The sequence below is a fragment of the Enoplosus armatus genome, chromosome 6 (assembly GCF_043641665.1).
Source record: "Enoplosus armatus isolate fEnoArm2 chromosome 6, fEnoArm2.hap1, whole genome shotgun sequence".
Classification (NCBI taxonomy): domain Eukaryota; kingdom Metazoa; phylum Chordata; class Actinopteri; order Centrarchiformes; family Enoplosidae; genus Enoplosus; species Enoplosus armatus.
In genome coordinates this window covers 11,752,556-11,823,967 of record NC_092185.1, presented here as the reverse complement: position 1 = coordinate 11,823,967, position 71,412 = coordinate 11,752,556, and the positions used below count along the sequence as shown (strand labels likewise).

At 40.4% G+C, this 71,412-nt stretch overlaps 4 protein-coding genes across 9 annotated transcripts; 1 reads left to right on the top strand and 3 right to left on the bottom strand.

The window, feature by feature from the left end:
- Positions 1-22,420: 22,420 nt before the first annotated feature.
- On the bottom strand, positions 22,421-24,003 carry c6h15orf61 (chromosome 6 C15orf61 homolog). Of its 2 annotated transcripts, XM_070907952.1 has the most exons (3): positions 23,915-24,003; positions 23,217-23,491; positions 22,421-23,106 (listed from the first exon to the last, which is right to left on the bottom strand). In XM_070907952.1, the coding sequence occupies exons 1-3, from the start codon at positions 24,001-24,003 to the stop codon at positions 22,979-22,981; spliced, it is 492 nt and encodes a 163-aa protein (XP_070764053.1). In that variant the 3' UTR covers positions 22,421-22,978. The 2 variants fall into 2 exon arrangements, with proteins under 2 accessions (XP_070764053.1, XP_070764054.1); XM_070907953.1 differs by lacking the exon at positions 23,915-24,003 and having other exon boundaries at positions 23,217-23,604.
- A 1,515-nt stretch (positions 24,004-25,518) lies between these two features.
- Positions 25,519-45,973, bottom strand: iqch (IQ motif containing H). Its single transcript, XM_070907775.1, has 21 exons — positions 45,923-45,973; positions 45,539-45,661; positions 45,329-45,426; positions 45,124-45,199; positions 44,716-44,835; positions 42,484-42,586; positions 42,084-42,173; positions 41,732-41,925; positions 41,067-41,612; positions 39,435-39,501; positions 38,446-38,529; positions 38,161-38,342; positions 36,939-37,211; positions 36,620-36,808; positions 31,927-32,047; positions 31,388-31,674; positions 28,296-28,454; positions 26,886-27,008; positions 26,333-26,394; positions 25,743-25,851; positions 25,519-25,602 (listed from the first exon to the last, which is right to left on the bottom strand). The coding sequence occupies exons 1-21, from the start codon at positions 45,971-45,973 to the stop codon at positions 25,519-25,521; spliced, it is 3,141 nt and encodes a 1,046-aa protein (XP_070763876.1).
- A 616-nt stretch (positions 45,974-46,589) lies between these two features.
- On the top strand, positions 46,590-52,673 carry aagab (alpha and gamma adaptin binding protein). Of its 3 annotated transcripts, none has more exons than XR_011597392.1 (11): positions 46,590-46,736; positions 47,044-47,234; positions 47,330-47,426; positions 47,530-47,619; positions 47,716-47,799; positions 47,904-47,983; positions 48,165-48,261; positions 48,456-48,560; positions 48,697-48,746; positions 48,882-49,081; positions 52,384-52,673. XR_011597392.1 is itself a non-coding variant. In XM_070907871.1 (11 exons), exons 1-11 carry the CDS (start codon positions 46,643-46,645, stop codon positions 52,386-52,388), a joined length of 957 nt encoding a protein of 318 aa, XP_070763972.1. In that variant the 5' UTR covers positions 46,590-46,642; the 3' UTR covers positions 52,389-52,673. The 3 variants fall into 3 exon arrangements, 2 of the variants coding, with proteins under 2 accessions (XP_070763972.1, XP_070763971.1); XM_070907871.1 differs by having other exon boundaries at positions 48,882-48,945; XM_070907870.1 differs by lacking the exon at positions 52,384-52,673 and having other exon boundaries at positions 48,882-49,378.
- On the bottom strand, positions 51,410-59,845 carry smad3b (SMAD family member 3b). 3 transcript variants are annotated; one of them, XM_070907867.1, is made up of 9 exons: positions 59,643-59,845; positions 55,653-55,846; positions 55,405-55,539; positions 55,080-55,154; positions 54,937-54,987; positions 53,308-53,520; positions 53,037-53,196; positions 52,819-52,995; positions 51,410-51,533 (listed from the first exon to the last, which is right to left on the bottom strand). In XM_070907867.1, exons 1-9 carry the CDS (start codon positions 59,843-59,845, stop codon positions 51,410-51,412), a joined length of 1,332 nt encoding a protein of 443 aa, XP_070763968.1. The 3 variants fall into 3 exon arrangements, with proteins under 3 accessions (XP_070763968.1, XP_070763969.1, XP_070763970.1); XM_070907868.1 differs by having other exon boundaries at positions 52,819-52,963; positions 53,059-53,196; XM_070907869.1 differs by lacking the exon at positions 53,037-53,196 and having other exon boundaries at positions 52,819-52,963.
- Positions 59,846-71,412: the final 11,567 nt, after the last annotated feature.

Genomic DNA, 71,412 nt, shown 5'->3' with positions numbered 1-71,412 from the left:
AGGATGTCTGCTGGCTGCCGCGCGGCCTGCTACAGCCTGCAGGTGAAGTGTCTGTGGCGCCATATGGAGCCGGGAAAATTAACAACGAGAGGAAATTCTCCAGAACAGCGGGAGGCCTTGCTAGTCTCTCCTCCAAACAAAATTTAAAGACGTAGAGAAACAAGAGAGGGGGAGTGATAAAATTAATGGGGTTCAACATTTTAACACAACACCGACGGCAATGTTTGCACAGAAAAACAAGAATTCCCTTTACAGTTTAGTCACATTGCACTCCTGCATTATAAATCAGTGCCTGGCTTAAGTAGTTTGACCTGTTCTATAAATGTACATTAACCCTGCTGGTGCTCCCTCCCAGGTTCTAGCCTGCTCCACAAGCCCAGCACAGTAGCTGTTAGTGCAGGTGAGCTGCCTCCGTCCCTGGTGGCTCCTTATGCTTGCTGCCATCATAGCGGAGGCGCCCCCCGTGGAGCCTCTCTTGGTTTGGGTCATTGATTACAAAGAGCCTCCTGGTTTTGTCTGACAGATGTGAATCCATGCTATTTAATTTGGAGAGTTACCCTCAAAGGGACCACCATTAGCTATCCAATCTGACCACAAATAGTGTTCCATTAAGCAAAGAGTTTGAGAAGCTCTGGTGGTGCGTCTCCTGACAGCATGGAGGAAGCCTTGGCATATCACTCTGAATGTTAAATGCTTGGTTGTTTAAACAAAAGGGAGATCTTACTTTAAAGAACGTCTTTGTTGTAGAGATACATAAAGAGTCCCCTCAGCGGGATTCTTCAGGCATATTAGAGCTGAAACTGTCCTTGTTTAGTGTCTAAAGAGGGTGGGGTTGGTAGTTAAAATGTTAATAAGTGCAATTCAGTTTTAATTTAACAGCCCTCTGCATTCCTAATTACTCCACTAGCTGTGAATAAATGAGGAAGAGAGCTCATCTCTTGCCCTCTGCTTTCAACACAAAACACATTCTCACCATTTCCGATATGGAGCTAAAGAGGGCTGTGAGGAAAGTGATCTCGACTCATCGTCTCTTCATGAACAAAGCAGCATGGCTCAGTTGGCGATTTTAGCTATTATTTTCTCAGTAGGCGGAAGCCCTCAAATCTTTGTGTGAGCTTTCAGAGATTTTGTTGATAAAGTAAGAAGACAAGTGTGGAAAAAGTGCGAGAAAGCAAAACAGACTAAATTCAAAGAAGAGACCATAAAAGGAATCTGATGGTTGTGAAATGTTCTTTTTTTTTTTAAACATTCAACAATAGAAGCACGCATCCCTGTGCAGCCATGGAATAGAACTGTGCATAAATTACTTTATGTAATCATACAATGTAGATTAGCATGATAATGGTGGGTGTTAATAGATGCCAGGAAGCAGGGAGTGACAGCACTTTGAAATGAGACATGCTTGGGGCAGTGGGCTCACACACACTCATGCATACACACAGCATTGGGGAATAGCCAGTGAGGCTCTCGTGCCATTACGACAAATGTGAGTGACGGGGAAGAAAGTCACATCTAGCCAGCTGCCTGAAGGCTGCTACAGTATTTCCACAAGTCTATAGGCTCCTGGTCTCTTGGGGAGCTCTATTAATTGTGAGCAAAATGGTCCACCATTAGATCTAATGCTTTTAGAGACCAGAGGACATCTTACCCAGCCACAAGGGCCAGATTCAAAAAGCTTGCTGAAATAATGCCATCCTGGATTAGCCAAAATTTTACCTACAATTTTTTTATCTTTTTTTTTCCAAGAACTGGATTAAATCTAGTCTTAGACCAAATACCTTATCAGGTGATATTTCCTTTGAATTTAGTTTTAGCCTAGAGTTAGGTTTTAGGAATAAAAGTGAAGAGGATATGATCAAAACACATCTTGTATAGCCATCAGTGAGATGTAAGTGAACAGATCAGTTGGACTACAGGTCTAATCTCCTCCTAGAAAGCCAAGACGAACAGCAAACCCCATGATGGCAAGGCTTTGAAGACAGCTCAGCAACCCTCAAAAACCCTCATTTCTAACAACATTGTAGCCATTAGTTAATCAGACTACATTTAGCCCCCTACAGAGACAAAAGAGGGGTAACAAGACGACTGGGATAAACCTAAGAATAGGTCAAGGGCACTTATTCAAAAAGCCTCCTTGAACACAGTTGGCAGGTTCAACAAAAATAAAAAGACCCACTTCCTTTCATCCTCCAAAGCCCCGGCAGATCACAAAGCCTGGTCGGGGTGCAAGGTGGAAGCATAAGGACCTATAGATTTACAAACCAAGCGGGTGTGACCCCTCCTGTGGATTAATCCAAATCAGAATGGCTAAAAGACAACAGCAATTTGATCAACTCTGATCCGGCTTATCCACAGGCCGCCCAGATTTGTAGTCATGCATAGCGAGCGAGAGCGGCACTAAACTCCTCACTGTGGAGTCTTAATGCAACTTGAGGATGTGACGATACATTATGTCCTTCTAAAGCTCGATAGGTTGATTGCTTTGACGGTTGTGTCAGTAATTGATACAGCCACAATCCAGACAATTACAATGGCGACTGCCAAAATGAGGGTCACATACTACTGAACACTACACAAAGCCTTGACATTCAGAATCAATACTGTTCATCGTGTTTAGCATGCTCTTATACCAAGTCCAACTGAACTGCCATTTCCCTTACTGACCTCTATCACATATATATTCTCAAACACATGCACTCCCCTGGTTAGGACAATGGCCACAGCCTCCTGAGTCCAGCAGCACAGAAAAAAAGGGGCTCCTGCTCAGGGAGCTTGCACTGCTGACCTTCTGACAGCCAGGGCTGAGGAGAAAGCTACATTCATGAGCAGATCTGGGGGTCAAATCACCACACAAGCACTCCGAGGAGAGCCGACTGAAAATTAATTAAAAACGCTACTGTGCGGTGAATGACAGGCCGCTTTTGTTGGTCGACTGCATTGATGGAGGAGGCAGGACGGTCCCGTGTCCCTGGTGTTGGCGAGCCCCTGGTGGCCTAAGCCATTGTCTCGCTGCCAAGCTCTTGCCTTATCAGCGGCAGCATATCAATGAAGCTGCTGTCTTGTTTGTGCAAATGGTAATTACAACATCCACATTTTTGTACATTAAAACAATCCCATCTTCGTCAGGAGTAAGGAGAGTTAGAGGAGAATGGTGGACATTTAAACAGACCTTTGGGAGATGTGCCAAGTTAAACAAAGAAATCTCATCTTTGCTTCCACCCATGCATTCAATAAAATAAATAGACACTCAAGTTGGCGATGATTGTCAACCCACATATCAACCAGATATACAGTTCAAATGACAATCCAACAATCTCATGGATAAATCTGCTACAGTCTGGGGTCTTCCCACGGTGATATTGCGGAAAAGATTTAGAGTGCAAAATCATTTAAGCAGGATGAAGCTCAGAGTTTAATGTGGTCCATCAATCCCATTCACACAGGGTTGCAGCCTCTACATCTGTCCTGTGAGACCATCAGAGTAGTTTAGTGGCATGTTGCGCTTTAAAGGTGCAACAGAAGAGTCAGGTAACAAGGGACAAAATAGTCTCGCCAACTCTCAGTTTTAACTACCCAGGTTCCCTTTGGCCCACACTCATTAAATGCAGAATGCATTTGTCCTTGTAGCTTTTCACACACACTCGCACTCACACATACACGGTTGTTCACAACTCACCACATTCAAATGCAGCAGCCATTAGGTGTAAATGGATGGTGTTCTACCCAAGTCTCAGCTGAGCACATGTTTCAGGAGCAAAGCAAACGCAAAGGCCAACAGATCCATTAAACTCCAATAACACAGGGCCCTGTCTCGACCACAAAGGACACTACTTTGGCAAAATAACACCGGTATGAGGCTCAGTCAACAGTCAAAATATCTCAACAGATGAAGGTAAAAGCTGTTTGGTACACCGCTGAATACACTGTTCTGGAAATGATGAACTTCTATTTTACTTTACACTCACAGTGTATTGTCTACAATCACAGCAGAACATTATTATTTCACTGTAGAGCTGAAACAATGAGTCAAAGAGAAAATTAATTGCCAACTATTTTGACAAAAAATTAATAATTTAAGTAATTTTTCAAACAAAAATGCCAGTGATCGTCTGGTTCCAGCTTCCTCCAGTGCGAGTATAAAGATATCTTTGGGTTTTAGACTGTTGGTTGGACAAAACATCAAGATGTCCAAAGCCAGCAACACTTGCAGTATAAAAAGAACAATTTTACTGTGAGACCAACGTGTTTCTGCTTGTAGCCTTCATCGGGGTCATCCTCATCGCCGTTGGTCTCACAATAGAGTTGTTCTTAATACTACAAGTGCTGCTGGATTTTTGACCTCTTCAGACTTTTTCCCTTTTCCATGCACCTTGGAAGCAGGTGAAGCTGTGCCAGAAATCTTGACTGGTTGGATAAAACATGACACTTGAAGTCACCTTGGCTTCTAGGAAATTAAGATAAGCATTTACACTATTTTCTGTCATTTCATAGACCAAATGATTAATTGCTTATTAGAGGAAAATGGCAATTTATATTTCGATTGACAAGTCAGATAAGGTAAGAGGGGAGCAAGGGAACTGGATCGATTAATTATTTAGCAGGAGACTAAATAGGGCGATCAGGCACCGGTGCCAAGGAGAACATTATTACAAACAGAGCAGATTTCAGACATAATGCAGCACATGTGCATGATTTCCATACGTGTATAATCCAGCAGATACATAATATACAGCACTATATTCTGATAATATTAATGGTTTGTTTGCAACAATATCAAGGAAAACAAACTTGCCTTTGTATTGTAGACTGCTTTTAACCTCCTAAGACCTGGCATCCACATGCGTGGACATCACATTTTGGGTTATACCATAATACTTAATTCTGCTTATATGGAAATTCAAAATTGTCCACGTATGCGGAACCACATCATGTCAACAGATGATGCTTAGTTTTTATACTTTTTAGTACTTTATACTACTACTTTCAGGTCCCAATAAGCCCAAATAGCAAAGAGAAATTAAGATAGAGCTTGGGTCTTAGGAGGTTAAAGAGTTATTCTCATGAAAATCTGTCTAGCACTTGTATATCTATAAACCTAGTTCAGATCTGTGTATAAAGAGCAAATAAGCATGACATTAATATATAATTTGGATGGCACAATACAAACAGAGGCAGGAGAGTGCTCTGTTGTCGACTTCAGGGCAGGCTACAGGGTCAAAAGAGCCGTGGTGAGCTCTATAGCCACAGTCAAGTGACTCAATTACCACATTTGCTCTCTGTGTTGACCCCTCAATTAGTGTGGAACTGTAACAATCTACCCACCAAATACAGTCATTCATCACCAACTGCCCAAACCACTGGCCTGCTTCTCCAAACCACCTCACTAGAGAAGAGGGCAGGCAGAGGTCAAATTAAATTCTGGCCTTTGTAACTACCCCCCTTAATATCCTCTGTTCAACAGGATAAGCTCTGGTAGGTCCACAGTCATTACACATGCAGTGCAACAAGCCACTAGGCATTAGGGTAACATAGAGGAGACGTGACTGTGTGACTCCAGGAACAGCACTGTATTGTGGAGGTTTGGGATTTAAGATCATTTGCTACCTGACGGCGATATAAAGGCTTATGTAGGTTTAAGAATGTGAAGTTAATCTGCAGGTTAATAACTATATTTGCACCCTCCCTCTCAAAGGTAATGAACAATGTTTAAAAGCAGTGCGGTAAGTAAGGGTAATGTAGGAGTAACTAAGAGAGTGATAGCACAGATATCCAGATAAGGTCTGAGTGGGTGTTAGGTGGGTGGCTGTTGCCCCACCAGCTCCTGCCATGCTAGACCATTCAGAGAGGCTCTCAGCTCTTGGTTACACTGTCATCACTGGCCAGCCGAGCCACGCTCCTCTTACTCCTCTCCCGCTGTGGTTAGGGTTGCAGGCACAGTAAAAGCGAAGCGCTGATGATTTAATTATGATACTGGTTCATTCAGTCACCGAGGTTAGGTTTCCAGTCAAGGGTGAACTGATATGAGCTAAGTTTGGTTTACGTTTACAGGAGCACATGTTGGATCCCGAGCAGATAACATTTAATCTCCCTGGAAGGCCAGCCAGAGGGTGTGGGGTCTCCGTGGGGAAACGTCCCATCCTGGCGTCCCCACTCAACTCTGTGTAGCTAAGCTCTGTCGCTCTGTTCTCCGCCTAGTTTATTCATGATATATAACTATCCACTGTCTTGCTACCCGCACCGGTTCATCTCCTGCCCAGCAAAGTGAGTGACGCACCTCACTCAGGGGGATTCAGTTACTCTGAAAAATGCTTCACGGGTTCCTGACTGACTGCTTTGATTAATGGCAGACGTCTGCACCTGAGTGGTAACTATCATAATTGATATTCAACTCAACCCTGATGGCTACAGTGCTTACTTAACCTCCAACTTCATCTTATGTAAGGTACAGCGATGTAACCAACCAGCTAGTGGTTGCCTGTCTTTTGTCTCTCAGAGCAAATCCCTCCCCACACAACTGTTCAGTCTGTTGAGGCTGAAGGGTCCTCTCTTCACTTTTTTGTTTGATGGCTTGCTTTTCCTTTAAACTACAATCAATACCTTTTAAGCAAAAATTGCATTTCTTAATTAAAGCAAGAGGGCTAGATCAATCTGGAACCATTATGCACCAGGCCTTATGGTGTCTGACATTTAGTTGTGATTACACCAGTGCCTGTATACTGTCATGGAAGTCATTAGACTGCTGTCATCGCAACATGTTTTCCTGGCCTCATTAACACTGCTTTCATATTACATTAACGTGACTGCTACCTATAAGCTAAAACTTGGAGTGGTTACTTTTGCTATTAGCATTTTTACTGAGGAGTTATTTTTGATGAAGGGTTTGTAGCCCTGCTAGCAGTGTGGCTCTGGGGACAGCAATGTCGGCAACTATTGGATGGACTGCTTTCAAATTTTTGTAGACATTCATGGTCCCCAGAGGATGACTCCTCCAATAATATCCAATAATACTTTGAGCTAATGAATACCTGCAAAATATCACGTCATGTTAGCACTCATTGTGAGCATGTTTAGCATGCTAACATTAGCATGTAGCTCAAAGCACTGGCCCGCCTGAGTGCAGCCGCTCAGAGCCGCAAGCATGGTTGTAGACTCTTAGCCAGTGTTGCCAGATCCAAGATCTGCATGATGTGCACGTGATTCACACTTACAGAATCTGTGCACTGCCTTTGAATCATCCCACACTTGAATTTGAAGGTTGAATCCAGTCTTTTAATCCACTCTCTTTCTCCCACCCTGTGAATCACTTTTTCCCGTATTTCGCCCACTTAGTTCCTGGCAATGTTAGCAGCTACAGAACCCCCCCCCCCCCACACACACACACCAATCGCACAATTTTGGTTTGAAATGTCTCACTCACTGACAGAAATTAAAATAAAATATCGAAAAACATCTGCAAAGGATTTTTTTTTAAAGATTATTTTTTAAGGCATTTCCACTTTATTAGACAGGTATGGTGGAGAGAGACAGGAGACATAGGCCAATAGGGAGCAAGCACAAACAAGCAACTGCACTTTAGAAACAAGCCCCCCCCCCAAAAAAACACAACCTGTGACTACCAATATTTATAAGCGACTTTACAAAAAAACAAGGCCAAATTAGCTTATAATATGTGGACTTGGCCAATGTGCTCTTAGCGGGCGTTCAGACCAAAATCAGCCCTGCCTAAAAACAACACAAAGCGGCTGCGTGGTGGGGGCCTGTTGCTTCAGACACCGGTGAGACCTGAAATTCGATCCAGGAAGTCCAGTTTGAGTAACAGATCCATGAGTTTGAAGGCTTCTCAGATGCTAAAACACTGCACATTGGTTTATAATACTATTACGAGAGCAATTACTTTCTCTCTCTTCACACCGATTTGCGCTTGCATGGATGTGATTGGCCTTGCTGGACGGTGTCGTATTGCAGAAAAAGTTGAGCCTGGTTCAACTCTTTTGCCTGACGACCCTGCGTTGTTTTAGCTGGAGCCCTCCGCGTTGGCACCCCCACTGTGTTGATGGACTGGCTTCGTTTTTTTCCATACAGGACTACAGTTGGTCTGATCGCAGCCATCTTGTTTCTTTGGGGCCTTCAGGAAATGTGCAAATAGCAAAGCCTCGTGAAATGGAGCTGTAGAGAGCCTGACCCTTGAAACGGTGTCCCAGTCACCTGCATCTTATTTACATTCAAGCCTGGGCTGCAGCGAATGCTCTGACATCAACTATTCATGGTGCTTTCCAAAGCACCCATCAGATGACTGTTTTGACCCCAGTGAGAACAAGGGGCTGTGTAACAAACACTGACGTCCCAGCTCAACGGCACCAAGAACAGAATCTTATTTTAATTCCAACTTTCTTGCTTTACCTGGCTGCTGTTTTCATCTTTTTCTTTTGTGGAGCCCTTTGAGGCATGCTTTGCAATAATGGGCTATACATAAATAAAACCTGACTTCTCTTTAGTTGAAAGGAACACCATCTGCTGAGCATTTAAAGACCGAACACACTATTCTGTTCAACACCACCTCCCTAAAAGCTGTTGTCTCACACTAACCTGTGAAAGCAGAAGACATACATCAAGAGCCTGACACAAGTGCCAGACTGGGAAATTATTTTTAAGTAGCAGTGTGATACCTGAATGACTGAATTTACGTTAACATTGATAAAATGTTCACTTGAAACCAGCGTGTAAAATAAAGCAACATATTTCTTTCATCATCTAAGGTGCAGCAGTACATATTCTTTTCCAAGCACAAGTACTCCCTTAGCTGTTTTTTGTTGTTGTTTTAATTAAAAAGACAGATGGGTGAGTTAAAAAAAACAGGGCGTATATGTGTGTATTCAAACAGCTCTCTTTCACTGCGTAACTGCATGCGATCCTGCCTGACAGATACACAGAGAAAAGCCCAATAGACCACATGGCAGAATTATTTTCTGGGAAAGCAATCTAATGTAATATCCCCCATGACCTGCTCCGCACAAATAACCCAGGCGTAGCGGTCAGCCTGGTTGGGTTTTTACAGGAGTCGCTGCATGTACATAAGGTGGAGCACAAAACAAATTATAAAGCAGGTAAATGGCCACAAGGCTCGGCCTCGCATGCTATACTGAACACAGTGTTGCACGCTGGCCGCACGCAGAGGACACATCCCACACAGCATCTATTCTGTGGAGGCTGCTGGAAGCTAAATGATATTGCTGGTGTTAATAATCAATTCTGTGGGATTAGTTAAAAGTGGAAGACAAAACACTAACAAATCAGGTGGCTTCTTCTAAAACAGCACCATAAAGACACGGAGCGGCAGAGCATATAGATTTTCCACAGGGCTCAATTGTGTGAGAAGTTGTTGGGCGGCTTGCATTATTGACTTTCTCAGTATGGTGGAACCGTGGTAGTTAGGTGCCTTTCCTCAACTCTAATTATGGTGTCATAAACAGGAGAGACCATTAATGAAACCCACTCATGGCTTTAAAACCGCAGATAGGATTTGGAGAGGGGAGAGGAGGGGGGCTAAGAGAGGTCTTAGAGTAGTCATGGTATCAATCACAGCAAACTACTCCTCTGTTGAGTAACGAGCATGAGAGCTGGTCAATAAGTCAGCCAAAGAGCCAAGAGACTGTAATAGAGACACAGCAGAGGATGGGAGACAGAGGTATTTGACCTGAGACTGCCTGTCATGTTCACGAGGCCGCGGTCGTGCATCATCGAGGAGAAAAAGTCAGTGTGCCATGTGCCTGTCTGCAAAAATCAATATCATACAATAACACTGCATGTCATGCGTTTCCTACACTGTGGTCAGAGAAGAAATCTCTGAATTTTCTGCTATTTAGTTTTCTTTTGCCTTGTAAAGTACTTACCCTACAACCATTTGCTGTACATCAACTTTTACAGAAATGAGATGCCACTAACAGAGGAAATTTGCAAAGGTCAAGCTGTATGATTGAAATCTCCCCACCTCTAAACATCTGAGCAGCAAAGCAGGTCACCTCAAGTTCAGCTGCTACGAGAGGTGGAAGATCAATATAACATTTGCTGTACAATAAAAACATAATACCAGGGAGAAGAAACTGATGGACAATCTAATGACAGATTTGTTTGGTTAGAACCGTTTCATCTGATTTTGATAAAAGCTGCCTGGACAGAAACAAGGCCCCTATACTGGCATTATCTGACAAGAAGAATGCTTTGAAATAGCTCCAAGACAGAGTCCCTTTTTCTATATATCTATATCACCAAAAAAAAGTCTATTTCTATGGTGAGTTTTTTTTTGTCTCTGGCTGTTATATATATATATGAAAATAGTAATCACTCTCTTGACTGTTGACAGGAAGCAGTAAAAAGAAATGCCACATATGAATGTACTCCACATGTGACGGAAGATAAGCGCCAATAAATCACAAGAAAATAATTTGTCAATAGTAATTTGACTGAGCAAGTGTAACAATAAGTGACAAAGTGCATTTGCTCAAGTTCTGCACTTCAAGTACCGTACTTTGCTCATTTTCATCCTAAATTCTGAAATGTGGAAATCTGATGGAAAAATGTATCCATACTGCAATCTTTCTCCACATCTTGCCCAGACAGTTGATGAAAAATTATTTATCAGAAAGATGATCTGATAACAATAACTAAAGCCAAATGTTTTACACATTATTCCAAGGAGTATTGAGTCAAACCCTGTGATTGTTTATGACCTGCAATGCAAATTGTCTTTAGCTGTGGCTACATGTTAATTAAATCACAAGCATAATATTAGCTGCTAACTGTAGCCAGAGCGTTTATAGATGCTCATGTTTCGGCTGCCCTTTTCCAACTGCACAAACATAGTATCTAATCAGTTGTTTTGTAGCGGTACAGGCAATATTACTACGTATGTTTGCATATTTTACATAGTTCACACATTTCCAATACAAACACTATAAAACAGCAGCCATAAAAAGCTACAGATGTGCTAACTGTAGCTAGTTGTGTGTACAGTTGCACCCAACTGTAGCTGGGTATCATGAGGGAAAGGCGAGGGGTGGATTTCATGCATTCGCAGTACATATTAGCTATTGATGTAATGGTCTGAAAACATTTTGGGGTGCATTTGAAACATTTTTGTTTCTCTTTCAAGCTGTAATTTGTAACTGTTGTAGATTCTTGAGGCTACATGCTTCATTATATCCTGTGGAAACAAACTGCAACTCTGGTAAATGAGCTTTAGAGCATTTAGCTTTAAGTAAAAGCTGAAATGCAGCACTACTACATGTATTTACTGTTGTAACATTTCATTAAAGTATCTGTGGTTTGAGCATCTCCTCCACTGATGGTGTGACACGTGGCACGTCTACATGCATTTACAATATGATGGCCACAGTGAAGCTATTTTGATTTTCTAGAGTGAGAGGCAATAAAATGTAATTACAACATGTTTTACTATTGACTTCAAGACGGAGTCGCAACCGCCAAAGCAATTTCATGCCGCCTGTAAAAACAGCATCCAACAAGAGAAAGAACGGCAGAGTCATGGTTCAGTGGCAGAGGAGAGAGAGCTAGGCATTGATAGCCCTCCATGGGCTGACCAGAGACCAGACCAGACACACGCACTGTACACCTAAACTAGACAAATCTATTTCAGACACATATTAGATAAATATTTATATACCATAAACTGTATCAATAAATCCCTCGGGAAGGGGAAGCTATTCCACAGCATGTCAATAACTGATTTCACCAGCAGATAATCATTTTTCTCTCAATGGTCCAGCTTGATATGATGTCGATACTTGCTGTCAGAGTTCATTTGGGCTGTAGCAGTTAGAAGGAGCGTCACTGAGAGGATATGGCACCCTGCTATTCAGGTCCATTGATTGGGAGGCAGTGTGTTAGCGGGGGGAGAGGAGCTGGCTGTCATGTCTTATGTTGTGTGCTGTATAAAGCTGGAGGGAAGACTATGGGTCGTGTGGAAGGTCTGCAGCTCCATCTGACCGCAGTGTTACGGGGGGGGGGGGAGTCAGCCCTTTTAATTGTCTCATCGAGACTTGGCTGCATACAAGTAGCCATGATACATAGGAGGTGGGAGAGCAGAGGAGGGTTCATGGGTCTGAAATGGCAATTGCACAACAGTACTCTGATACGATGAACATATACAATCAGTCAGGATAAAGATCTCACCCTTGGCGGCATGAAAGGGGGAAGTGAGCAGCTCTCAGGAAAAATCAATACGGGACCGCTCATTTTGGAGGGACATGTGTGTCACAGTCAATAGGAGTTAATAGGCTGGGTTGTTCAGTGAAGACAGGCGGCTTGGGAGAGCAGCCCACTCTGACAGCTTAATACATACTGAATGGCAAGCTGGTTGCATGTAACAGTCACTATGGACACATCAAGTGTGGAATGGAACCTGATGGGCTCAGGCAAAAGTTAATTATAAAATAGAGCTGAAGGTCTTACACACAGAAGTACAGAATTACCCATCCAGTAATCAGAGCAGACACATGCAGCTGACCCACAGTATAGACATACACACCGCACACTGCTTATTCTCTATTATTAACAATGACTGTAATATACACAGTGGAGGGAAGTTTGTTTAAAGCTGCCGCTCTGACTGATGATCTGAAAGCATGACCTGCATCATACCGTGTGGATGACTGAGATGTCTTTACATGAACAATTCACTGTGTAGGTCCTTGTGTTTCGGTGCACACACGCGGGGGAACAAAGGCAACAGATAACGGCTAAATAGTAACTCGAGGGCTTCTCCACAGAAACATGTGTAGATCCCTTTTCTGCTCTAATTAATCAGCGCTGTACCAACAGGCTCATCACAGGTTAATTGGCTCAGAGGAGGGGTGAAGGACCTTGTGGCAAAACAAACAGGAGCACATTTGTCAGGAGTTTTGTAACATATTTTGCCTTCAATTGAACAAGATCCAGATCAGTCAAACACAGGGAAATGTCTAATAATAACTTCATTAATTGGGGTCTACAGGTCATGCTGTTTGCTTCCATAAAGAAGGATTCTCCTCTTAATTAGCACCCATTAAGACCTAATTTGGATTATCATCATCTCTTAATTTTATCCAGCTAATTAATAATTAATTACAATTTCAGTATACAGTAGAGTTCAAATCATCCGACACATTTTTATTATACAAATGACAGCAAAACTGCAAGTCATGGATTAATTCAAAGAAACATTAAGAAGCTAGTCCATATTGTTGACTTCCTGTTAAATAATCTCTGTGAGAACAATTATCACAAGAATAAATACAGTTTTGGATTGAATGTTGTTAAATATTAAATATCCAACTCAGTATTATTATTTTAGCAATGGTTAGGACTCAGACAGGGAAGGAAAGGCGAGGCAGTCATACTGAGTACTGAGAAAGAGTGAGAAGAGAAGTAAAAGGGTCTTGGCTCCAATTGACATTTCAATAAGTGGAACAGAGCGTTAGCAATCCATTCCCAACTTTCTGAAACAATTATTGAGATGGTACCTCCAGGCGATGTATGTTCCTGGTCCCTGGAGTCCTGCTGGCTGAAACAGTAATTGACTAAATTGTAGAACACATCGGGGCCATTTACAAATTTGCCAAAAATGAATCGTTTAAAATGAAATGAGGGTGACTCTCAAATTAGCAAGGAGTATGATTGAGATGTGGCTCTGGGAATTAAGAAACATGATTTAGAGCTCTGCAGAAAGGAGCATCTGTGAGTAGTCCAGTGTTACTCACCACCCTGCTCTGACTCGTATTTAAATATCACTGTGGTTTAACAGATGTTCAGTAAAACACGACAATTCATATTTAAATGTTTGACAATTCATATTTAAATGATAGATAGATAGAGTTTTTATGTATATATGAATATATATATATCTATAAACTGACAAACACTTCTCATTTCTTGTGCATGTGTGTTGTATAATTTATTGTTTCTTGAGATACCAAAAATGTAATGTAGTCTTATACTCATGACATCAAATGCGTGACTGACTGACATTAAAGTGAAAAACTAAGCAAAACAAATAACAGAAACTGCTGAGCTGTAACACGGAGCCAAAGAAAGTGTAAAGAAATGTTAACATTCAGCCACACAGTTCGTTGTATTGTAAGAGGAAGTGACTTCAGGCTTGAAAGGAGTAATTTGCGCTCATGAAACAGTTCCTTAGCTAAAAAATAATAATTTTTCTAAGAGCAGTGCGATAAATCATACGACACAAATCTCATTGGTTTAAAAATATTGTGCTGCAAGGTGTTTGGGGAAGTGATCTTAGCTACATTTTACAAGGTGTACTCATTTCTGAAAAACACCAGCAAATTACTGTGACTGTTAAGGGCCTGACAGTTTTGATTGATTGTTGTGCAGACACTGTGTTGATTGTTGCCTGTTGTGCCATTCCTGTGGCTCCCAGCAGCCACTGCTTTCATCTCACCCAGGCTAAACTCTTCCAACCAGTGATGAGTAATTACTAAGTTCATTAGCCACGCCAGTGGCCTAGAGATTTATTAAAACAAGATTTGTTATCAACTCTCTCCACTGCTTTTGAATATCCTGACTACATTTGGCATTCAAGCAGGCAATTATTACCTTCTCTCTAGGACATATAATGTTTACAGGTGAAACAGCCTGATAAGATAACTGATTTGGGAAAATGGGAAGAGAGTAAAGATTAAAACTGAATATGCTCTGATACAGAGGTCTTTGATGATGCCCAATGTTGACAGGTTTTGGGGGAAAATGTGTGACTATTACTATTCTGCATTATTTAGTCTCGTCACACAAAGGGTAGTGCAAAAAATATCAGGTCACCAAATAAACTGCCCATTAAAAGTCTTCTGTTAACAACAACTTTCAAATTTGTAGGTAGTCCCTAAGAACTGTGAGCTGCCATTCAAATGTACTGTGTTGGTCTGCTCAAGATCTAATTTTAACATATGCAGGACACATTATCGTAGTGTTTTAGGTCATTTCTCTAATGTTGTAATGTGGATGAATTGATAATTAGTAGGGCTGTAAAAGACTATTATTTTTAGAATCGATTCACCAGTTGTCTACTTTTTTGATTGATCATTTAGTCTATGAGAAGTAAAAGAATTAATGTGAAAAATGCTCATTACAAGTTCTATGAGCCAGAGTCTTAAAATGTCTTCGGAAAGCCACACGTCCTTACATTTAAGAAGTTTATTATGGCATTTTATGGATGATATTTGTTTGTTGCTGAATCATCTTTCTGTCAATCCACTCATCAATTAATCAGTTGTTTCAGCTCTAATAATTACAACAATGCTATTCATAATGAGAGGATTAGCTCCATTTGCTCACATTTTTCAGAGAGGCTGTGATGCACCTGCATGGTGACGATTAGATATACAAATTACAAATGTTAACACAAAAACATATATAAAAACCCTTCATTTTAATAAATACCATGTGATCCAAGTTCAAGTTTCTTTCTCCCATTAGGATCAGGGGTGGGGGGGTCCAGAATCCCACCATCAGCCCCACCTCTTTTCAAACAATGCATTAAAAAAATAACATTATTTCTGAATACTAGAATGAAAGAAAAAACCTCAGTGAAGACAAAATCACACAAACCGTCCTTCAACAAGAGACCTTCCCTGCATAGCTGGTGTGAAGTGAAAGAGCCACAAGCTATCTTAGTGCAATGTCCAAGTAATTTTTCTTTAATAGGAAAATTGTTACTTATTGATCTGTACTTTGTAAAGCCTTCCAGCAATGCTCCAATCACCGCAGCTGTCAAAAGCATGGAAATACACTCTGTTCCTTTGCGATTTGATGGCACACCGATTCCCATTACTGGCACATTTCCAATGTTAATTACCTTCAACATAACATCATCTCCCTCAAAAGAGTCTCGTACAGGCCACTAGTGTCCCACCAGAGGACGGCGGGGGGTAAGAGTGATAGGGCGAGTGTGGAGATATCGTGCTTTGCCTGTCTAGAGCTTGTGTTGAATCTGTGCACCACTGAGTCTGGCCATTAGGCAGTATGATGGGCTTTTCTTTTCCACACCATTTCCCATGGTCAAAATAGCATAAAACACCATTTTGGTTCAATAGCAAAGACTTCAACTGAATAATCACAAGGGTGAAACTGTAACTATTACAGAGGCACCTCTGGGATAACCATACATAACAGGGGTGTCAAAAACACTGTAGGTTTTCTGGAGGGCAAAGTGTTTAAAGTGTATGCTGTTGGCTCTTGCTCCAACATCTGCTTTTAATTACTCAATTAGCGCAATCATTTAGTCTCCTTGACATTCATCCAAATGGCAAATCATAGCCGGAAGTTGTTCTGTTTAAACAGAGCGTTAAGAGGAGTCATGAAAAATGCATACACGATAATGTATATGGATACTTAACTAATTGAACCAATTAAAGGGGGGAAACTGGTTTGACTGAGAACAGCGCCGGCATCGCCCTCCGGGAAGAAGCTTTGACACCTCTGATCTACAGCCTCCCCTCTCCCTATTCACAGACCCGGGCCTGAGGTCATATTTCAGCAGACAAAAGGTTTTTGACTTCAGTCATACAGCAACAATGAACCAAACATTTAAAAGCCATGCAGATTGAAGGCTGTGTAGAGCGTCAGACAAGCCATTATAGTAGAAAGTCACAGCATATCCAGACACATGTACACAATGTACATGGTATTTAGAACATTGAAAATGGAGGAAAAACATTTGCAGGATTTATTAATGCATATTCAAATTCACTCTCTGTCTCTATGGACTTCAATGCCATTGCTACGACTTAAGTGAGATTGCAAAACTGTGACATGCACTTTAAAGTTTAATCCTTTCTTTGTTTGTGCTTCAAGTTTCAAGACTCCCCTCTCACATGTGAATAGATGTATATTTCATACAAACCGACATACCAGCAGATCAACCTGAGGGTTAAATGAACATCTCCTCGGTTTTAAGGCGAGCTAGCTTACCTCCTCCCCAAAGTTAAACCAACGCAATCCCCCCTACCAGAAAAAAAAAAAAAAAAGAATGATTGTACCCCTGCGGTGGTGATTTCCTGCATGCTATGGATGCATAAATAAACATAGGCATAAATACACAGAGGACACTGACTGGGACTAGCTGGCCAAGTGGGGCAGCTGTTATTAAAAGGGCTATTTATCACTGTCACCCCTCTCAGGTTCCATCCCTCTCTGCCCTCCAGCGATGTCACTAGGCCGCACAGGAACAATGTGGCTCATCCAACCAAACCTACCCCCTCTATCACATATACACAAACACACACACTTATGGTCACAGCTACACATGCACAAAGTAAATATGTATAGCTTTACCTGCTTGCATATGTATATTGTGTGCATAAACTGGAATCGACTTCTCGTTTGATGACTCGGCTGAAACAAACACAAAAAACAAGAACCTCACTCCTTTCGATTTCCGTCAGATATCTACAAACACAGCTACACTGTGCACACCGTTCATTTTCCGCTCTGTTACTTTATTGATTGCGGCCACAATTATCCACTTTTCTGAAGCACTGCATTAAGTGAATTCCCCCTTTGTTGGACAATAAGTACAGAAGGTTGGCTAAGTCATGCTATTCCTCAGCCTAAGGGGACAGTCTACTTCTCCAGCACCCTCATCATCATTAGCAAGCCCAGATAAAAACACACCTCAATTAGTCCACCTCTGCTGGAGGAGCCACATCAAGTAAGGCAGACGCTTCCAACTGACCCGTGCCATAACTTCACTTATAGCAGCTCACGCCATGTCCACACTGAAGGCCAAAGATTACATTATTGAACAATCACCCATTGCTTAAAGGTGTCAGCATTCAAAGGGAGCCTTTAATCAAATTATATCCTCACATTTTTTTAGTTTGTGTCTTCCAATAAAAGTTGGAAAATAGAAGTATACAAAAGACCCCCAGGGACAGAACTGTAGCCTTGGCCAGTACGTACAATGCACAATCAGCATGTATCTATGCAGTCAGCGAGACTCTAAAGGACTCTAAAGAACCTCTTGGTCCTAGAGTTTTACTTTCTCATTGGCTTACATACATATTATGCATATCAAAGTTACGTAAGAAAAAACGTAACTTTAAATACACTTAATGAACACTTGCCCTAACATGTACTAACAGTTATTTTCATTATTGATTAGCAAGAAGATTGTTTTTGTGATTAATTTTTTGATTAACCAATCACAATTTCCCAGAGGCCTTGGTGACGTCTTCAAATGTCTTGTTTTGTCCGCCAACCCAAACCCAAAGGTATTCAGCTCACTATGATATATGACAAAGAGAAGCAGCTCCAAATGCTCCAGAGGAGGAATTTATTAATCGACTAATCCCTCCAGCTCTACATTATATAGTTTATTTGGGATTTCTTGTGTACATCTACTGAGCACCAACCAGCTTTTTAATTCAGAACTCCCTCCTTTTCTTTCACCTAAGCACTAGTGCTCTACACCACCTATAAACCTCTCACACACAGCAATCCACTCACGATTAATGAAGTGCTTACTTAACCAATTTAAACCCTTAATTCCTATTAATTCAACATAATAGCCACCCTCTCGGCCAGAATTAACAACACTCCAGCAGAAACGCACAAGTCTCTGCAGGCCACAAAGAGTCGACCCAGCAAATTCCATATTCTTTGATAAATATGTAACAGTATGTATATCACTGTTAAAATGCATAACCCTCGTGTAAGACCCCTATCAGGTCTGCTTTACACCTGTATTACATTTCTCCCTCAATCAGCAGCTTTTCTGAGACACCGGCCTCCCACGAGGAGCAGAAACCATTACAAGGGACTGCAGCTCATTTGCAGAAAGATTGGAGATCACGCTGCATCAAAAAGTATGTGAAGCATTTCTGAGAACAAAATTGATTTATTCCATTTCTATGTTTGTATGCAGCATCAGTATCAGTGTATTTAATGTAAATCCCCAGCCTGGCATTGAGTTGCTGCTTATAGTGCAAGTAAGAAGCAAGGCAATCAAATGACACAAGGGGCCTGTTCTGGTGCAAAATTAAGGCACATGCAGTATTTTCCATATGAACTGAATGATAAAACATATATGCAATGTAACAAATGATATCAATCAAACAAAACCATGCATTCTGCCCTTTTTCTGATCCACTGATGCCGCTTGTTTAACAAAGACATTAGGCTGTTCTTTGGTGAAATAAAAAGGCATAAGCAAATAAATAAATATTTCTGAATATTTCAATTTTGACTTGGGAAAAACAGATCAAGCAGAGCCCGTGGCTAGAGGAGCCTGACTGCATGCTGGTGGGGGGTAAAAGACAGCCTGGGGGGTGTGGAGGGCGTCTGTTTTTTAATGAGCTGAAACTTTAAATACTGCATAATATATAATAAAAATGGATAGTTCATTTAACTCTCCCGATAAGTCGTGGAAAAACTATTAAAATCCATTACTCTCTTAATGTCAACAGAGTAAGCATTAAGTATGGATGAAGGGAACATGATACCACATCATCGACAAGAAAGAAAAACAAAACAATAATCAACTTCAACTGGATGGGGAAAAAAAAAGAGTTGGGCATAAAGTTAAGTGCACAAGCTTAAGGGCATCAACTAAACACAGTAAAAAACAATGCTGTATTGAATTATATAAATTTGGATCCACTCCAAGAATACAAAATTAGCATGTTTATCATAAAGTACAATATGAGGAATCTTGATAAAAATTGTTCAGAATTTTTCATTTACGGCAACTTAATGCCAACTGGGAGTGGCCTTAAACTAGAAAAGCCAGAATAGATGACTGACAGACATTTTAGCCACCCACTGACAGTAGCAACACTGATTGGCACAGCAGGCACAGTGTTTCAATACTCCCCTTCCCCCTTACACACACATATACAACACGTCATAAAGATAAAGAAGCACGGGGGGTGTCAAGAAAAGAATTATGGTGCCCCTTGTCATCCCTTGGGTGAAGAAATACACCATAATAGATTTTTAATGGCTTCAGTACGCTATCCCCCCACCAAAAAGAAAAAGAAAAGGTAGTGATTCAAGTGTCAGTGACAAGAGGTCAGCAAGTATTAACTACTGAAAAAATCTTCTAACAATAAAGAAATAAATAAAATCTGTGCTACGTCTCACTCTGCTTAAGTCTTAAGTGTTGCTCTTTCAAAGCTGATCAAAGTGTGCATATGTCTGCAGCTGGAGATGTTTCTAGTTGAAAAGTAATGAGCTTCAATGTTTCAGCTGTCACATTATAATTCAAAAAGTGCCATTTCACAGTGAACATTGTGACAACGTTGGCTGACACCTCTGCATTAAGATGTTATTCCAGCGTGATCCTTAAAGTGATCTGAGTGATGGCTCTGGCACCCCTGCTGCTCGTGGAGCAACGCGCGGAGACGGTGCTGGTGGCCGATCCAGAGGCTTAATAATGATAACCTCGGCAGCATTAGCTGCAGGGGTTGTTCACACAATAATTGTTTCTGCCAAGCCATATATCTATATGACAGAGAAAAAACTGGTGTGACTTTCCTGCTAAATAATTAATTTAAGAATCGGCTGCATCAACTATTCCAAGGAGATGAACATGCTTTGTGCAATTTTTTTTATTTATTTTTTTTGCTCTGAAGAACCTGAGAACTTATTAGCTAATTAGAAGATAATTACAAGTCTCTGCAAGTTGATTAGCAATTTCACTGTTGAACATTAACAATTTACAGCAACACTACACTCAATTTCAGCACTTGTTTTGCTTTACTTACCTAAATTCTAAACAGCACAAGTATTTAAAGATTTCACCTTGACAAAACTTATTACCAGCTTCAGCATGCAATTAAACTTGCCAAACAGGCATTAATTCTTTGTTCATTACCACATTAGATGCGTGTTGGGTAATTTAAACACTTCAATACAGGACAAGACTACCCCGGCTATTAAAAGGCATAAATCTTGCACCAAATGCTGATATATTTTGTTAATTTACAGCAGCTCATTTGCAGTCCAGATACCCTAGACCTGCACTGGTGGTGACTGAGGTTCCACGTGTAATGCTAAGCCTCTGCCCAAGCTGAAGGGGTGCCCTCCCCTGCAGTTTAGAATGACTCAAAGGTGAAGCCCTGAAAACAAATACAATGTACTCACATGCTCCACAGTTTAGATTTCACTGACTCGCATCATCCTGTAATAGCCGCACACAAAGCTGCAGTCAGTTGCAACCCCACGCAATTGTGTCTGGCTGTACAGCGGTATCAATGCAGCTCGTGGGTCAAAGGGTCAATGAGTAATTAAGACATGGTTGCCTGAGCATTCCCCATGCACACTTTCAGTCCTGATGAAAGGTTTGAAATGAAAGGAGGGGGATTTAAGTGCAGCCTGATACTATGGATCAGATTCCCATAAGTGTGTCTAACTGTTCCTTGTTCAAGGCAATTAGTATGATTAAGAGATAGTGTGGTGTCATCATGCTGTTTAAGAGGATTCTGCACATGAATTCTGCATCAGGTTTAGACATTTTGTTCGCGACAAAGGTTACATTGCTTAAAATAAAAACATATTGAAGACAGAATACGTTGAAATGTGGTTGAGGAGTTGTACAAATTACTGTGCATCCAGGGACCGTAAATATCTGGTTCAGTAATTAGTGTTCTAGTGCTTCAGAAAGGCAGTTTTTCTCTTTTTTGGGGGGAAAAAGAGGTGACGGTGGTGCTAGTGTTGGCTAGGCCTACAAATGAAAGCAGACTCCCATCTTATGAGGGGAAGGAACATTTAACAACTTTTGATATCCTTTTATATTAACTTAAATTATCCAGTTAAATGTTCTTGCATAGGACCAGCAAATTTTACATATCAAGACACTCATGAAGAGGCTGTACATCATGAACAGCATGTTGACCGATAGCATAGCCTTCAAGTGCAAAGAAGGTCAAAAGGTGCATTGATTTACATGTACAACAAGAAATTATTCGTTCGGTTTCATTGTTGCTAAAAAAGAAGAGGCCAGGGCCAGAAAATTGAGGTCGCTGATAAATGCTATTAGTAGGAGATGCTGAGGGGTGAAGAAATCAATATGGCAGTTTGTCAACCTGCCTCTCAGAGGGAGCAGGACTCTGCAGCAGAGGTAAGTGTGCCCCGTCAGCAAAGCACATTACCAGAAATCAAAGGCCTGAGAAGGCCTGAAGGAAGGGATGTAGATGTTTCTGTACAAAGGCCACACTTTGGTAATTAAAACCTATTTTATCAGACCTGTCTTGTCACTGTTTTTTCTTTAACACTATTGACTATCTGCTGCATGGCAAGTGACCACTAATTTACCTTTAAACAAATGAGCCAAGGTTATTTAAATTCCTGTATTTGACACACAAAATGAAGCCAAAGACACAGTAGTATCAAATAAATGATGCAGCTTGGTATCACTGATGAATTATTAATCCTTAAGACTTAGGCACTGAAGGAAATGTACCATCAAATTTTCATGTTCATCTTGAGGAGCTGGCTGACCCTTAGGACCAACACATGTGGCATAAAAAAATGACAGCCAAATCATCTGTTGTGCTGTCAAACACTTTAATATTTGCTGCAAAAACATACTTTAACAATGTATTGACTTGGAAGACACATGCACTGTAAGTAGATACAACGTCCACAGACACTACTGTGAACACAACCAGGAAAAGGCTATCCTTTCCATTAAATCTTAATGGAAAGTTAGCTTTGCAAATAAACACTGTCAGTATTGTATGTCAGTGTAATAATATGCATAACTGACTCCTCCATTGCAACTTTTAAATCTTAAATAATTAAACACAAATGAACCTGTGCAGTCAGACAATAGGGGCACTAATGACACAAGATGGTTGTTTTGTCAACAGGTCCACCAGACCATCGCCTTGGGAACTGTTGTAAATACAGCAGCTTGGCAAACAAGAGTTTCTTGAAAACACATTCAAAATAGTGTTTTCTTAATGGTTTAGTACTGTGCGCCTTCGTCTTCTTTGTAGGCAAAATAGACGGTGACGGGTCCAGTACTTGTCGGCACTGTTTCTGCAGCTCCCACCACCATCCAGCAACCAATGCCATAGGCCAAACAAGGGATGCCTGCAATTAAAGGGCACAGTGGTTATGCGGCTTCTGCAGTGTTTAAATATATTGAATATAATAATTATCTGTAACTGATAAAAGGTATGGCATTAAATGTATTTACTGACCCAGATTAATAACTTTCAACATGGTGAAAAACTTGTCCTCAAAGTCCAGGTTCTGTGGAGGCGCTTTGGTACAGTGATATTTTATAAAGGGGAAGCAGCCTGTTCTCAGTATTTGGTAGTTGGATCCCTGGACTCTCCAGTTAAAGTTGGACAGTCCAAACTGGTCATTGTGGACGGAGCTGTAGCGGACACAGTATGAAGTCCACGGCGGGAGTTGACGCTGCAGCAGGTGGCAGGTCAACACCTCTGAGGCAGCTGGTCGCGGGCCTGTCCTGCCAAATGTGCTCGGAAACAGGGCGATCTTGAGAAAGATGCTGTGTACCTTCCTCAAAAACTCCTTCATGACTTATGCAAAAGAGCTCTGAATAGCTACAGATGAAATGTATCGCCATTTTAAATCAGCTTATGTAAAAACATAACATGTTGCAGCTACACGTCCTTCAAAGCACTGGAGACAAGAGGACGGTGCGGCACACAGGACATGAGCAACTACCGTCAGCTAATGTTAGCCAACAAGACCGTCCCTGTTTGTGAGCTAAACTAAAGTTATCCTGCGGAAGATACTCCGCTACACAGAGCTACATGTCCGTGTACACATGCTGAACACACACACACAATTTATCTAAACCAGTTAAGCTGTGAAAAGTGCAGCTCCCTGTACTGTGAGCTTACGTGCTGTGGTGCTTGCTCCTTATCTGGTACTCCTGCTAAAGTCATCCGGTTGGAAACGCACCGCTGAGCAGTTGTTCCTCTTCAACAGCATTACAGTAGCGACCAGTACCTGCATTTTATTTATACGCACTCACCTGTTCACCGGACGTTAGTCATGTGTCCTGTGTCAGCTCCAGACTCATGCCAGGCCACCCTATTAAACAACAAAGGTTAAAATCCAAACGAGCTTCTGTCGTTTATGATTTTAGAAAACATTCACAAGTCACTTCAATATCTGTGAATATAATTGAATAACATGTTGCTGTTATATTCCTCTTTTCCACGCTGTTCTTAGAGATTTCCTTCTGCTTTTTATTATTTGCCACATTCATCAAGATAAGCATGATTAACTTGGTTATCAGCTACCATAACCATAATAAAACCATAAATAACCCTTTTGCAACTTTCACCATCATTAACCCCAGTGGTAATAAGGGTGTTTGTTGGGCTCCTGACCACATGAGCACCACCAGCACATCCTCCTTTAAGTGCAAACTAGATCCACTCAAAATACGCTGCAACATGTTGATTCAAGCTTGTATGTATGCATACACACATATTATGAATTCAGATTAAAAGATATACACATTGTATATACTGTACGTATATATTGTATATAGAGACATCTGGGTGGTTTGTGTGGCTTATTAGTAATGAACTTTTCAAACCAATTGATGGAGATCTACACATTTAGTGAATGAGAGGAGAAGAAGTGAAATCCAGGCAAAGGTTCTGCTTTTAGCTTCCAAGCCAACTGAACTATGTCACCTCATCAGTTTCTGGATTAAATAAAAAACACATACGGTACATCTTGGCTGCAAATCTGTATATTCTTTATAAATTATTTATATTTATTAAAGCATGGAAGTCCGAAAACAATCACAATAATGAATAATTATGAACAGCCTAAAAAAACTGGCAAGTTACATATCCTTTTGTTAATTTTCAACAACAAAGTACTGTAATTCTGAAAACATGACATTATATTTCACTATATAGTGTATGATAAAAAAATACATATTGTCAACTTACAGAAGGAGTCAGTACCAATCACTTTGTCATCAACAGACCAAAGTAATGTGTGGCCACAGGTTTACAGAGGCCATGTATTATGGAAGATCTCACTAAACACTGAACAATGTACTCAATATACTCATAATCATCATGTTGTATTCACCTGGGCACAAAGTCAAGATACTGCAGTGCATACACACTACATATTCTTTTTATGTCACACTAAACACACAAAATAAAACTGCTTTATATAATGTGAATGCATGAATACTTAATACATGAAGTGGAATTACCTTAGTTTTGCATAGTTTACTGTATGTCTTTGTCTTATGTAAAGCTGTCATTGTCCAATATTTAATTATAGTCAAGCAGTTACAACAGATCACAAAACCATTTATTATAAAGGTTCATGACGGATTTTGACAATGTTTTTCAGGGATTTATTTGGCTGTTTGTGATCAACATTGATTCCTCTCCAGGGTTCACGTATTCACAGAGTAATATGACATTAAAGCTGGCAAAGACATGATGACTTAACTTGGCGAGAGTCAGGCAAGTTTATCAGTGAAGCAGCTGCCTAAGCGGCAGGTTTATCCTCCACCGTTTGCATCTTGTTCTGAACAGTCATCTGCAGTACATCTTCTATGTCCTTGATCAGCTCCTCCAAAACACAAAAGATACAAGAAGTGCAATTAAATTACTACCCATTCAGCAAGAGCATTGCAGCTGACCAGAGCTTCACTGAATACGCAAGTTTCATGATATAGATGAGGAGAGATCGTTAAGTCATTAACATGGTACCTTAAAATTGGTTTCTCCTTGCATTTTAGAGGACGATATTTCCTGATGAATGACTGACAGATTCCGAGCAAAGGTCACTAGAGCTCCCTGGAGATCTTCTGAGACTGTTCTATTAACGACACCCCAAACAAACGAGTTTACTAATATTCCCCATGTTGCCAGCTAAGAAACAATCACCTCCTGTTCATCTGATGGTGGTGGTTAAATGAAACTTTCAGCAGACAACATCTTCAGTCTTTAGGGGGATGAGCACAGCTTGATTTAACTGTTACAGCCCTGTGTACGCTAAAGGATTTGAGTGATAAATATGTTAAATAACCCTCTGCTTAACAACTTCTAGAGTTTGTAACAACATTTACAAAGCCGGAGGTGGCATCTTAATCCTCTAAAAGAATTGACTTTACACTCTGGAGTCTGGAGGACTCTTTCATCCACCTAATCCTCTGCTGTTTTTTCATGTGCTTGTCTATTCGAACAGAGAGAAGTAAAGCAAATAGGTAAATAAGCTCAGAATTATTTCTCCTGATAATGAACCCTTCATTTCATTAATACAGTATGTATATGCATTTGATGCAATAAGATATACTTACATCATTCCCATACTGCATCGCTTGCTGCTGTCGTAAAGAGCGAAAACACTGCCTTGCTTCCTCTGAAATTTAAGAGTCACAAACACACAGTCAAAGGAAGAGCTACATCATCACATAGTGTAGATGAAAAGAGTACTCCGCCAATTTAGCATTGCACTCCTATAACATTGTCAGACTCTTGAACACACAAGAAAGATGCAGTATAACCAGAGATATCATCAAAACATGGCGCCGACATTACCCACAATGCAACTCGACCGCCAACAGTTCAGTCGGAGATTTGAGTGTCTTATGCTAGTAGCGGCTAATGTAGCCTCAAGCAGCTAGCCTCAAGCAGAGACGAGGTCTGTAAGCACCACATCCCCACACTACCTCCACATTTTTTGACCTGACTCAAGTGACATCACTTGAGGCAATTCATCAGACTTCACGCAGCTCCCTCAAGAGACACAAAAGGCTTTATACATCTTATTTTCCTACATGCAATGGTACTCCCCAAGCCCTGTAAACAAGACGTAAGGATGATATAAACAAGTGAATTTTGAGTTTTTACCTTCATGTTAAATCCTATGCCATGAGCCTTGCACATCTTCAAGAACACATTATGGTATAACATGGAGAGGTTAGAGTGAAACATGTGGCTTCCAATAACTGCATAGCGATTAACCACAGGAGTCTGCAAAAAAACAAGAAAGAGACATAGAATGTAAGTGTATGATTGTTACCATTAGTCTTTCTATAAATCTAAAACAAGATAAAATCATTTTATGTTCTATTATATTTGGGGCTAAAGCATAATAGGTGGTGGTGTGTGTAAAATGGGTAGAGTAGAGATGGCTGAACCCCATACACATGTCCTTAGGGTCACTGTTGAGTTTGGGGAGTGTGTGTGATTAGTAAACATGATGAGTGTGGGGCACATGTGGTAAACTGTTGGGCCTTTCTTAATTAACTGCGGGGAGGAACAATTAATGTTTAGAAGACATGCCAAACACAAGATGAGCTTAATTGTACGATGCCAATCAAAGAAACTAGTTTTGGGACTGAAAATGTTTGCATTCAATTTGAGACAAAAGCACTGCCGAATGCACAAAAGGACTACTCAACGCACAATAAATACCACCATAATAGAGGGGTTCTGAGCATGTGAGTGTCGTAAGTAACACTAGAGAGGTTGATTACTTAAAAGTGGCAGGGCTCAAGAGGATAAATATGTTCCTGGCTCTCAGGCACCTTTGGGAGACAAAAAGAGCAGGCCTAAGCCCCTGCGAGCTCAGGAGATAGCCCATAACTTGCTGTGATGGCTGTGCATTTGCAGTTGTCAAACACAGGACCCTCACACAACAATAAAAGTGTCCAACAGGGATTTAATTGTGTTTGTAATATGCAGGCCCCTAATTATGGCCACCACTAAAGCCATTAACCACTGTGGTGGCTCAACTGCTGTACTGAAGCACCAGGCCACCAACTAAATGAATGTTTGATAAAATAATACAAGTCGCAGATTAACAAGCGTAAACTCAGGCATACTGCTAATAAAAGAACTCTATTGTTTAAGGCTTGGCACCAGGTTGATGAGGTGTTCAAGCATGCATACACATGCATAATGAAAACGGTATGAATTATTAATGTGTTGATTATTTAGGCTCATCTATCAAAATGATAATGAATTCAGCACCTAAACACCAATTGAGCTCAGTGCGTAATTACAGTATTTAGTTGTATTTAACAAAAATGAAGAGCAAAACATTGATCTATCTTCGTGATTACTGTAGTGGTATAATAATATCCTCTAAAGTCTCAGCTTGCTTTAGAGCTGGTGGTCTCTGGAGGACAAAAATGAACAATAACATTTTGGGAAAAAACGTATACAAATTCAAATATAGCACTCAAAATGTACCTTCTCATGTAAGAAAAAATAACATTATCAAAACTGTCATTATAAGCAAATATAAAAAGGTACTTTGGCTGCAATCTGGTGTCCACAGCATTTCTCTCTGATGGGCATTGGCACTTCTAAACAGCCTGCGCGGCATTTCAGCGTTCCTCCAGTCATCATCAGAAGCATCTGGGTCATGGCCAGCTGGTCACTGTATGTGAGGTCCAGATCAATAGCCCACACCTGCAAATACCACATCACGAACTCTGTGTCACAGCAGAGAAAAACAGACACTATGAACTTAATAACTCTAAAATAAATCACAAAATGGAACATCAAAGTATTTCACCCACCAATCCTTGTAAAGAGAAGGGTCAGTACCTTTTAATCCTTACAATGTTATCCATGTTGAGAGGCAGGGGACAGGAAAAACACGGTTAATGGTGTGTGCTCAACAGATTTAGGTAATTCAGTTTTGGAATGACACATGCACAAAGTAGATCCTTCCCTGCGTATCTGGATTCAGTCTGCCCTTGGCTAGTTTGTTTGGCTCAGGTCTGATGAGAAGCTAAGTTCAGATATGTATGGTAAATGGCATCATTATAAGTATATTAAGGGGTCATGTATGGTCATAGCCTTCTGCTTAAACAGGGTTAATTTTCCCAATAATAACCTAATAGCTATGCCCTCTCTTCAAAAGTGGCAAATAAATCACCAGTGAAGGAGTTGTTAATAACTAAGTGGCAGTCGGCTGCCTCCTTCTGCTGTTCCTATTTGTCAAAGTAAACGCTCCTGCCAGTGAATGCAAATCGCTGCCTGTCTGAACCCCGCAGTCTCCGTAACCTGAGCACTTCATCTCCACTAACACATGGACATCTGACCATATACAGGAATTCTCTTTTAGGCTACATTTTATTTTTTTTTATATTAAATTCAAATACATTGTGAAACATAAGTCATAGTCTAGGGCGGAAACTAACAATTTTTTTTGGGGGGGGGGGGGTAATAATAAATGATCGATCAATTATTATAATTGCTGCTGAATCGTTTTTTGTCAATTGAATAACAGCTCAAGTTCAGATCATCAAGTTCAAGGGCTATTATACAAAACATAATTCACAACACTTCCAATGAACCACAAGACGCAATACACAAAATAATGTATTAAAATATTATTGTGATAAATGTTTTTCTTTATGTTAGAATCATTTTAGGCAGCATGTGATTTGATTTATAAGCCAGTTATGCATTGAACTACAATGTCGTAGTTGGTTATTTGGAACAGTTTTCCAATGAACACATTTTTAATTGCAAGCTGTGTACATTCATGTTTAGTGACAGTTCAGTAGTACATACTGCACTCAACTGTCAGAGGTACGGTAGCTACCTCCGGATAGACACTAGTCTCTCTGCATCAGGTTGGTACCTGGGCCCAGAGTGATGGACACACTCCACTGTGCCATTCACCCGACTCACTAAAAATCATACTCCAATGTCTCATTGTCGCTCTTAACAAAGCCGTGGGAAATGTAAGCCTGGATTGTACCTGTTTTCTATTGCCTTGCATTTTCATTAAAAACCCTGATGCTGCAGCTGGGGCCCCTCCGTTCCACAATGTGAGGAAAGACTGCAAGGGCAAACATATGTGACCCACTTCTTCCCATCAAATAAAGTAGGCAGCTTTTAGCAACAGGTTTGAATCTAAATTGATGTTTAAATCCAGACAGGTTTGCCCATGTGGCTCTCCTCTGTCTGAGCTCTGTGTGTGGGGAGATGGTTAAGAATCTGTCTTTAATGTTCCTGCCTCTATTGAAGCACATGCTGTTTATAGTCTACTCTTAATTATGCTGTCAGTGAATACCATTCAATTTTGGGTCAACATTGAAACTGAAAATTAATTTTAGGGCTGTCATTATTTCTTTCTAATCAGTGAAAGAAAAGGGCAGCTTCTGTCCCTATGATGGATTTGAGAAATAGCACATTTTCTGATTTGAGTGTGACTAAAATGACAATTTAGTTCGACTATATGAAATCCTAAAGAGTAAGAACTACTGTGAGATAATTTTTTAACCTTAAAATGAAAACAATGTGGTCCAGTCCAGAGACTACTGACAATGTTTTTATTTATTTTAAGTTTTTTTTAAGGAGCCAAGAATACTAATGCACTAAAAAAAAAAAAAAAAAAACTCAGATTCACTTAAATACAGAGTTTTAAGATATAAATTGCATTGTCTGAACACTGCTTTGCTCACAGTGTGTTAACATGTAATCCATAAGATACTACCCTCTAGTGGCAAGCACGCCCTTAGCTAGTGTCTACTCCAAATCCATTTTTTTTATAATGAGAATCCATTATGAATGCAAACATAGATAAACAGAAAAGAATAACAAATACAAGAAATGTATTGAAATGTCCTGAATAAAAGGAAGATGTTATATACGCTATCTGATGGATTTTTGATGAAAAAATAAAACAGAACGCATTCAGTGTCCCTTTTCATACCCTTTTGTAAAACTGTAAAGTAGCTCTAGTGCTTTCTCCTCTGTTTTGCCAGTTGAGTATTTCATAGACCATATTATAAACAAAGCATTTCGTTTTACAGCTCTGGATCAATAAGCAGTCAATGTAGCCACATGTTAGGAGCAGAGGTTAAACCATCATAAACCAGTCCATTTCCAATATCATAAATCAAGAAGGTTTCAACAAAACTTAATCCTGACAAATGAGATGAGGCTCAGATGACGTCTCGCTATAATAACGAGACAAATTTCAGCAGACCACTGCAGGTAACCCAGCTAGGGGTTAAACACTGACAGGGCATCCCTGTGAAGCTGCCAAAATCACTTTAGAATGACCTATTGTCTGAAAGATAGGTCCCTCTGAATTTCTCAGCATTGTGAGGTTAAAGGGCAAGCCGTAAATGGTTGAATCAGTGTATCGACACAATAAGACCTGACAGTTTATTAGATGGCCTTGTGACACATTTGGTCCCTGTGCCCACTGTTTGCCTTGCCTGTTTACCAAACCACAGGGGAGCAGTAGAGAAGACACCTACCTGCCCATGTGGATCCCTGATCAAGCCTAAAAATTGATCTCTTTCACCAATATGGGTGAAATAGAAAGCATGTGCTGTAACAGCCCAGACCATAATTATTGTGGTAGCATGAGCTCTCACCTTCTGCTCCATGGTGTTGTTGTTCAGAAAGGTAGTCAGGTCCATGGAGACATAACCCACGATAAGGCGCTGTAGACAGGCCTGGCCCACACGCATGCAGATGGAGTGCAAGGTCTCTGGGTGAACAGAGGTCTGAGGAACAGTGGAGCCGATAGCTTCCAGTTGACAGGAGCCGTGAAGCTGGTCTCCGCAGGACAGCATGGTCACCTCACCCCCGGGCTCCAGTAGCAGATCTACTGTCAGACAGGTGACACTGTCTGAAGGGGGGTAGGCCTCCACCACACCGCCTGGACACACAGTGAGAGCAGAGGAATGGCGCTACAGTACAGACCACAAAAAGTTATCAATGATACAGAATCTGAAACTCTCGTAGCAGCTGTTTAACAACCAACATGAGTTACATGAAAATTATTTAATTTGTCAGTTCACATAGGCAACACCTGGGAACTAGGATGGACATAGGAAATGACAGTTAGCATGTTTCATGTGGCTGTATTTGCAGGTGAATAGCATTCAGTGCCTGACAATAGGTATCTGACCTTGCCTGAGGAAGGTCTTCAGGAAGCAGGCCCAGTTGGGATAGCAGGAGGTTTTAGCAGGCCGGGCGTAACGGGCCAGCCACTCTGGGATCTCATCTAAATATCTGAGCAGTACAGACTCCTGCACAAAGAAAGTTAAGGCGCATACATTAGGGATTTACTGACAATGAGTCATGTCAATAATAAGTCCTGGCTACTTTATTTTGTCCCATTATCAAAGCTTTCTGGGTGTCGACTACATTACTGGAAATGCCCTTGTGTTATCCGGATGACTCCAGTGACTGCTTGTTATCCTTGAGACCTTTGGTGGCTGCTTCAATTTCTGTGCGAGGGTCTGATGGATACTGCGAGAGGGTCCGTCTGTGAGTGACAGCCTATTATCAGAAGGCCTCAGGAGTCTAATGGCTTTAACTCACAGCCACACAGACAGCACCTGCCCTCAATAACAACTCTTTCCACTGGGCAGCTGATGAATGCCTAAGCTTACCCCATCTATCTGGGGATCAATCAGGGCTTGACTGGGATCAATATCACTCTTGTTTCTGTAACTAGGAAATGCCATAATGGCTTCACCACTTAATTATGCTGTTAATTTCTAACTTTTGTTTTAGGTGTCTCTTAAACAGTTCTGCAACTCAAGTACACTGTTTCCTCTGACGATGTATATAGTTAAAAATAAAATAAAACATAAAGTAACAACATTGACGTTTTATACCATACATATTGCATTATTATACTACAACTGAATGCTTATGTTGACGGTATGATGAGTCCAAGTGCAGAGTCTTTTAAATACAGGGATCTGTATGTAATAATGTCTGTGTATGGCCATTAGACAGGAATTTAATTTGGTCCTACACAATAAAATATTTGAAACCTGTCTGAAATATGAATAAACTCTGAATGGAAATAATGTCTTTGTTCTTTCATCGTTCTATCTAGAGCGTTACTTTGTTTTGACTACATGCTGTTTGGCTTCACTGGAGACAGGACTGGAGATTATGCTGTTGATATTCCAGTCATGTAACAGCCATCATCATATTCAAGTACTGTAAGAGGCGAGGTCAAATGCTACACAGTGATTCCCCCTATACAAACCATAAAGCACACAATGGTGCGGCAAAAAGTGTAAGGGAACGGTTGTCATTTTCAACGGAAGAGCAAGCTCACCCCAGGACTTTGCCTATGCAGTTCACAGACACAGCAGGACAGAAAGAAAAGAAAGAGAGGTATTTTGCAATAAATTATTTGGACTTAAACTGCGTACAGTACCCTGTGATAGGATTCAGGATTTGCTTGGTGTCCACATAAAGCCAAGCAATCTGGTCATAAATAAAATAGATGTTGCCCTGCCTCTTTGATTGCCATTTCAACTCTCCATTGCAATGTGAAACAACTGAGAAGCTGCAGTGAGTCTTGGGAATAGAAGGATATAATCTGACTAGTCATACATCTGGTATGAATATTCATTTTGTGTCCCACCCAAGCTTCAACCTCCATCTGCTACAGCCCAAAAATAATTTCATGTGTAATATCAAATGAAACATTAAAATGTTCCCTTGTTCTCACATTATTCTCACCCCTGGTTGAATTTAATATCTAAGGACAAGGGCAGCAACATTTTCTCTGCTTAATGACTCCACAAAAAGCACTTAGAGTATGACCTTCAGTGAAATGAAAGAAAACACAAAACAAACACTTACCAAACGTGACCTGTAGGAAATGTTTTAACGTCTTATTAAGGTAATTCATGTTAATTATGTTAAGGCAGAACATTATATATTTAAACTCCTCCATGCAATCACAGACTGCACAATATTTAGACAGAAAACATCTGTATAAAACGTCCCTGTACCTCTTCAGTGGTAGTGATTATCAAATGACCCATTTCGTTGACAAACTTAACCTAAATAAGGTGTTGCTCAAGATCTGTTTGTACACAGCGGGACAAAAGGAAATACTCCATCTGTTGACGCTATTAGGTGCAATTTTTACCCTCTTGTGCCTAATGATCCATATGCAAGCTGTGTGAGCGCTTAAGTGTGTGTGTGTGGCCCCCTTCAGGCATTGCATGGGTGCAGATCTACATGTCTTTAACCTCTCTCTGTGTAAATGCTAAAAGATGCCTGGGGGCTTTCTGCAGGCTGAAACATTGTGCTGGAGGCTGCGGGCCTCACAATATTCAGAGAAACACACTATCTCCTAGACCTCTGTGGAGGAGATCCCCCCTCCTTCTTGTTGTACCCTTTTAGGCTTTCTTTTGCATAGCCAGAAGGGATCTGATTGTTGGTATTATTCGGAAAGACCACATGGCATTCTTGTGAGTCAGGCGTCTTCATGCTGAGCCCTTCAGAACAAGCAATAATTAAAAAAATATGCACACAGTCTGTGTAGACTAAGGCCAAGTATGTTCTCTAATCCCCTCTCTACTTTCACAGTGATTATAAAGGGTAGGAGACATTCCACTGAACTGTAAAACGTATTTGTGTAATATACACTTATTTTTTGGCAAACAATGATCCTGGTGAAGAACTGTTAAATTATTAATATTTAAGATGCTTCATTTGATAATTTGTGTGTCATTAATAATTAATTGAATTGCTTCTATTTTCATAGCTTAATATAGCTTTAAACATCTATCGCTTAAATGCTTGCAAATATTCAGCGTTGTGATCCTATTAACTAAGTGTCATTGCTGTTGCAATTAGGTCTACTACTTTTCAGCAAAGTGCTACATTAATGAGTGTTATATCTCAAAATATACCGCCATGTTTAAACATCCATCTACAGTTTCTGCTGTGAAGAGACGATAGCGAGGAGATACACTGATATAAATTATTCATATGTTTCTGTCTAATCAACAGCATTGTTCTGTAATCTTTCAGCATATAAAGCCAAATTGCTGTCTTCAATATACACAAGTACAACAGCAGAAGGACGATGTAAAACATTTAAGGGGCTAATACATTTTAGGGGAAAACAATGTCATAACAAAAAAAATCACGCAATGAGGAACACAGGATGTGGGCTTTGCTTTGATTAAAAGAGCAAGGTGTAGAATAAAGGCCAGTTAAAGTGTTGTGTCCATATGGCCCAGAAGCCCCGAGGCTGTCAGCCTACACTGGGGGCCTCGGCACTCTTCCCTCTCCATGGGACCCCAGCTGGTGAAACAAACCCCATTTACTTCCCTGTGCTGCCTCAGCCACCATTATGGACCTTGGCTGTGGCTCAGCCACTCTCTGCCATAATTAACAGCACCAATGCCACAACAATTACAGCCCCGCACCACACATACTCTATGAATCAAAGCACGAGCTAATAGGAACAAAACAGAGTGAGCCATAAGAAGCCTGAGATGACTGCTGTTCTTTCGAATGGAATAAAAAGTAAAATCGTTGTGCTCCAAGCCCACAATCATTAGCCTGTAATTAGTTTACACAAAGCTCCCAGTTAAATGGCAAAATACGGTAATTAACACATGACAGAAAATCAAAGGCTACTTTGTAAGCATATGAGAAATAAGAGCCAGGGGCTCAGAAGCTGTGTACAGATTGCATCTGTACTAAATGAATGGTTTACCAATGATTAAGTACATTTTATTTGTTTTGAATAGGTCTGAGATTAAATGTATTTTTTGAGGAGAAAGCGAATCTTGATATTTAGTAAAATAATTACAATCTCACACTTGTACACACTATTTGTACTAAAATATTCTCTTTAGAAATGGCTCTGATCCAGAGACAGAAAGCTCAGTGCTGTAATGGTAGAGCAGCAGATAAAAGCATCAACATCAGCTGCAATTAGGGATTAAAGTGTTTAGCGTCATTTGTGCTTCAACATACTTTCAAGACATTTGTAATAGAAATCAAATCAGCTGTAAATCTGCGTGACGTTAATCTGCACAGTAGTTTTACAAAAATAAATATACACGTACAGAGAAAGAAATGCTCTGTTGACCAGAGTGTCTGTACGGTGATTTAATTGTGACTGCCAGGTGAGTTAGGGCATTACTACCACTGGACAGGCTTTTGTTCTTCCCACCACACCGACACTAGTTGTTGGGTGTGCCTCAGAGAATGGATAATGGCTGTGTGTATAAACAGATATTTTATGTATTGATTTAATGTTCTGTGGCTCTGGGGACGATGCTCAAAATACTGTCCTACAGGGACCGAGCATTGTGACTGTTACTGTTAAGACACCCTACTCTGGGCTAAATGACGGCATCTCTCTGACCCCACTGTGACCTATGCTGTTGTTTATTAACTGACAGAAGTGAATCTAACCCTTTTTTGAGCTGTCTCGTCTCAACAAGGAGCAAAATCCCCATTTTAATATCAGCTGTTACTGTAATGTGATCTGTTAAGTATCTAGTTGTTACCATGTTAACTTTAAATGGCCGATTCCTCATTGGCATGAGTGTAATAATAATAGCAATAAACTTTATTTGTATTGCACTTCTCCAAAACCAGTGCTTTGGAGGGAGACATAAAAACAGACATAATAGTAAAAAACATCAATTTAGAAAGAAGTAATAAGGGAAATAAATAAAAAAATAAAAGCACAAACCTAAAATTCAGGCAAATTCAATAAAACACTGCATAAAAGTAAGTGCATAAAATGTGCTTTAAGAAGTGGTCCTATAGTTTATGACAGGGGGGGAATGACGTAATCCTCTAATTCACATCTTTACCTGAATCCATTTTGTGTTCCATAGCTCAGGACCATAACGATGGTATTCCTGCAGGGCCCAGTTATAGCAGCTGAGATGGCACATATCACAGTATGCTGTACCACGGCCACCGTGCTCAGAGTCCATCTTGAAGAGCCAGCGCTGCACATCAATGTTTTGAGTCATGAGCTCTGCCAGTGTTTCATGAAGCTACACCAAGAGAGAGACGTGAATTACCAACTAAATAATATAATAAATTACAAGTTAAATGTTCCGTGTTATCAGGCACCGATAAAGAGCCTCATGCTGTCTATGTATGCATTTGTTTTTGACTTCTGACCTGGTTTAGCGAGTAGATGTCTCCTTGACCAGGGGGTACATCAACCTCTGCCCCAGAGAAGACCCTCCTCCCTCCAGACTTGGTGCTGTAGAGCTGTGCAATGGCCGGTTCTGGAGCCAGGATTGGCACTCCCAGCTCATCAGCCACCGCCAGGTCATCCACATGGGCCACTCCACTCACAATGTAGGTCTGCTTCCCCTGGATCAGGTTCTTGATGCGCTTCAGGGTGCGTGGACTGTACTTTAGCAGCGTGGACAGGCACATGTTATGGGTCTGGAAGAGAGGAGGGGGAAAAAGATTACTGTTAGAGCGAAGAGTTTTAAGTGTGTCTTCCAAGGGTTGTTTCTTGACCTGATTTATCACTGTGTACACACAGCAGATCTATTATTGTAATAGCCAGCAGGGTTTTGACCTCTCCTGTATTCCAGCAGGTTGAATTGATAAAAGCTGCCTGTGGGGGGCCTCCCCTATCCTTCACATCTTTAATGTGTGCTAGCAATGAGCTCCTTGGGAATATAACTAATTACTTCACATCTGTATTTATTTGATCCACATGGAATTATCCCTTCTGTCACTGGCAGAATGCGCTGCCAGCCATGGGTAGCAGTGATTCATCTCAGCAACACGTCTGGCACAGTTTAACAACAAAACAGCAGGAAAATCAATAGAAAGAAATGAAGAAGAACATGTCATGTTGCACATTCAATCTAGTGCAAAAGGATGTAAAAAGATGGATAGAATGGCTGGATGTAAAAAGACATATAACAACACCTTGATTTTATTGTATTGAGGTAATCAAAACAATTCAGATTTTTTGAAAATGCAGCAGTTAGATGGAATGAACATTTAATTAAACCAACTAATATGGAATTTTAATTATTTACTGAACCCCAGCGAGAGACCATTAAATGTATTTTAATTATAACTTAATATAGCTCTGGTGTGTTTACTTCGAAATAACACAGATGTTTAATTTCAAAAGTAGTAAAAGGGAATGAAAAATATTAAACAGACGGAGAGCAGCTCTCACAAGACAACTGTAGAGTAGAAATCTCCTCTAGTACCCTCTAGAGGATAATTCACAAACTACAGATGCTTGTAGCATCTCTACAGTACTATACAATTGACTTCTCTACAATATGTTCTAAGATCCTGCTGCATTTTAGAGTTTTTTCTTTAAAGTTTACATTTGTGCACAAAATGTGAATGTGATTGACCTTACCGGGAAATAATCTACAGCCTCAGGTGTGAGGATGATAAATTGTCTGGCGCAGGACGGGTCCTGAGTGGTCCTGGCATCAGCCCCGTCTGCGGCTCCATCACACTTCAGGAGGCTGGTGTAATAGTGCAAGATGTCGTCCCCCAGATGCCGCGGACATACGTAGATCACCTCCACATTTTTATCTAAAGACATACAAAGAGAACTTCACAAATTGCATGTTCACAATAAAGCGTACAGAGAAGATTAGTGTGTGTATATGGCGGTGAGGCTGTGAAAAGCTCCTACCTCTAATATCGCACAGTCGGCTTATTTGGATGTTCTGTAGAATGTCAAATCCCCTCAAGTTCAGTCGCTGTCTGTGGGAGTATCCTGTCAGAACAAGGTCACAAAAAGACTTTCAGAGAGATTCATATCTACTCTCATTGGCTTTATTCAAAATCTGTAGCACTGCACTGCCTCAGATGTGCACGCTATTAGACTTGGGGGTGGGGTAGTTAAGTCTAATCACACAGTAGTGCAATCTGATTAATTTAGCTTAATAACTAGCAGGTGCAGTGTCTGTCGTGTGCTGGGAGTCCTGTTGCACCATGTCCAGCCACCACTGAGCTACATCCAGTGGTACCTCCAGGATTTTACTCAATGTCTGTCTGGATTTCTGCCTGAGAGAGAATCCTCAACTGAATCAAGGTAATTAAATGATTGGATTCATGCTAATTAACAACAATGGGGTTCAACTTTCTAATTATCCTTGCTCACACAGCACTCTCTGTAGCCACCCCAAGTGCAAATAAAGCATTCCATCTGCTAGTAATTAGGCTTAATAATTTTAGACAATCGCTCAATGATTTACAATGCACATCTGATTACAGTTAAATGTGAGTGCCATCGTGAAATTAGAACAAGAACGGATCATAGCTTGCACTCTACGTGTAGTGCAAAAACACAGCAGCTTCTTCCTCTTTTGTGTTTTTTTTGCAAAGCAATAAAATAAGACCTTTGTGCCTCTCGCAAATATTCAACATAATGGCTTTTCATTTGCTTAATCTGCAAATTAAATGGCGATTGAGACTAAATTGTTCAGTTCCCTGGCATGGGGACTGTCATCATCCTGTGAGTGCTTTCCTGCAGAGAGTCATTTGAACGAGACAGAGTGCCTCCACTGGGGCCAGAGACTGGGGCAGCAGAGTGGTGAGACAGGGGATGACTGCTGCTAGATCAGATGTGTGTGTGTGTGTGTGTGTGTGTGTGTGTGTGCAGCAGGCAGAGAAAGCTACCTAATGAAGGGATGTGGATAATGGTCCTCTTGGAGGACTGGATGTGTTTCCAGTTGGCTGCCAGATGCTGGGGATGGAGAAAAGGAGTGATCAGAGAGGGGACTGCTTGAGTGTACACACACACACACACACACACACACACACACACACACACACACACACACACACACACACAAATCATCACATCACTGCATAGCTAAAACACATCAAGCCAATCTCTCTCTGGGCAACAGAAGCAAACCAAGCATAAAATACCACCTTAATTAAATTAAGCGTTTACTTTAGAAACATCTTCTCACAATTAATTCAATCAGCAAGGTACATGATGCTGCTGCCAGGGGAAGATTAGCAGGCTTAATTAACAGGGTATGAATGTTTAAAGAGTGAGAACATACATTTAGTGCATGTATACACACACACACACACAGCGGTGTTAAAACTAAATGAACTTGTAGGCACTAATTAATATTGTGTCAGCGCTCCAAAAAGATGTTCAACCCAGATGACAGCACAGACATGACATCTACGCTGAATGGGAGAAAATGTACAGAGCATTATGCATCTAGGAAGATTGTGCTGTCATATTGCTCCCTTGACGAGCTAAATAGAAGCACGTTTTACGGTTCTGCTATGGTAAAAAAAGCAAAGAAATATTTGGAGGTATTGAGCATAAAAGTTGGGACACCTTGGAAAAAGTAGTAATGGAGTTGGAATTGGTCTTCTCAGCTTAACAAGGTACAAACCCACAGTAAATCTAAAATGTAGAATTGAATTATCCAGACAATATTTAAGTAAGGTTTTATTGCGTTAAATTAAATCAGTTTTGGCATGGTTTATATTTTATAAATACCCCACTCCAACCAATAGCTCCACGTGTCCTATTCTGCTACAAACCTTACATTATCTCACTGCATTCACAATCATTTCAGCTGCAAAACAAGATGTTTCCCTTTACATTTGTTTTCATTTTAAAAACTAATATCACCACAACATCAAATTTAAATATTGTAATACATTACAGCATGTCATTATATATTTAGCTATTGTTACGTGTACTGTAATTGACCATTGGAATGGATTGGGTACCTTTTTTCATTCATAATCACTGTTTCTCCATTTGTCTTCTTTTGCTTTCAATGTGGCTACAGTTTTATTTTGTATCTGTATATATTTTGTATCTTTATATCTGTCTCACTCTCTCTTTCTGCTGTTCCTCTCTGTTCATCTAACTCTTCTGATCTTTTATGTTCATCTTGCCTCTCTCTATTGTTCTGCTCTGTTCATCTGTCTCACTGCTCCCCTCTGCTGTTCTGTGTTTCTGTTTGTCTCAAACCAGAAGTACTAAAGCAGCAGATTTTAGTTAAAGTTACATGCCATGATTAATGACCCTGCATTCTTATTGACATGGCATTGCCCCATTTCTGTCCTTACTTTTACGATCATTGACTCAAAGTAGTAGAGATTCTGATTTGTATTAATTCAATATAGAAGTCAAATAAAAGTATGACTCAAATTTTTCGAAATTGGGAAAAAAGAGAAACAAAGGCATGCTTTGAAAGGTGAGAGAGCAGTATTAACTAAGAGAGAGGGAGAAAGAGAGAGAAAACAGATGTTGGATATAAGCAACCTCACCTGGGCTCTGCTGCGGAAATTCTCCAGTTGTTTGAAACGCCGGGCCTGCAGGGCCTTCCTGACACGACGCATCTGAGTGTGCATCAACCATGAGATGGCGATGGTCCCTGCCGCCCACTTGCGTCGGCTGAGGCGCAGGTAGGCTGTCCGGGCTAAGTAGCGCCTCCAGCAGGACTGGATGTGGATGGCAGCCGCCTCAATGCCTCCTTCTCCCTTGTAGCGCTGACCTGGGCGTAAGACCAGACCCAATACCTCCTCCCAGTTTTCAAGCACTGAAAGGAGGTTTATCACTGGAGGAGTCTTTCTCCAACCATTATCCCAACCATAGCCAAACTCCACAAGCTGTTCCCCGCTCACTTTGGCTACAGGCACAGCAAAGTCCCTGAGCAGCTTTTCCAGGGCCTCCAGAGCATCTACCACACTGCTCCAACACAAGCTAAAGCTCTGCTTGAAGTGACAGAAATCTGTCGCCATTGGGTTGACCCGTCCCTTTATGATGGTAAAGGCGTACTTGCTAATGTTTACAGGAACTTGCACAGGTAGATTCTACAGAACACAGGGACACCAGTGAGAGTCAACCAACCTAGACTTTAATAATACAGTTTAAGGAATTAAAATATTGTCTTAAATATTTAATCTATTCAAAACTATTACAGTATTCTTACCTGCGGGTTTTCAGGACCGTTGGTGCCTTGCATAATACCCCTGTGATCCATGCTCTTGGAGGTTGTGGAGGGAGGCGGTGTCTTGGTGGTCCAGAGGGGTGTGCATTCTCTGCCAGATCTTTCACAGGTGGATCCAGGTTCAGTTTCCCATTTCAGCTGCTTGTGACACCCCGACTTTGAGCCTATCAGAGTCACAATCAAAGTCACAAACAGACAGGACTCAACCGCACTCTATCAGTGATTAATAAATGGCAACCAGTCATCACTGTCAAATCAAGAGACAGCTGTCACTACTACAACTATAGAATCCGGTAAAATGTCTTGTCTTCTGTATAGTCTTTGGAGAAGCACTGACCTATCTTAGAAGAATATGAATCCTCTCTGGGGTGAAGAGAAGCGGCCTTGTGCTGGATCGACATACAAAGCAAACTTGTATCTGGCAATGAGGAAAGTAAGAAAAATTCAAAACATTGTGCTTGTCTTTGTTCATAAAAAAATCTGACAAGTCAACATTAAAAAAATAAGAAAATAAGAACAGGGAAAACAGAATGCAAAGTTAATATAAAATATCTAATTTAATATAACAATGTAAATTGCAGCTAGTAGTTTGCCACTGAATATAAAGTAGTGGTCTGATCAAAGTGCCACAAACATCGAACAAACACCAACCGACACACACAACCACTGAGCATTTGTCTGAAATAAAACGGCAGTGAGGTGTTGGTGATGAAGGTGGTGAAATGTCTGTTTACCTGTCCCCATGTCTTCTTCAGGCATTGCCAGGCTATGACGGCCCTTTGGTTCAATGGCCTGAAGACTCACCAAAGGGCCAGTGATTATTCTGTGATGTTTTGCCTGAACAGAACATGTTCATGTTATAAGATTAGTGTTTGTACGTCCGCTATTAATAAAATCAAAGCAATTCTACCAGATACTGGTCCGGTCCTAAAGAGCTATTGCCCACAGTAAAATAAACTCAGCCCTAGCTTCATCAAACTAAATGCAACATTTTAATGGCCTAGTTTAATTTAAATAGATTCAAACATCTCAGAAAACAGAAAGTTTGTGCTGCAGATCCTCCAGACTTGTCACCTAATGTCCTCTCCTTCATTCTCCTCAGACCACTGAGCTCTCTGACAGACCACAGGAAGCAACCAGGTGCTACGAGAAATCTCCCCTCAAAGGCACACATCTGTTTCAGATAGGGCTGGGAAAAGGTGGCACCTTTTGTAAAATTGCTAAAATGCAAAAGCTCATTCCCTGGCATGGGTATGGAGTGGAGAAGAGCTGGCCTGAGTTGCAGGAGGAGGCAGCAGGCAGAAAGCCAGTGGTTAGCAGTTGGGGAAGCTACGGCTGTCTTATTGGCATGCTGGACCAGGTACCCACTTCTGTCCTGAGACAGCTGTAAACCAGTAGCCCATAGCACAGCAATCAGGCGCCTGTTTCTTTAGAAGAATGCTGATGTGCTGCAATCTGCTGCTTTCCGCTTTCTGCAGCCAGCACTTCCATCTCTCCTATATCAGAGTGACAGTCTTGGCCGCTGTTTCTCATGTCAGGTATAGATTCCCAAAAATGTATTGGAAAAGAAAGTGTGTAAAATATATCTAAAACTAATGCCGACCTTTGCAAAGATTAATTTGTTTGCTGTGACAAGTGCTGGCTGTCATCACTAAGCCAAGTGACCTTTATGTCACTGTCTCTCTGAGCATGAGACTTGAAGCCTCTATTAATGCAGACCAGTACCATCACTCTTCACTCCAGCATAAAGTGTCTATTCTGGGGATTAAGGGAGTAAGTATCAGGAGAAGAAAAAATGATATCCAATTCATCTTAGTTATATCAGAAACTCTTGTAATGCTTCCTAATCACATATTTCCTGAGGCATGTGCTGTATGTTGCAATTAATATCAACAAAGAGTCAGGACTCAATTTCTCACTGCACGAACCAAATAACTGGAGGACATGATATTATTCTGATTATAGTTAATCATTAGAGTTGATTATAGTCTTTTCCAGCAGTAAGACTGAAGTGTGATGAGACAATCTGCTCCATAACTAAGAAAGCCAAAATACCAGATGTAGCCTGATTTGTGCAACAAATGAAAAGTTCACATTCTCCTGGGTGTTTTTTACAAAGCCACAATTGAATTAACTGTCATTCCCTCAATGATTCTCATGTTGACTACTCAATCTGACAACAGATTGCAGTGCTTGATTATGAGAGAAGAAAGCAACTATCACCTCAATCCCATAAAGTAGCATTTTCATAGTGTTCATAGTGTTTACTTTAACCCACCTGGAGTATCAAAGACTGACATGAAAATCACATAAGTATACTTTTAACATTATTTGTAGCATCAATATATTTAACAATATGTATCATGATACTGATGGCCCAAAAAACATACTGTATTTTGAGAGTACTTAAAGATCCCCCCAGACATGTTTTAACATGCATATACATTTCTGTACTAAATTATCTAGTAAAAAATTCTGAAATGACATCTACTTCTTCTCTTTCATTAAAAATCTATAAATATAAGTTGAACTGCTGGACAACAGGTGTTTCCTGCTTCACTGTGAAGTCCATTCTCAGTGTATGTGTGCTAGAGGCTTCAAGTTTCCACATGATACTTTTGCAAGTTGATTATTGGACCAGTATTGTCTATTTAGGATGCCACAAATCATGCTTGTAGGCCCATCCTTGAAAATTTGATTTTCAATGAGCACATAGACTCTTTCCACTTTCAGCAGATGAATGTGAAAACATCCCTCTAGTGTCAAACTCTGCTCATACATCATTCTGTACAGTGAAGCTCAAACATCCAACTGTAGGAACAAGGAGAAAAACTTATTTTTCAGTGTGGGGGGGGGGGACTTTAATCAAGCCTCTCGGTAAAGTGCAGTTTATATGCAAAACATGCATGGCAGAAAAATCTACAGCTAAAGTTAAATTTATCTACATTCATAGTCAGATTACTTACTGTATTTGTGCTCCTCTTGTGGACATCAGGGAGTGATATCCCAAATTTCTGGTGGATAATTGCTCTGTTGTTTGGATGAGTGGGATTACACAGCAAACGCATGGTTAACGCCGACTTGTGCTGAAGGAGACAGAGGAAAACTTTCAAAAACTTTAATTATAATAAGATGTACTGTAGAAATAGTAATAGCAATATCAAATATTTAAATTATCACATATTTCTGCTATGCAGAAAGGTATTGTGTGTCCCATGTGCTGCTCTATTTCACCTTATCTACTATTTTTAATCTTGCCTGTTTTAATGTAATACAATAGAATAGTTGAGTTTTTTAACTTACCTGCCTACAGTATACATTACTAAGTAACTAAAAAGAATTGTATTTATTTCTGAACATGAATAATAATGTACCTTTTCCCCGGGTGAAACCCCTGGAAGGTCTTCCCTTTGTGGACGCACATCTGGGATACTCTCCAGAGCAGGTTTCCTGTGTAATATCAACCACCTGAACTCATGCAAGTCTAAACATATTTCTTCAAAGTGAGATGGTGAAGGAAAGTGTCCCCAATGCAGACAATTATTTAGTGACAACACATGTAAGCTTATCTGTACTTACCATTTGGGGATCTGCACTGTCTTTTTGTCTGGTTCTTCTATGTTTGGAAGAACCAGTAGCTGCTTACTCACTGTTTTCAGATAATTCTCTGCATGTTTCTATTTACAATAAAAGAACACCAAAGATGTTTACTTGTAATTCAGCTACCTTGGTCTGATGTAAATTAAATATCATTGTTATCAGTGCTTATTCTGCATGAAGCATCCTCACCCTTATGCTACTCTCGGTCTTGCGAATGGCATTGTCCAAGGCTCGGATGTCCAGTGTTTTCCCCCTGTCATTGATAGTGATTTTCTCAAGACTACGTTTGAGTTGTCTCAAATCATCTTGAACCTGTAATATACAGTCCTGTTATGTACATACTGTGGATATCTGGCCTATAACCAGCCATCAATTTTATCCGAAGAGAAATAGAAATGCTAACAGTTTATTAAATATTTAGTTAAGCAATTGGCTGACGTTCATTTGAGAAAAGACAGATTAACTAGCTAGCGTTAAGTAACTTATTATCTTGCAAAGTGAGTTAATGTCAGATAATTAATTAGTTGTTAGCTAGCTAGCGTTAAGCTAAGGTAGCTAGCTAAACAACATTACCTGATATAAAACTGCTCCCAATTTATCCTCGCTTTTAAGCGTGTCAGACATTTTTTTAGTATTTGGTTTAATAATATGACTCAAACATGTGCAACGATATCATAATGAAGACTTGTAATAGCTAACGTTAACTACTGTTACCAAACTAAGTAGCTAGCCAGTCATCAATAATAATTCTTCAAACAGTATTCGTAACCATGACAACGAGAAGCCAACTTTTTGAGAGTTACTTTCCCCCGAGTTGTAACTGTCAGGCAGCCCCCACCCTCTGCCTGCGTACAAACCATCAGCAATTCCAATTGGCAGATAAAACTGTCCAACCATGGGCTCACTTTAATCTTACCTTAACCGTTAACGTTACATATATTGTGATTTTTTGGAGAAGCTTTTGGGGGGAGGTGCTTTGCCTGAAATGCGTATTCAGGGAACATAATAAAATTTCATGTAACGTTAACGTCGATGTCGCCGTAAACACAAATTACATTTTAATACATACCTATATAATGAGAATAAATTATCTAACGTTAAAGACAACGCACTTAAATATATCGAAATGCGTCATTAAAACAACCTGTGAACCCTGTTTCTTTCTATGGTTCCTTCACAGTACCGTTGCACCGGAAGAGACCGTCGCAGCGTCTCAGTCAGAGTTGAAAGGTTATCAAAGTTGACGTTACGTTAAGCTAGCAGCTGGAGAAGCTTGTCTCAAATATCATAAAAATGTCAACTACAGAAGAAAACACAGAGATTCCTATTCCATGTGTCCTCATCACTAGCTGTGACAGCGGTTTTAAAGAAGAAGAGCTGATAAAACGTAAGTTTAGCATGATTTGGCAAACAGGCTAACGTTAAACAAAGCTAACTTAGCACAACAGATAACATTTGGTAGCGCCTGCTTGTTGCTAATATAGGTTAATAACTGGCCTTTACGAGGTTGTCAAGCTATGTTACTGATTTATTTTTGTGGGCTTGATATAAAAACGGCAATGGTACAGCTGAAGTAGGTCAAGAACGTCGTATTTCTACAGGTAGCCGCGGTCACAGTGAAAGCAAGCTGAGCCACTCAGACTAACGTAATGTTTCTACTTGTGTGAATTATAACAGATGTGTTTTTGCTTCAGAGATCCTCAGTTCGAAGACTTTGCCCGAACCGACCAAGAGAGAAGAAACTGTAGCCTGGTATCCATGGACCATCAACAACAAATATTATACAGCAGATGTCAGGCTATGTGTTGTACCAAGCACTTTTCAAATGTCATCGGAGATTGCCCAGTCAATGCAGGCTTTCATCGCTTATTTTGACAGTACAGTGGTATGTGACTTAAAAATGAGGTATAGTTTGAAAATCTCAACAGTATATCCTGTAATACATGTGTAACTCTTATTATGTGTGCATGGTGTTTGCAGAAGGATGGTCTGGAAAAGCTACATCCTTGGATATCAGTGGTGGAAGATCTTGCTCCAGAGGTGCTCATTCTAGTGTGTGACAGAGTCTGTGAAAATGGTTAGTTCTCCAGCTCTGTATGGTGTCTGTTATTTTGTAGAAAGCCTTGGAATACAGTTTTGCAGGGTACAATATGACATCTAAAATGTAATTTGCATACTAGGGGTCACCAGACATGAAGCACAACAGTGGTGTTTGGCTCATGCCTTTGAGCTGGTGGAGCTCAATCCACAGGAGTTGCCAGATGAGGATGGTGAGTTCAGGGGCAGTGCACACATTTATATTTTAATTTGTCATGTTTTTCTAATTTTTGTCCTCTCATTCACACTGTCTTTGTTGTCTTTATCAGATGACTTTCCAGAATCCACAGGAGTAAAGAGAATTGTCCAGGCTCTCAATGCCAATGTGTGGTCCAGTGTGGAGATGAAGGATGGTGCGATAACATCACCAATACAATTACCTATTGCACATTCCCCTACTATTTAATTTTTATCTGTGTATGTGTGGTATGTGACAGTTTATATCTTTGTCTGATAGGGCACAATCAAGGCTTTGGTCTTATGAGTAGTTTGGTGGCCTCCAGACACAACAACCCACGCAACTGTCAAGATCCACCAGTCAGTGGCAATTTTGTTGTAACCATTTTTATTTACATTAATCTTATTTCATTTACATTTGTAATCGTCTTTCAATGTGTTCTTACTTCTTTCTCCATGAATATCAATCCATTTGTATTTAAATGTTATTTTAAATCTGTTTCAAGGAGGCATGCTAACCCTTGCTCCTTTTCTGTGGCAGTCCTCCAGCTTGCCAGTAGAGGGCCCACTTGTTAGTGAGGACGCAAACCATACAGAAAGTAGTGCAAACAGAGACGCACAGGGAGACACAGTTGTTGGTAAGTGACCAACTCCTGATGAAATCTGTTTTTGTGAACATCTAATGTGATTTTTTCCCCTAAAAAAACTGATGATGTTCTTGCTGCCACATTTTCTTCAGTATGTTCATCCAAAACAAACATGTCATTATTGATTGGAGATTATATGGCATACTTGTTAGGTTATTAATATTCACCTGTCTTGATTTTCTCAGATGCAATGACTGATTTGGACATTCAGGAACTTGCTAATCTGACAGCTGGAGATGCAGATGTGGATAACTTTGAACGCCTGTTTACCAAACTAAAAGAGATGAAAGGTAATTGGGAAATGAAAAACAAATACACAACTTTGCCAGCAAAAACTGCTTCTGTTGACCCTTTTTAATACTTTTGCTGTGTTTGTACCTGATGTCATATATGATGTTTTGGTTTTCTCTGATTTTCAACCTGCAGACAAAGCTTCGTCATTACCTCATGAGCAGAGAAAGGTTCATGCAGAGAAGGCAAGTGTGTTTATAGTCTGTGTCTGGGTTACATAAAATATGTATCATCTGCCAAGAAATAGTTGTGAACAGTGTATCACAAACTGGTAATATTATCTTCACTTACCGAGTATTTACCCTTAATCTGCTTTCCAGGTAGCAAAAGCGTTTTGGATGGCCATCGGTGGCGATGAAGATGAGATAGATGGGTTATCATCGGGTGAGGAAAGCTAAAAGTAGCTCCCTGTGACTCAAGTCTCTTTTCTCCTGATCCTACTCCTTTCCTGGGGCTCCCACAAGATCCAGCGCCCTTTGACTTGCTTCCTGCACCTGGAAAGTGGAGATGCTTACAGATGGTACTGTAGGCATAGTCATGTTTAGAAACATTTGATTCTTAAAGTGATTGCAATACTGGTGTATAGTGAGAAGCAGTTGAATATCTTGATTATGGAGAGAAGAGAGCCAACGGATGGCCCTGACCCTCAGTCTTCTCCCCTGGGTCCCTCGCTATGCTTTAAGCCCTGAGTGAAGACATAATGGTGTTGCAGCTGGAAAAATTTAAATTATGTGGGCTTTGATTTATGTGTATGTCCTTTAGGTACAGTTGTCACATATATTTGCAAGTGACATAATGTGCCTTATCCTTAGAAGAGTTGTAAGACATTTAATGCACATTCTGTTGAATCAACAAAGACTTGTGATTTTAAATCCTTTGCTCTTTAGTGTGAGTGTGGCGTATTTATTGTGAAGACAAGATTATTGCACTACACGGGTACATACAGTGGGTATGTAGGGTGTTTGAAATATTTTGTCTCAAGTTTAGATTTATGGAGGAGCTGAAATGTTAAAAGCACCTTACAAGGTGCCACCCAACAAAATACCACCACAAACTACAACCTCAAAAGTTGCCCTCGTCACCTCTGACAGTTTAATAATGGCAGCAGTTATTACAAGACAGTAATATTGGGAGTGCATTCATGGATAGGGTTTTCTGTTTTTCTAGTCACTGTGTATCAACAAGTCATGATTTTTGTATTTGAAACCATTGACTCAATTCTTTTTACTCAGTTGCAATTTATTAAATTTTCACAGATAACAAAACAATGGTAATTTGAGAACAAATATTAAGCTACATGAAAAAAAAAACATGTACATAAGACTTGGAACAGAAAACCACCAACTAAGAATATCAAGGAACACAAGTACTGATACAGATCTACCAACTACCTAACGCACTGTAAGTCTTATGTACTGTAAGTACGTGCAGGATAAACATGGTGGCTTCATAGACAATGACCAAGGACAGCGAGCATATTACACATGCCTTATATTGTAGCAATGTTCATGGAATATACAGTATTTTACTGAACAAGCAAATTACCACTAAAACTAAAGCTTTACACTGATCAACACAGTAAACTGGAAGTGCATCATTTACCCACAAGGAGCATAGTGTACTATTGGCTAACAGTTTGTTTTTCACTCTACATGCCATCAATGGATGAACCACAAGCATGGTTCCTGCTAGTGAGTATCCTTCACACTGAAGTCACACGGTGCCTAAATTCAACCAGTCCACTATGATTACTCATACTGTATGTCATACTCTATGTTCCTATTATGAAATAACAGTAATAGCTGGTACAGTAATCCTATGTGTCACACTTAAGAACCTGTTGACCCGGGTTAGAAAAGCCTGCATTAAGCAGGCCAAGTTTGGGGTCATTAAAGTGAAGTCTCTTTGTGAATCTACTCATGCCAGAGGTCAGTCAGGTCCACTGTTTCAAGCAATGCATGACTACAAGAAATCACAAGCTATAAATATTTATGTACAATCATATTGAGGCAATAAAAAAAATATATTCCCATGCAGGACAGTATGCAAAAATAACTTAGAAAATGTCTCTTTCACTGAGCAAAATAGTTTTCATACAAGGGTTCTTTTCAGGAAACAATGGTGCTAATGTCTATATTTTGTTTAAAATAGATAAAATACCAATTACATGATCAATCAGATAATTGACATTGACTTTCATTAATAGATAAATCCATATGGGCAAAGTACCTTGTACTTAAAATATTAATTAAATATATTCTATTTAATCACTACTCAGAATGACATTTTTTCATGTTCATTTATGGTTCAATTGATAAATAAGCCTCCCATTTCAGTGATTACAAAGAGTGGTACTGGGACACTGAAACACCAGTGATGACAGTGTATTCATAATTTTAGCTAATTCATAGAATCAAAAATGTTCTGAAACATGTAAGAGGAGTCCAAGCTGAAACTGTACCATAACTTCAACTTGGGAAACCAACATTTCGATCTCCTTTATAAAAAGAACAAAGTACAACACTGAGCATAGACATGATGTCTGAATGAATAATGAAGAAAATGTGGTTAGTCTTTTGAAACCTATTGCAAATACCCTGTGGCTGCCCGTTGAACACATGAAAACAAAACAATGTACAAGTCCTAAAATAACCATCAGATGGAGACACTAAATGGTACTAAGGAAAGTGCTATAGATGTGAGGTGAAATGTTCGAGACAGCGAGGGAGGACAGTGATTTGATGAATGGCGTCTCTTTCTGTATTATCACTGAGAGACGCTTGAGCTATGTGGTTTGTGTGTTGGTGTTTTGGTGGGAAGGAGGGTTTCTGGGAAGCATGTGCTGCTTCTAGGACACACTGGAGCAGTGGATGCTGGGAGATCCCATCTGTGTAAGGACCTTGTCCAGCCACTGCAGAGGTCCGTTGAGATGCAGCTCTATCCAGCAGGGGGTGCTGGTCACTGTCTGACGTCTGCGGGGTACAGAGAAGGAGAGGAGCAACATAGTTTGTCATTACCGATAGCTACATCATAGTATCATGCATTTAAAATCACTGTGAGACATGTCATTGTTAATGTAACGTCGTCGTAGTCAATGCAAAGATACAGTCTACTCAGAATTTCTTGCCTTGGTTGAATTAGCACCAACACTGAAGCCAACAGGCTATTTCTGAAGTCATTCAAGTTTCTATCAGAGATGTTTTTCTCCAAGGTGTTTGGTGCCAGAAATATAACACGCACCATTCATAGTCCAGTGGGAATCCCCTTTGCAAAGGATGTCTGAAATGTGTTCACCTCCCACTCCATGCCTGATGCATTCCTCCTGTTACTCAACCCTCTCTTGCAGACTCACAGCTGCACCCTCCCCCATCACCCTCTCTTTCCTTTCCGAGTATGCTACCGTCTGTGCACAACACGCCTTCATTTTTTCACCCCCAAAATTGAATTTAATTGACCATGAACATCAAGTCCCTCTCTCATCTTTTGTGTCATGTTTGGGGTAGCGTGTGTGTGCAGTGCAAGAAATTCAAGGAAAACAAGAATAGTGATGAACCCTTAAAACTAAATGTATAAATTAAGAACTTTCTGTTTACTGTTAACTTTAGACAAAGGACAAAAACAACAGCATATGTAATGTCAAATTACAATTGGAAAAATTGTACACGTTGGAAAGCTGAACTAAGATCAGCTAATTGAACTATTGATGGGCTTTTTACAAAAGAAATAAGATGTGAGAAGGTAAGGTGTAACCGTGAGAAGGGAAAGGTTGACTGTGTGTCCGGGCTTGGCTGTAAATTGCTTTATGTGCTTTTGTGTCTGCAGAATGACGTCTTCTACCAAGATAGGAGCCCTGAGCAGAGAAAGGCAGGTTCACAGAGGGCTCACTTCAGACACCCTTAAATTCTCTGTCCCCCTGACACACCCTGGGGATTACTCAGAGCTGACAGCCTCCCTCAACATCCACTCTGTGTTTATCCAAGTACATAGTACCGTATGAGAGAAGAAAGGAAAAAGCAATGTGACAGAATGAGGCTGTAGTCACTTGTTGAGTCAGTTAAATGTTAGTTTTCGGCCTCTGTTATAAGTCTAGAATCTGCCAGTAAAATGTTATATGTTCACTACATTTTTGGTGAAATACTGAAGTACTACACTGTAGAAATAAAAAATACTTTTGTGAAATGTTGCTGCCTTTTTTTAATACTTTTACTACCTCATATAATTATATTAAGCATCTTAATTTGTTTGAAATGTATTTACCTGTACTCAGCTCCCCAACCCTTGACAAAACTCATGCGAATGGTACACATCCTGGTGAGTTGGTAGACGGCCTCAAAGCCCTGGTTGACTGACTGGGCGAGCAGAGCAGCAAACTCCTGGTTGTTGAAGATCTTTAGGTTGCAGCCTACAAAAATAAAAGATTTATTAATAGGCTTACTAGCAATGAGAAAAACAAGATGTCAGTATCAATGGGCTACATGTGTATCCTCTCATGCCAACCTGGAGGTATTTTGCAGACAGTGGCAGGATGCCAGCCATAGCGCTGGTTGCAGTTGGGACTCTGGACAAAGATGGCACTGTCGCTGAGACACTCTGCAAACACCTCTCCCCCGATGTAGTACAACCTCACGCCCCGTCCTGAAAAGGGAAAAGAGAAGATTGTTGCTCAGCGCACAGCTACCTGCTGATTTTTATAAAAAGGCGAATTAGATCAGAGCTTATGTGGTCCATGTGAAATAAAACGAGTACCTATGTGTCTACGTGTGAGCTCTACTGCTGAGTTGCGGTTGACGTTGGACAGCAAGCCCAGACAGAAGCGTTCAGAGTTGGAGGGGTCTGTGAATCCATCTACTGTGAGGGAGGGCTGGGAGGCGTGGAAGGTCTCTCCTACACGTTGGTTCAGCTCATAGTAGGAGATAGAGCACCAGAAGGCAGACTCACAGTACGTCACAGGTTGTAAGTCTGTGTGGGCAGAGAGTGGGGGTTAGATGGAGAGACATTAACAAGCTCCAGTTAGGTCCACTGAAAATAATTAAAAAGTTCACAGGTAAACTGCTTTGTGGTCAAACAACCATTTGCTTGTGAAGATGCACACTGCTGATAACATTTCCCTTTGATTTCTCTTCAAAAGCTCTTTCCCACGACCCTCATGGCCCCAGCCAGGAAAGGCCAAGACATTACGTACGTATTTATTTTTTTAACAATGACCTCCTGGTGGCTTTCCACATAGATTGAATAACCTGGCAACCGGATATTATTATTACATTACCTTGAGCTTTCTGTCGCTGGCCTTGGACAGACCATAGACAAAGACTCCATTCATACCATACTTACTCTGTTACTGCCCTGAGGCTAAGCCTCCCAGACGTAGTCCACTGCTCCTGTATGTTGCTCATCTGTCTCTCTCACACACATACACACACGCCCACCCCTACAAAGACATGCTAATGTGATAGACTGTGAACTTCATATGAACAGCTCCGTCGCTAAGATGTCAGCAATATCTGTTTTGACTTGTTCTGACTGTCAACGGGTCATCGGATCCAGTCAGGTGGGGATGGGTCCACTGTTACAGGATGATTCAGATTAACAGGTTTCTAGAACTTGTGATCTTACTATCACATCTACAGAATACATGGTATGCAGTATGTACTTCAACCAACTGAGCCACCAGGATGCCCTCAACATTAATTCTAATTTATACCACAGACGCTGAGAATGCACAATTCTGACTGGAAGGTATCCATTCATCTCCAGTAACAGTTTAACTAGACACCTCTGACACAGATGTTTCTTTGACATCTTTTATGAATACACCAATATTTAACTGTAGGTAATGACAGTTCAGTTCACCACTTCAGTGGTTTAGCCAAAGAGCGTGAAGTTGGGTAACCGATACAAAATTAGACAAACAGCCTAATGAGAACTGTGCAAATTTAATTTCAAATCTGTCTGATACTTGCAAAAACTCTGAATGTCTACATCGACTAATATTGAGAGGAGCAAAAAGGGAGGATTTGTTAAATACCATTACATACAGTGAAGCCAGTAGCCTCCGGGTTTGGATGCTTGAAGCAAGGAGAGCTATTGTGCGTGTTTGAAAGTGCTTGGTAATTGCTCGGCTATGTAGCCTACAATATCTGTGCTGAGAAGATGAATACGACTGTGTTGCAAGGGATGGACCACTATCCTCTATATGTGTAGTTTGATGGTGTTCATGGTTTGAGAGCAATCGGTGAAATGTACTTGATTAAAAACACTATTTAACACTTTGTGAGGATTTAAAAAGTCCTAGCCCGGCTTTGTGAAACATACCCCTTTTCTAGATGAAGAATGATATGCTCTGTAAGTAAAGTTGGCCCCTTTGGTTTTGCTTACCAAGATTACTGTTTGCGGGTGACACAGGATTGGGCGACAGGCTGGGCGAACCTGAAATAGAGCAGTAATACTGGTTCATGATCCTGGTAAGGCATAATTAGAACAGTGTGAGCTTGAATTGTGTGTACTTTCATGTGACTCGCCTGTGTCCATGCTGTGGTTGAGCTGGTGATCATTTGTCTCACCATCCTCACTCAGATACCCGGGTGGGGGAGTTTCTGTTACATAAAAACACGGACAAAGAGCACACATTCCTAAATTGCTAAAACAAGGTTTTGTGACTGAATGAATGATTTACAGCTTTTTTTGTTGTTGTAAATTTTAGGCCAATCTTGAACATTAGAGGCAAAATATCAATACAAGAACGGTAAATGCTGTCCTCTCCAAACTAAGCACACAAAAAATAATCAGTCATGAGAACAAAACAGTTTACAGACGTTTAAGTTAAGTAATGGCTGTTTTTCTCACCAGGAATATAGTTACTCTGGGGCTCAATGCCAGCGGGGAAGTTGGTGTTCTCAGGGATGGATGGGCTGTAGTCATCCAACGGCGGGAACTCTGCAGGGATATCTGTATGTCGTGGTACTAGGACAGGGGGCAAAACTGGAGACAGGCAGATATATTCATTAAGGACTAGTTCAGTTCTGTATACTGTATGGCAAAAGCATTATCTTAAATACAGTCATTTGGATCATGTAGCAATTAACTGCACTCACTTGGAGTCTCCACCCTCTGGTAGTGGTAGGGGTTGACGCAGACTTCATCCTTCTTGGTGTGGAAGGCAAATTCACAGTGTTCGACAGCCCTCAGTTCATGGTGGGACTGCAGGTCTGGCCAGCGCCACAAGCGACAGTAGATCACATGAGGAAGACCTTTTCTGTGCGAGACCTGGAGACGCCCATCTAAAGATCTGGAAGACACCACCGAAAAGACTTTAGTGACACATGCAGATCAAGTGTAATCCATAAATGTCTTGCTTTGCTCTATGCTCTGGCTATCATTGAAATAAAGTGTAGGACCATATACATATACTTTGCCATGAAACTCAAATGACTAAAAGAAGACAGTAAGGACTGTAACAGATCCTGGATCTCTCCCCTCACATAGAGTCCACTGTGGTGATGGCTTTTTTCCAGCTGAACTCGACAACAGTTCAGCTCATTGTTGAGCTGTCAGACAAGAAACATATGGTTCTCATTCTTTACTATGGCTTGGCCTCCTGTGAGCTACGTCAGAGAGGACTTGTGGTCTAAGACAAGCAAGTTAAAGCTCGCTTGGTGCTTGTTTCAAGTTGACCAACAAAGCAACTTACAGTATCAAACCCAAATATTATATTTTACAATATACATTATTATATATTAAATCTAGTATAACTTAAATTTAAACTAGCCTGATGATGACATCAAACATTTGACAAAAATCTAGAAAACTTGAGGCAACATTAGGATTAGACTTATTAATTATTTGACTCTCAGAGGGAATGAGGTGCATGGCAATCACATCTGAAATTACAATTTTTGTGCGGACCTCTGTTCATTTGGCATGATAAAAAGCAGAAAGAGAAACACAAAATGGCCGGTGTCCCTGTCACAGCTGTTATAAAGATCTTATAGATATATATCTATCTATATACATAGATTTGTAGAGTGAATCAAATAAGGTGTAAATCTTTGTGATTAAAATAGGCCATCACTTTACTTGAAGTGGCGTGAGACACCTGCAACAACAAATTCCGCCTACCATTTCATGATCTACAAGGCAAGAGGATAAAGAACTGACCAAATGTTCCAAAATGAAACATAATCTCAAAAATCACAAGCTCAAAAATATATCTAATTTTAGATAAAATGTCATAATTGTATATAATTTGCATGGCCAGATGTTGTTAGACATAAAGACCAGCCCATCAGTGTGGTTGGTCTTGCTGTCTATGTGCTGCTATTCAGTCGGATAGCTCTTTGCAGTGGTTCATGAAATAAAATGATATGTTTTCCCCCACTTTTGTAGTTTTGTGCGTTGAAACAGCCAATCAAGCAACTTAAATACTCCAATTTAAATGAACAACAGGCTTTCACCAGAATCAAAAAACAACACATCTACCTCAAGCATTTAAAGAAGCTGAGTGGAACTGAGACAGACATCATATGCCATCTCTGCCTGCTATTCAAACAATTCAATTCAAGCTTTCAGACTACATCAGTGACCACAGCAAAATAGACTGGTTCAGACTCATCTTCCAGCACTGCCTCCTGCATAGAGGGTGTATTTGTTGGGCCAGCTGAGGTCAGCATTCCCATGCCTCTGCTGAGATTGGCCTGGGCTAATGTCCTGTCTCCCTGATTTGCCACTCTGACATGATGACCACTCTGACACCCAGCTGGGCTGAGGCAACCCTCTTATCCACCAGAAGAACCAATAACTGCACAGCAGCCAGCCAGATTCATTGTGATTCATGGGAATCTCAACACCCATGCACCTCTTATCTTGTGAGTGTCTTATCCTGAGGGGGAGAGAAACCACTTCCTGTTAAAGAGTTTGGTTCCAGAGCCAACAGCAACCAGCACTTTTAATGACGCTACACAATAAACTGCAGAGTGCCTGCATGTGAATAAACATATCAAGAATGGTAACAACACTGTTTTTGGGGAATCTGGTGCCCCAGAAGTTAAAGACACATACCACACACTAAGATTGCAAAGTCCCCAGTTTGATTCCCCCTTTTTCCCTCCCCTCATTGCCTGTCACCTCTCCACGGTCCATTTTCAAATAAATGGCCAAAGCCCCAACACTGTTTTTAATTATTTCTGTTCATTTGAACCAAAGAACATATCACTTTTGTCCATCACAATTTCAAGTCAGTAAATTATTCAGTACATCACTGGTAAAACATTAAAAAAGTATATTTTGCTGTTAAGAGTCAACACACACAGTGTTTGAAGTTAAAATATGCATGTTTGCCTTCACTAACATGAAGTTTATTGGTGTAATAAATCTCTTCACATACTGCATGAGACAAAGAAATTTGATCTGCTCTTAGTTAAAACAACACAGATGTTTTAGTACATAATAATCCACTTGAGGTGTTTGCACCTCAGGGCAGCACTTAACCCTGTTAAATTCTGACGACCACTTTCTCCCTGAGCCACATACAGGAGGTGATGAAAGTACAGCACAAAGTAAGCCAGCTGTAGCACAGAATCAGTGAATCACTGCATCCCCAACAGATAGCACGACAGCTGTTATTCTGTAAACCTACCGTCTCTGGACCCACAGAGACTGAACCACAATCCAAACAGTGGCCCACGCCCTCCCTAGAGCCCGGAGTACATTCCCAAGAACTGAGAAAAAGTTCTTAATGTAGGTTAACACCCACGCCCGTGCATACTTATATACACATCATGATGGGGACTCCCAGTTTCATTAGCAATTAGGCCTACAAGCTGCCTGACTGAATATTCCTTGAAAACAATTAAAGAAGTCACTGAGGAGTGTTCACAATAAAGAAATGATGCAATGTATTACAGTCTATGTTATGTCCCTTTATGTTTTCCAGACTGAGTTATCGTAGTTTTTGGGGGCAATTTTTAATTTTTTTAAGGTTACATTTCCACATCTGGTCACGACAATCAATTACTCAAATTTATTTGTCACATGTAATCATATAAGGTACAATCACAATGAACAGATGGAAATAAGGATTCAAGGCTAACGCTTATTGCTGACTGAAGACAGCTACCATCAATTCAACTAATTTAACTGCACAATATCTTGGTTCAACATCCAGCACATGAAATAATTTGATGACTGATTCAGACCACTGAGAAAACACCTGTATGTATGCACAGTCCTGCATCACACCTCATATGTCAGTAAGGTATGAGTTACTGGTCTTAGGCAGATGGGTATCCCATATGGGGACTCCCAAACCGAGCCCTTATTCCAACTTTCCCAGAGCACACACGCTCCAGTCTAAACATCCTCTGTGAGTCAGAGTTCTGCTCTCCTACTCATCACACGTGTGAACTGTGGACACACTTGTTTGTGCAGCACTAGATGTACCACAGCTACCATGTCAGCAGGTTAAACATGCTTAGACATTTTTTGTAAACTTGCTTAGGCATTTGAAAACCACTCACACGTCCGTTGTATTTATAGACTACCGTTGATCTACTGGCCAAGTCAGTCGTGCCAACGATGAAATATAACATAACAGACTTAAATGTATGGGTTCACTGGCAGAGACGCACGTCTTCTTTACATTCAACCACCCATAAATGTAACGTTAACACAGTGTATCGGTATTTCAGACTGATAAAATGCCAATTGGCTGTTAGCTGTTTACACAACACAATGGGAAATTTAAGATGAAAACCAGGTTAAGTTTGCATTGATCAGCTAAGGTTAGCTCTACTATGCAGGTTTGTTTTGACTGTGGCAGCTAAAGCTAACTATCAATGCAATCAAAACGCCACTGCGTAACATCAAACTTTTGTATCTCCTCGTCAATGAATTGGGTAACTAGCCTGTCAAAGTTAACGTTAACAAGTTAACAAAGAAAACTGCTTCACCATCAAAACACTAGGCTTCTCATATTAGCTCAAGCTAACTAGTTAGCAAGCTACTTGGCTAACGTTAGCTGTCATCAACCCTAGCTTGGCAGCTTAGCTAACTCCGAGGCAGCTAGTTAGCTCTGTTTGTGTCGTTACCTGGGTATGGTTATGCATTTCGTGTTGACATTCTGTGTTGTGATGGCTTTTTCCAACTCGTCCAACTGTCCCGTCTTTTTCAACTTCTTCACAAGACTTTTGACAGCCTTTTCGCACCATTTCTCCTCTTGTCCGTTCTGCTCTCCCTTCTTCCAGCCAAGGAGCCTCTTCACGATTGGAGGAGTGAACGGTAATATAGACATTTTAAATTGCAACTTAAACAATTAGTTGCAGTACTCTGATTTAATTCTGCCACCCAGAATTACTCTCAGCACAGTGTGTCGCTCCTATAACAACGACTAAGTCAGCTAGTTAGCTTAGCTTGCTAACCTCCCATACAGACGAGCGGCTGGTCGCTGCCGGGGACTCAGCAGCAGCGGCGTGCGTCGCAGGTTCACTCCGATCAAGTTGTGTCGGAGTGAAGCAGCTCCTCCGCCAGCCGGGCTCTCTGTCTGCCCCTCCTCCTGCTCCTCAGTCAGCTGGTCTGTCCTCCACCTGTATCAAGCAAGTGTGTCAAAACCTAAATTATTCTACACATTACAGTACCACCACTAAATTAAACATTGTTACATGAGAAAAAATAAATGCAACAAATAATTTTCAAGTCCCTGTCCCTGCTTAGACTTTGGGGTAAAACACTTAAACAGTGAAACAACTAAACTAAAATACAGTGATAAAAGCATTCTCTCTGATAAACTACTTTTACCACATTGGGCTTTGGTTATTTGCTTTTACTAAATTTAATTGCAGTATGTCAGCATTTTCTTTAAAAGAATGTGTCCTATTACCTTAGTTTTTATTTATGCTGAGTTATCAGTGTGTCAGTGATTTACTTCCCTCTTTAAACCCTGCTGTATGCATCTGTTCAACATAGGTCAAACGTAAGAGGCAAGAAATGGAAAAAATACTGTAATCAGAGATATGCCGACACTGAAAAGTGATCCAACTTTTGCATTCACTGCGTCCATGAATAGAAGACCCTTAGAAGTAATCCCTTTGATCCCCTCATAAAAGTGATTTCATTTCACCTCAGATGCATCTTTCCAGAAATGGATGAAGGAGGTGGTTTCAGTGGTATTTGGGGTTTTATGGTGTTATTGATAAGTGCACCCCTGGCTTCTGCCTCCAGTAAACAGCAGTGCTATAAATATCCCTGTGCAGGACCAGCCCCCTTTTCCTTCTCTCTATTTATAACCTCCATCAATGACTGCTGTCTATTTTTAAGCAAGTATTTGGCACGGTTTCTTACTTCCTTCTTCTTGAATAAACATTATAGCTATCTTGGCAGTGGCACCTGCAAAATAAAAGGACACTTCATGGCTCTCTGTAGAGCAGTCAGCTGGTGTCAGACCTGACCTCCCCCCCGTCCCCCACTGCGATTACATGCTTGCCTGAAGCCTGAGGTGATGTCTTCAAATGTCTTGTTTTGTCCAAACAGCAGTTCTGAAACCAAAAGATAATCTGTTTACAATCACACAAGAAATACAAATCATCAATTAAATTCAGCTGCAACTCGCATGTGCTTTATTGACATCAACAATCTGGCATATTCAGGATAAGATAGTGCTGACACATAATGATACATAAAGAAAATAAAATGCTGTGTTTGTCAGTCTGTTGACAGTGGAGGAAGGTGTTGCATACATGGTATCCAGACTATCTATCAAACATTGTGGATCAGAAGTTTGTGTACACACATGTGTATCTTGATCACTCAGTGTTTAAAACATCATTGTGGTAAAGGAAACAGGCTGCAGAGCGGTGAGCACTGCTTTCTTGTGTACTCTGATGGTCTGCTTCAGGGCCGGCCGGCACCTTTTACTGCCAGGGGACACGAGCTGGACAGCTGGCGTGAAGAGTTTCTGCGTGTGTGAGAGAGAGAGAAATGGGGGTTTGTGCAGTACGTGTCAGACAGGGGGGCAGATGGGCCGCAGCAGGCAGGAGAAGGTCTTAGGGACAGAGTGAAGAATGATTTTGGACAAAAGGCACGACGGCTGGCTGAATAAGTAATGACTGCAGACAATCTGATGGATAACAATGGCATTGTGATGGACCACTCACGGGCTTCGTGGGAAACAAGCAGGATGTGTTGCAGGGTCCTGATCAGCTGGGCTGCTGTCAAAACAATACTTACACAAGGATGGAGCAGCAATTAAAGTAAATATGCCCTTTGTGTGTCCATATGGGCAAATTGTAGCAACATTTGAAGTGTTATAAGACCACTGAATTCTTTTAAAGCTTTAAGATGTCTATTCATCCAGTTGCGATCATAGTTCTGCTATAAACACAAATTCTACAAGATTAATGACATCTTTCAGCATATTGTATGATTAAAAAAATTAGAGTGGTTCACATTTACCCTCCACAAACGTATAATTGCCTCAGCAGCTAATTGCAGTGTGTTAGAATCAGACTTGGGTGGGGTCCGGTTCTCCCTACAATCTCTGCCTCCTTTTTTAATCTCCCTTCACACTGCAAGCTGTTATCTGTTGCTTGCAGCCATCAATCTCTCCCCAGACAGTGGCTCCTCCAAATCTGGGGCAGTAGTGACCTCCCTTTTTTTCTCCTTCCCTGTGGCCTGAACCAAAGCACCTTCAAATCCTCTTTCTCTGGCTTCAGACCCATGGAGGTGATACACTCTCTGCCTGCTTTTTCACTGTGATTCTCTCCATTCTGTATATTTCTTTTCTCCTCTGTTTGTCTCACAGGTGCCTGTATGTGCGACCCCTTACTCTTTTCACATGCCAATATTAGTTTGTGGCACCATCTCTTTTTAAAGGGTTTGCAAGTTGTAACTGGTGGCTTTAACAGTGGTTAATAAATCATTCACTAATGTTTTATTTATCCGTTATCAGTATCAGTTATAAGACCATTAATAAGAACAACTTCTGGTTTGCCAGGTTTATGATGGTGTTTATCCTCATCCAGCATGACACTTGTGTTGTCCTTTGTTTTTAATTTATCAGGAGCCCTCCAATGGACCGCCAGACCACTTAATTTCTGGGGGAAAGGTTGGCAGAGCATCTGGATCAAGAGCTGTTTATTTACGACATAACATTTACATATGCCAACATGACTGCTTATTAGAAGGTGAGAATTCATTTATTAGTAAGAATTTATAAATGGATTAGCAACATTTCTAGCCGTATTATTACCAGATAGAACGGGATCATCACTAACCAAAGAGGTTTTTCACAACCTGGCAACACATCACTTTTTCTTATTATTGGCTTCTAAAGGATCTATAAAGCATTAGTAAATTATTTATTAACCAATGCCATTAGTTGTGACTTAAAAACCCTTTATAACGAGTGCCTTATTTGAACGTAGTACAGCGTTTACCTTTAACACTTAGATCCTAAGAAGAATGTGAGTTACATTCACAAGTTGGTACATTGGCTGAAATGCAGTACAAGTATCAACAATATAGATAACATATCACCACCTAGTGGCGTTTAACTATTACTACATGTACATTCATGCCCCAAGACACCAAACCACCAAGTTGATTTTTGTGGGCATCATATATCCTACCTATATCTAACCTGTTTTAAATGTCTAATGGCAAATTCTCTCCGAGGCCTTTTTCAGTGTCCTGTTATTGTGCATAATGCCTCATTGTCACAAGAAGTACTCTGATCTTTTACTTACTACAGTAGCAGTACAGTGGAGTAAAAGCCCTGCATTCAAACTCTTACTTAAGTAAAACTACAAAAGTATTACCATCAAAATATACTTAAAGTACTAAAAGTACTCATTATGCAGAATGGCTCATTTCAAAATAATGTATATTACGTTATTGGATTATAATTACTGATGCACTTAAATGTTGCAGCTGGTAAAAGAGAAGGGGGGGGGGGGGGTAATTTGATAACTTGTGAATATACAAAAGTATTACCTTGACCTATAATAATACATCATGTTTTATTTGTCAATTATATTTTGCATTATTTATCTGAATCTGCAAAGTAACTAGTAAATAAAGTGGAGAATTATTATATATTCCCCTCTGAAATGTGGTGAAGTAGAAGGATAAAGAAAATGGAAATACTCCAGTTAACTACAAGTACCTTAAAATTGTTCTTAAGTACAGAGCAAATGTAGTTGGTTACGTTCCACCACTGGTTTACTGGGACACTCGAACAGAATGGAGCGATTGTTAATGTTAGCAGTAACATCTGTGCATTTGCTACCATGATAAGTCAAGTGATGTCATGTGAAAAAACTTATTGTACATATGTATGAAAATACATATTCTTAGTTTGGATGTGCATGAGGACATTCCCTTTGTGTGTGTGTGTGTGTGTGTGTGTGTGTGTATGTATGTTTTTTCTGCCTATGCCCAAGTACGGTTAGAACTCACTGTGATTGTAATTTATTTGTGAATCAGTGCCATTGATTTATATGCTATTCCATAAACACAATTTACATGTTTATTGTGAACAATGGCCCATAACAGCATTAAGTTGATTCAGAGGCTTTGCAAAACATCTCCTCATCTTACATATGGATGGAATGCAGCACTCGGCCATGATTCATTAATTTTACCTCCAGGCTAAAATGGCTTTCTGTTCGGCCTGTACCTCGAGTACTTGGCCCTGTATTTACAAATGATCTCCCCCTCTGTGACTCTGTTTCATGAGTGAACATTGATATCATCAGTGACAGACACTAGATAATTATGGTTATTTATTAGTTATTTGTCCTTTTTTTGTATTTGGAAAGGAAAAGTTTGGAAATCTTTCCTTTAACCGACAACACTGCAGTCACTGTGCAGTTTCTCTTGAAAACACAGAGCTTCACATAGATCAGACTTTCATCTTCACAACTTCCTTCAAAGCTTGTGGAACTTGTCATTTTCTGAGATCTGGTAAATACACTCACTCACACCACCACCAAAACTAATGATTGTGAAATTAGTTTCAGAGCAATCAGGAGCTCCCCTGCTAAGACCCACTGTATCCATATGCATGAAATTGCTTGTGTTAATACATGCTATGAATCGTGGGTAATGCAGTGAATAATTCTGACTGCACGCAATAATGCTATCTTCTATTAGATTGGGGACTGTTGTGAAGCTGGAGCCCTGTGGCAATATGCTTGTAAATGGCCATGTATGGATAATTAAGCATTACACTTGAACATTAAAACTTGCTTAATTCAGAGAGCTGCAGGCAGTGGAGAGCTCTTATTGGACTCATCACTATTTTGGGTGTTTCCCTATAATGTGTTCTCATTAGTATTAGTATGCGAGCAATTGTAAACTTTTTGATCTCTCCTACTGTATCCCGAAAATGGGTTTTCATTAGTATAAGTATATTAACAATTGTAATCTTCTAAAACATTTTTAAATATACATTTTCAATTGTACACTAAGGCATATTGCCTCACTAAAATGGTGAAAAATGATGGTGATTCAGAGATATCCAACAGGGCATGAAAATGTGTTTTAATGCATTCAACTTTTTATTGTGTTCTCTTCTGTGGTCTGCTGATCTTCCAAGAAATATAATGAGATATGACGACATAAATATTTGTGTAAATGTTTCATGAGAAGGGTGCTGTATTATTTTGTAAATAACGAATAACAAATCAAGTTATTTAATATATAAAACTGCATTAATAGCAGTGTTGCAGAGATGCATTTTACACTTCCAACCCATATTTCTGTTATAAGTACTTCCAACTGACCTGCGTTAGCTGCACAAGGCCATATTTCAGGGAAGTAAATAAACACATTCCTCAGGATTGGGCGACGACAGGCCGGTCCCGTCCCTCAGCTGTTGTGTTTCGGTAAACCTTGTTTGCATCATCTGTGTCCTTTGCTGCAGCCACCCCCACTGTGTCTATACCCACCATCCAGTCCACAGTGTTAGTTCTAATGTTAGAACATGGCAGGGAGAGGGAGAGGGCGGCAGCAGCAGGTGTGTTTAGCATTACGACTTAGAATGGATTTAGGTAACGGTGACATGATTGTGCTTTTGCTGCAGCTGAATGAATTACTAAACGTCTTTAACAGAGATATGACAATAAGGTTTGGATAAAAGGCTGCAAATAAGGCAATGTAACTGTTATTCTTTTGTCAAATGTGTGTTTGGACTTCTTCTTCTACTCAAAAATGGATGCATACTGGGGGCCACAGATGTGGGTATAAAAGGGGATTAAGTCTGACGAGGGGGGCAAGCAGATTAGGACCAAACTGCCTCAATTATATGTAACGTAAAATGGTGCCCTTAAAAAACTCCCACACACAACCAAATCACCTCTGCTGTTTTGATTCAGTGGTTGAAGTGAAGAATGTCTGTGACACTGAGGGGCTGCCAGTAAAATCTTAATTACACAAAAACAACCCTTGAGTCACGTGATCTTTATCAGGTTCCTGAGGAGGTTTTTTTATGCGCACATCCTTCCAATGTTTGGATATACAATTAAGTTTCAAGAAATTCTCAAGATATCATCAGGTTACTGGAAATCTTACAAATAATGTCAGGTGATTTTAAATACTTTGTGTGAGGGTTTTTTTATTCATGTATTTTTAAAGATACATGTTTATCGTGCATGTTATTGTGCATGTTCTATGAGATCACATATAAAAAACAAACAAAACAGACAACATTCGTTTTTTAAAAAGCCTGTAAGTAAGACTATATGGACATTTGTTGGCTGAGTGGTCAGTTTGTTTGGATAATTATACGAGATATTGTGACGTCTCCATCATACTCCATTCCTGTCAAAGTGCGCGTCAGCAAGACCCCTGCATGAGAGCTACTTTGTGACCTATGTATCACAAACAAATGTTTTAGCTAATTAGCTACAAATCATATTTAATTGACAGTTTTTCTGGCCATTTTCAAACGTATGCTGCACAGTTTTAGATATTTTGATCAGTTTGTTTCTACCACTGCAGGCAGCTATTGCTTTTCATTTAATTCTGCACTATATTGAAAATCAGTTAGCATACATACATTTTTGATTTGTGCAATGTATCACAGTGAACATTCATTTTTGTCAATGTTACATTGTCATAGCACAGTAATGCAGTTTAAGTTTAAGAAAATACTACCCTGAAACAATAACTAAAAGATTTAATGCAGACTTGTTCACTGTGATGCATTGTGATTGACACGATGTATGTTACTTATTGATTGCATACTGTACAGAAATGAATTTCTTCCCTTTAGTTTGCTATATTTTATGTGTAGATGCAGCAGCTGAATGAGCCTGAAACATCTATAATGTCTATGGATGTTGTCTTCTTCCAGGTTCTACCCTTCACTAATTAAAACTACAATTTTATTATCATTGTAATGGGAATGGAGTTTAATGTGGCTTAGAAGATGATTTAATGTGGCTTCAGGAAAAGAAAGCAATCAGGCTCGTTGTAGTCCTCAGCAATCGTCTACATTTATCTATTATGCATTTAGCATATAGCCTCTGGTCAATCCATACTTTGCTAAGCTTAAGAAGCAGTTTAGCCACGGAGACACAAAATAGATCTCAAATGATCTGTTTTAGTCTTTTCAAAGTGTGTTACCATTCTGTAACGTTAGCTAAGCTACTTTTGCAACAAATTAATGTGTATAAAAGTACAAAAGATAAACAGAAGTGAGTGTGAAGGAGGAGTGGAGAGAGACATGGGCACCAGGATTACTTTGCTTCATTAAATACACAATATAGCTGTGATGCCTGTGCTCTTTCAAATCCATATGTAAACCATTTCCTCCCGCCTCCTCCTCCTCTCCCTCTCTTAAAACCTCCGGCTCATTAGTGTTGCCTTTATGACATGGCTTTACCTAAATGCCGTGGATTTTTCCATTCCCTCGCTGGCCCATTCTCAGGGGGCCCAGACTCTGCTCAGTAGCTAAATGAAGGCCGGGAAGACATTTTCTTGTTTCAGCAGCATTCCTCTGCAGTGATTGCTTCTTAATAAGCCGAAAGACTTGGTTTTAAGCTTTGTAATACACTCACAGTTACAGTTACTTACTGGTGAATTTACACCGCACAGACTGGAAGAGATGGAGTGATTTGGTGCCATAGACCTTTGATCTTTGTTGCATACGACCCTCACTGTTTGCACGTTGTTAATTATAGTAGAAATGCCAAAATACAAATGCAGTTATGCATTACATGTGCAGGGCCTTAAGAGCAGACTTGCAGAAATATCATGAAAACAATGTAGTGACAAACAGCTTCTGCTACACCAGAACTAAAGAGCCACCTCTCACTCTCATCACCCACATATTCAGTAAGTCCATTTAGTCAAGTACTATACTTATTGTAAGTCCAGTATTGTATGTATTTTTTTTTTTTTTTGCTACTTTTGAGCAACATATTGTACTTTTTACTCCACTATATTTATTGGTAAAAAAAATACATAGTCAAAAATGAAACCAGTGGCTGCTTTTCATAATACCACACTCACAGAGGCCATTTTTTATTTACTTTGATACTTTAGGTAGATTTTTTTGATAATACCTTTGTACTTTTACTTAAGTAAAGGCTCGCACACACACATATATAAATAAAACACACAGGCAAAGACACACAGCTTCAGAGTATGTTTGTACGTTTAAAGTGTTGAGTTTTTTGAAAGTGCAAATTCAAAACTTATTGCAAGTTTATGCCTACCAGGACAATACAATAAGAGTCCACAAGGTGGCAGTGTGACATGTGTTTGAATGATCTCTAGAAAAGTGAATTAAAAGTGTAATTTCCTTCAGTGGTTGCTCCTACTATTGTCACATATTGACATTGTTATGATGAGACATTTACAATCAGCAGGCTGCACAAGCTATGAGGACATCCTGATTATGTTGCATTTCCTTTTACTTTTACTGGCATATTTTAGTGTGATCATTCATGATCATCGATGATAATCTAAAATCCCAACATGTCATGTTTCTGCTGTTATTGTACAAAATCAAAGACATGCAGGAGGATCACAGGCTAAAAGCTGGAGCGGCGATGACGAGTGGCTCCTGTATTTTACAGAGAGTGGTTTAGGGTGAGAAGTTTTTTCCTGTTTATCCGTTCAGTGGAAAATAATATCCTGTAAAAAGCCCATAAGTTTCTGTCTTTGAACTCGCTGAGAGTTTTTCTTCCCCACTGGCTCAGGCTCTTTGGGAGAAATGAGGGTGAGCCGCTTGACGAAGGACTTCCCATCAGCCGCCATCCAACCCTCCACACATGTTTCTGATAGACCTCCACAAGCCCCAGTAATCCGAGGGCAGCTCATTCAGAGAGAGAGAGGGAGCGATAAAAAACAGGGGTTGGTGAGAAGGAAGAGAAGGAGATATAGGAGGGAAGGATGGACAAGAAAGCCGAGTGGGAGCAGGCCAAAGGGGAGGGAGGATAAAAGGAAAGATCTAAGAGCAGAGACTTCTCAATTTAAAATTGCAGGGCAGTTTGTTCCTCTGGGCCAAGTCCTTTGTCTCAAGTTCATACAGTATATATTTTATATAGTAGACATTATCAGACTTTAATACAATTGCCACAGCTTTTTTGTTGCTCAGGGATGCCAAAGTACCCATGACAGATTAAGAGAAAATTGGCCAAAGGATTAAAAGCCCAAAAAGTTCAAGAGATAGAAAGTCTGACCAATCCATACGTCCCATAAAACATCCTTCTCATTATTAGAGTGACCCTCGAAATCACAAACATCTTATGTCACCATGTGTTTATACACGTGTTTATGTGTACTGTATATGATCCACAGTTGTTAAGGCTGAATCAGTCAATCAGAGGAGTCACATTTGCAGGCCAGCAGCCTCTTAGAAACAACACCACACACACTCAGCAGATTATGCTGGTGTCTTAAACACAATGTAATCCTTCATGCTTAATTTCCTCTCGTCCCTCATAAATCACCCTGAAACCTGTGTGGACAGACAAGCGAGTGTAAACACCTGTTGTGGTGCGTGTCGCTATTTTAACATGTGAGAGTAAATGTGAGTGAGTATCAGTGTGTAGTATAGGGGTGGTAATGGAGGGAGGGAGTGGGGTCGGGGTTAGGGGGGGGTCCATTCTGAGATGCTGGCTGGGAGAGAGGAGGGGGATGGACTGTGAAATCAAAAACAGCTGCAGCAGGCTACAAAGAAGCCTCAGCTGGAATAACTCACTCACAAAAGTTACTCTGCTCTCCTGAGTGCAGGCAGATTGGCGCATCCCCAAACACAGGAGAGCAGATCCATCTAGCCTCGTCTCCTCTCCATCTATCCCTTCATACACAAAGGAGCGGACCACTGCTATAAAACACAGTTGCAACAAACCTGCTTTTCTTACAGGAGAGGACGAAAGCGGGGTTGTATTACTTGAATAGCAAAATGCACTAATACACTTCTGGAGCACCAAAACGGTCAAACAGAAGGCAACTCGGTCATTACAAACTCATGAAAAACTCAGAGAAACTTTTCTCAAACCAACACAACTTTTTTTTCAATTTCAGTGGAGATCCAAACGTTCATACGGATACAGAATTTGTCAGGCAGAGTTTGGAGGGAATGTGTTTAAATTGATTCCCAAAACATAGAATATGTCCATGTGATGGAACAGTGAAGCCATAAAAAACATGCAGTCCTAGGGTTGAATATTTCACTCAGTGAGTGTGGAAAAAGATTATTTTAACAACCCTAAAGGTACTTATGGGGAAACATGGGAGTAAACTGTATGTGAGGGTTGGGAAATATGACAATCGGATGATACCCAAGAGATGATACTTAGTCCTACGGTATGTTGAGGTTTCAGATAATGATGAAGTCTGCATGTATTTCCCTAAATGTTTTGGATCATTTTAGAAAGACTAGTCTAAAGTGGAGAACAGTTTTTGTTTTTTGTTTTTTACAGCATTTTACAGTTTTTTAAGGACTGTTAAATCTGCAAAAATCTTCCTTTTCACCTTTTTTGCAACAGAGTGACCCCTCTCAGTGTTACATCATTATATATATTGGATTACTAGCACAGATGCATTACTGTGTAAGCAGTATTTTCATGTTGCAGATAGTGGCTGATGGTGAGCTTAAGGTGAATGTTATATAACAAGGCAACAAGGAACTAGTAACTACAACTGTCAGATAAATGTAGTGGAGTAAAAAATACAAAATGTCCTTCTAAAATGTTGTGCAGTAGAAATATAAAATAAAAATATATCTAGTATCTCAAAAGTACAGTACTTTAGTAAATATACTTACATTTCACCACTGGGTTGCATTATGTTGTTATGTATTGCAAATATTTCTACATATGTGTTAATAAGGTAGACAGAAATATTGTAAATACTTATGAATAGTCCACAGTTTAGTCCCAAACAATGTGATATATGCCACAATGTGTAATATCAGCTCACTCTGCAGTGTTATATGCGTAGTAATGTACAGTAATAAGCTCTAATTAAAATGCTGTGGCATGCCAAGTATGTCGATGTTGGCACAGTGAGCAGGTTGAACGACGGCCCCTCGCCTGAGTTAGAGAAGGAGAGCGAGGTCATTGACTGCAGGACTGAGTGACATGGCAAACACAGACACAGACAACACAAACAAGAGACCGTCACTGCTGCCTGAGGTAGGAAATAAAGCAAGATATCTTGAGTGTGTTCAGATGTGCGTGTGTGCATGAGGATGGAAGAGTGCTTGTGCACATGGCTGTGTTTAGGGCCTAGAGGCTTGTTTAGCTGACCTCAGTGAAAGCAAACCTCATGACAGAAGGTCTGGCATTGTCTGTGTGCCCGGGCTGCTCTGGAGCCAGACGGTCTGCCGGCCGCCAGCTTTGCTTGCTT

What these genes read in the sequence shown, in the direction of transcription:
- iqch (XM_070907775.1), bottom strand. Translation starts at nt 45,973, where the DNA reads ATGTCTGACACGCTTAAAAGCGAGGATAAATTGGGAGCAGTTTTATAT. An exon ending in ACAGTGCAGATCCCCAAATG is followed by an intron (nt 45,200 to 45,328) that starts GTAAGTACAGAT and finishes GATATTACACAG; the next exon opens with GAAACCTGCTCTGGAGAGTA. An exon ending in GGAACACAAAATGGATTCAG is followed by an intron (nt 32,048 to 36,619) that starts GTAAAGATGTGA and finishes TTCTTTGTGCAG; the next exon opens with GAGTCTGTACTGCTCAGATA.
- c6h15orf61 (XM_070907952.1), bottom strand. Translation starts at nt 24,003, where the DNA reads ATGCAGGTACTGGTCGCTACTGTAATGCTGTTGAAGAGGAACAACTGC. An exon ending in GATGACTTTAGCAGGAGTAC is followed by an intron (nt 23,492 to 23,914) that starts CAGATAAGGAGC and finishes GAGCACATTTGG; the next exon opens with CAGGACAGGCCCGCGACCAG. An exon ending in GTTGAAAGTTATTAATCTGG is followed by an intron (nt 23,107 to 23,216) that starts GTCAGTAAATAC and finishes CTTTAATTGCAG; the next exon opens with GCATCCCTTGTTTGGCCTAT.
- aagab (XM_070907870.1), top strand. Translation starts at nt 46,643, where the DNA reads ATGTCAACTACAGAAGAAAACACAGAGATTCCTATTCCATGTGTCCTC. An exon ending in AGAAGAAGAGCTGATAAAAC is followed by an intron (nt 46,737 to 47,043) that starts GTAAGTTTAGCA and finishes TTTTTGCTTCAG; the next exon opens with AGATCCTCAGTTCGAAGACT. An exon ending in CAAACTAAAAGAGATGAAAG is followed by an intron (nt 48,561 to 48,696) that starts GTAATTGGGAAA and finishes TTCAACCTGCAG; the next exon opens with ACAAAGCTTCGTCATTACCT.
- smad3b (XM_070907867.1), bottom strand. Translation starts at nt 59,845, where the DNA reads ATGTCTATATTACCGTTCACTCCTCCAATCGTGAAGAGGCTCCTTGGC. An exon ending in GCTCACACGTAGACACATAG is followed by an intron (nt 53,197 to 53,307) that starts GTACTCGTTTTA and finishes TTCCCTTTTCAG; the next exon opens with GACGGGGCGTGAGGTTGTAC. An exon ending in TGGCATGAGAGGATACACAT is followed by an intron (nt 52,996 to 53,036) that starts GTAGCCCATTGA and finishes TCTCATTGCTAG; the next exon opens with TAAGCCTATTAATAAATCTT.